At 35.9% G+C, this 72089-nt stretch overlaps 2 protein-coding genes and 1 pseudogene across 3 annotated transcripts; 2 read left to right on the forward strand and 1 right to left on the reverse strand.

The window, feature by feature from the left end:
- Nucleotides 1-18494: 18494 nt before the first annotated feature.
- LOC143560974 (uncharacterized) lies at nt 18495-20045 on the forward strand (annotated as a pseudogene). Its single transcript, XR_013140216.1, has 2 exons — nt 18495-18731; nt 19102-20045. The product of XR_013140216.1 is annotated as an uncharacterized LOC143560974 (transcript).
- Nucleotides 20046-32371: 12326 nt separating this feature from the next.
- On the reverse strand, nt 32372-35203 carry LOC143560971 (peptidyl-prolyl cis-trans isomerase CYP37, chloroplastic-like). Its single transcript, XM_077049145.1, has 12 exons — nt 35117-35203; nt 34949-35038; nt 34769-34864; nt 34581-34688; nt 34341-34390; nt 34170-34272; nt 34050-34103; nt 33185-33343; nt 32976-33098; nt 32839-32888; nt 32621-32728; nt 32372-32535 (listed from the first exon to the last, which is right to left on the reverse strand). The coding sequence occupies exons 1-12, from the start codon at nt 35129-35131 to the stop codon at nt 32529-32531; spliced, it is 963 nt and encodes a 320-aa protein (XP_076905260.1). The 5' UTR covers nt 35132-35203; the 3' UTR covers nt 32372-32528.
- Nucleotides 35204-42817: 7614 nt separating this feature from the next.
- LOC143560976 (trafficking protein particle complex II-specific subunit 130 homolog) lies at nt 42818-52017 on the forward strand. The gene is made up of 20 exons (XM_077049147.1): nt 42818-43017; nt 43899-44128; nt 44200-44381; nt 44475-44658; nt 44741-44831; nt 44947-45107; nt 45176-45265; nt 45354-45515; nt 45608-45669; nt 45749-45839; nt 45908-46050; nt 46157-46331; nt 46833-47378; nt 47451-47663; nt 48736-49084; nt 49151-49332; nt 49940-50129; nt 50197-50483; nt 50692-50782; nt 51466-52017. The coding sequence occupies exons 1-20, from the start codon at nt 42954-42956 to the stop codon at nt 51639-51641; spliced, it is 3669 nt and encodes a 1222-aa protein (XP_076905262.1). The 5' UTR covers nt 42818-42953; the 3' UTR covers nt 51642-52017.
- The last annotated feature ends 20072 nt before the right edge of the window (nt 52018-72089 follow it).

Here is a 72089-nt window from a genome sequence, read left to right on the forward strand (position 1 = left end):
AATATGTATATAATAGGAAATCCCACAACTTGTATACAAAACAATAAATAATAGCAACAATTTAGATTATGAAATCGTTAATAAGAATACATTAACGACACATTGCTATAAGATGATGCCAAATAGACTAGGATTTATATGAAATCATTAATAAGAATACATTAACGACACCTTTCTATAAGGGGATGCCAAATATACTCGGATTTATGAATCAACCAACCAAAAGCGGTAAAGACATTAGCATATAAGAATGTAAGCATATATAACACCAAATCAAGCATTTATTTAAGTAAAGTATACAATAAAGTTTGTGGTTTAAGACTATAAAACATTTAGTTTAAATAAGTATGCAATATCACCTCCAAAACGAAAGATGGAAAATGGGGAATGAAAGTACTCACGTTCAAGTAATAAACTTGGTTGGTAAAATGACGAGTAACCGGAAGGATGGGGTTTAACGAGCAAAGCCTAGATGAAAGGAAGTCTTGTATTAGAAAGGTTGTTTAAGAAATCTTTAGATAAAATAAATGATAAGAAACGTAAACAATTTAAAGTTTAAGGTTTAAAATATAAATATTTAAGAAATTATAATAATAGTCCTTTAAGATATAAGTTTTCTCGAAACCAGGTTAAAGTATCTTGCCCTTAATTTTACTCAACCTATGTTAAGTAATAAGGTGGGTAAACATGCAAGAATGCAAGTCCCTTTATAATATAGATACTAAAACGGGTTTTAACGAGTGTTCGGGTTGTTGGTTTGGGTCTTGATAATTGGTTAAGCCCAAAGTCAGCTTTCCAAAATAATAAATGTTATGAAATAACTCGATAAAATTTAAGAAGACTTAACCAAGTATGTTGTTCTATTGTTTTAGAACTAACAACGTCCGTTAAGCGAGTGTTTGGTTTCGTCGGTCCAAACTTTGTTATAAGATCAAGTTGGATTCAATATTCCAAGTACTTTAAGAAAATAATTAAAATCAGTTTATAAAATATTTTTAAAGAAATATACAAGACTTGATAACTAGAAATACACTTGTGTGTCTTAAGTGAGTGGCACCGGTTTAGTTCGGTTTGGTTCGGTTTTTATCTTGGAATAAAACCAAGGATGGTTACCACTTGCCTAAACATCAAAGTTCTTGTATAATAATTTATAAATGATTTTCCTAAAGTTTTACAACTAAAAAGTTAACAATAAAGTCTTTAAACGAAAGTTCGGTTTTCAATTCGGATCTTGTTATGGGTCAAGACCGAGGTTAGATTCTACAAACCATAACCATGGAACTTATATAAATGATTTTTGAAATTTAAATCTAACATAAAGCATGTGTATACAATTATTTAACAAAACTAGTAAAAAAAGTTCGGTTTACGGTTTAGAGCTATTTACGGTTAAACCGAGGCTAGTCTCTACAAACCCATAACCATGGATCTTCATAAATATGATAAACAAACTAAAATGAGCAGAAGTTAAGCATGGTTAGTAAGGATAAACAAGTTATATAATTATATATATATATATATATATATATATATATATATATATATCAAGGACTACGTGAGTCCTCCATGAAGCCTTGCTTTACGAGGCCCGACACTCCACTGACCGAGATCGGGGAAATGACCACCAAAGGTAACAAGGAGTGTATATTATATATATATATATATATATATATATATATATATATATATATATATATATATATTGTATAACAAGCTTCAAGTATTAACAAGTTGATTAAAATGAAATACTATGGTCAATTTGACTTTGAAAAGTCAAATTGTCAAGAACATGAAGAACAACCTTTAATCATAAGAATTTTGAGAGAGGAAATGAAGTATGAGCAGGGATTTATGGAGAAGAGGGTCTTGTATATATAGGATAATATTGAAAGGGTTATGCATGAGGTCTAATGTATAAAAATTGGATTGGATAATAGGATGTAAAGCACAAACAACAAACAAAACATGCAGCATGTTGTCTCCGCGCTACGCGACCAGCCCCCTGCCCAGACTACGCAGTGCGGCATGGTCTGGGGTGGGGTGGGTTGGTCCAGCTTGTCTTGCGTGGTTCGTTTTGCGTCCCAGAAGTTCGTTTTTGATGTAATTTGAGAGTCTTAAAGGCGTTTTCAAATCCGTAAAAGTGGGTTTTCAAATTGAACAAGTGGGAATGATTTAGTAACATAAAATCCAATATTTAATATATTTGAAATGTTCCGGATATAAATCAGGTAGGTTTACAACATAAAAACAAATACAAGATAACCCGAAATTGACGAATGTCACAGTACTTGTGAGGTGGAATATATTTACCGGAAGTACTTGGTTCATTTTCCCTTTTTAAAACACTTGGTTTAACAGGTTGAACCTCAATCTTACAATCGGATGATGAACTGTTAGTTATGTTTACATCAACCTTCTCACTACAATTTCCGGCAATAGATTCATCAATTATAGTTTCACAATCAGAAAAAACATCAAGATTTTCATTAACAATATTGTGAATGGTGCCGACATGAACACCTCACTTCAAGATTGTACTTCGTCTGAACTAATTGTTTCATTATTACAAGTGAAATGACAGAGTACTTTAAAGACTCATTTGACTCAAAAGGATTTTTCAAAATATCGGTTTTGGCATGGTATTTTTCATTTTCCAACGACTTCCCATCACTCACTACACCTACTACACAAAATGAAAAACTGCCAGAATCTAATAGGAATTGGATCAACGGTCTTGGGAACCGGAGGAACAAATATCTTTGGTGCAGAGTTAAAGCTGTAAAGGGGTAAGGACGTGTAGCTTGCCTGTGACACTCATCAATTTCAGGTTAACTCCGTAAATTCGAACTTCGTTAATTCAAACTTAAGATCACACGAACTGTAACGCATATCTCATTACATTTAAATTAGGGTTTAAATGACGCATGACAATCACTACACAAGTAGTCTTTCGGAATTTCACCGAAACACACACGAGTCGACTCAAACCGTTGGTGAACAAACGATAAGTATTTGATAATTATGTGTTAATCTATATGTTACTTGATATTTATATATATACAACATTAAATTCAAGAAGCAAAAGCCTAGTTTATGCTAGAAATTGATTAACTAGAAGTTCATGGGGTTAAGTGTAACATAATTAATATTATAATCAAATATTATCCAACCCTAATCCTCCCTACCTACGATCGTTATTCTCTCCCTCTGTTCCCCTTGGCAGCCGTAACCCACACACACACACACACACACACACACACACAAAATCTCTTTTTCAAACTTCTTGGAAGGAATCAAGGTGCTAGGTAGGTAATTAACATCCCCTTTAGTCATTCTATGAGTTTAATTATGCTATTGAAGGTGTTAATCAAAACCCTAAATCTTGAAAGTGATGATTGATGATGAGTTAGGGTTTAATTATGTCTTTGTTGATGATTTCTAGTGAATTGATAACTAGTTGTGTTATTAGTGATTGTTAATTGCATGTTTCTTGAAATTGAACTTTGAAGTAAAACCCTAATTGTGCATGTAAAGTGAAATTGAGATGCATGGTTGGTGGATTATGCATCTAGAGGATTGTATGTATGAGTTATAGTGCAAAGGTTAATTGTATGTTGAGTTTTGATGAAAACTGATGCTGGACAGATTCTTGAATTCGTGTTTAAATGGCTGTACTCGATGTTAATGTTGTGTTTGGAAGTAATTATTGACTCTATGATGTAGTAGGTCGAGTCTAATGTCTAAAAAGTCTGAATTTGTAATTTTTGAACGTGTAAAAGTTAGTTTTTATTATTTTACAAATCTGTTGTGCAAGTCTGATTCGGGAAGCCTGCTGGTAGGCTGTTTTGCGATTAAGATATCTCATAAACGACAAGACCAATGGAGTTAATTCCACTTCTGGAAGTTAATATTTTGAGTTAGGAATCTAACCCAATTTGTTCTTGAATTAATTGGATTTTCCATGTAACGGGAATAACAAATAACATTATGTTGCGCATGATAACGACTGCTGTGTGTTTACTGTGATGTTTTGATCATTGTGAGAAAACCATATGTGATAAAAATATAATAAATATATTTCTAGAAACCTAAGTAACGTGTGCTACTGTGATGATTTTTTTTTATTTTATTGACATGTTAGGATTTATGAAATAGAGTAATCTTGTCGGGTTAAAATCTGTCTTGATAAATTAGCTGCTGAATTGTGTAAGCTAACATGAAAAGTGATTTGTTGATCGATGTTTGCTATGTTATGACTTATTTGCCCTTGTGAGGGATAGTTGCTAGTAATATACAATGGTAATACTTAACACTTAATACTTGTTCACACATGTAACTAATCACCAACGTGTTTGTCGAGTCGCACTTATTTCACAAACGAAACACGAATGGTATCTCATGCATAAGTTTTATGTGCTGAGTCTAGGGACTCGCTCGTAGTATAAATTGTTAGAAAATCACATTTTTGTTTTAGAGCACTAGTGAGGATTTTCTGTGACGCACACCTCTCTCGGATTCTTTTTGTTATCTTCGTAAACAGTGAGTTTCACGGGCCCTTTTACTCTTTTTAAACGCTTTTATTTGGGGGAGATAACATACTCCATGCTTTAGATTTTGTTATTCTTTATATATCACTTGTAATGCTAAGTAGCAAACAAACCAACTAAAGTCCTTCATAACATCGAACAGGTTAATATTTGGATAATAGCGAGTCACTGTTGAGTAGTACTACTGGGTTTGACAAACCCCATCCACTCTAAACTCGAATGTACGTCGAGTGGGTGTAATCTTGGCTAACACATTACCATAGTCAAGGCAATTGATAAACAGTCAGCTTCGGTGTCGAACACTTAGTAATACATGCTTGATAGGTTAGCTACCTATTGATATATAATTGACTTAACACTATCTGGTAACGCTAAAACGCAAACGCTTTATTTGTATAAACTTGTGAACTCACCAACCCTGTGTTGACACTTTTAGTATGTTATTCTCAGGTAGCCAAGGCGGGCGCGCGGTATAGGACATGCATTCGCTAAACACCATTGCTTTAAAAGCTTATTTTAATTTTTATCTTTATAACTTTGGTTTTTAAGTCGTCCTGTGTGGCGCGACTTTTTGGTTTACAATTTACGCTTCCGCATATCATTTAAGACTTGATGTCTTGTGGTTTTGAAAATTTTAAATATGGTGTTTGATTATAACTAATGATTCCGATCCTGTAAGTTCACACTCTCTGACGGTAAAACTCCGTTAGTGGATTTTGAGGGTATGGCAGATTGGTATCAAATCCATTGGTTATAGCGAACTAGAATTGCATTCATACTAGACTATAACCGCAACGACCCATTAGTTAAAATTTTACGCACTGCATATATAAATATATATATATATATATATATATATATATATATATATTATATTTAGTTATTCGTTTTCTTTATCTCTTTACCTCATTCACTCATACGCGCGTAACCCATACACGACTTATCCGTACGGATGTCAACGCCATCGTCATCATCCGACCCGGTGTCCCACGCCCCAGGATAGGAACCGCAGCTTCCTAACCCATCCCCACCCCGAGTAGTCCCGGCACTAGCAACCCCCACACCGAAGAGGCACCGCCCATCTGGAGACGTGTACGAGGAAAACGATAACTGGAGTTGCTACCCGAGTTTGATTGAGCGATTGGTTTACCATGAGCAAGTTCCACCGCCACCTCTCCCGGGCTGTCCTACATCCTTCAACACGCTACCACCCATAACCCTACCAATGGAGCGCGCTTTCGCAACTCTCACTTCCTGTTTAGAGCGTGAAGTTGACATTATGCGCTCGACGAGAGCGAAGGTTACTAAATTGAAAGGGGATGGAGCTGATGCTTGGAAGAGAATTTCCTACCTGACTGAAGCCATGAAGGAAGTTCAGAATGCTCATGTTCAGTTAATGAAGCTAGTAACCAAGATGCAATCAGAGATGATAGACTTGCAGGACGAAGTTTGGAAAGCAATAAACCTTGCAGCAGTAGCTCTAGCTCGTTGCGAGACACTAGAGGCGCAAATTGATCTGAACGCAGCAGGACCGGAGGTCAAGCCAGGTCTGTACTTTCAAAAATTACCTGGACTGCAAACCCAGTTCGTTCGACGGCACCGAGGGAGCCATAGGTTTCCTGCGTTGGGCCGAGAAGGCAGAATCAGCTTTTGAGATGTGTAACTGTCCACTAGCCAGCAGGGTCAAGTTTGCTGTTGGAACACTGCAAGATTCCGCCCTCACCTGGTGAAATCCTAATGTGCGGATTCTTGGGTTGGAATTGGCAAATGCTATGAACTGGGAGGAATTCAAGAACATGATGTAAGAACAGTATTGTCCTAGAGAGGAAATCTTGAAGTTGGAATCGGAATTTTGGGCGTTAAAGATGGTGGGTTCTGAGATTGAAACCTACACCACTCGTTCCCACGAACTGGCGGTGATGTGTTCGGAGATGGTAGATCCGCCGAGTAAAATAATCGAGATGTATATCGATGGTTTGGTACTCCAGATTCAGGGTATGGTGACTTCTTCTAAACCAACCACTATTCAGCAAACGATCCGAATAGCCCACAAGCTGACGGACCAAGCAGTGGCACAATGTGCGTTACCACCTAGAGCTTCCACCTCTAAAACCCGCGACAACTCAAGCACTGACAACAACAACTCTGGGAATGGAAAGAGGAAATTTGACAACACCAGGTCCTCATCATCAAACCCTCCACAGCAACAACACCACCGTAGACCCAAACTCACTCGGAACTTCAATAACCAGGATTCCAACAACAACGGTGGCGGACAGGGTTCGACTGGTTATGCTGGAAAGTACCAAAAATGCATCAAGTGCAACTATCACCATGCTAGCCCATGCGACCGTATCAAGTGTTTGAGATGCGGTAAATTGGGTCATCAATCCAAGGACTGTAGGGGAGACCTAGCGGGTAAGGGTGCTCCTAAACAGCTGGCAATAACGAAAGGGTGCTTTGAGTGTGGTCAGGAGGGTCATTTCAGGAAGGATTGTCCAAAACTGAAGCAGAATGAAGGCAGCGGAGGTAATAACAGTAACGGAGAAGGTACTAAGGGTAGAGATTTTGTCATTAGATCGGGCCATGCCCACAAAGATCCGAACGTGGTTACCAGTAAGTTTCCCATAAACGATTGTTTTGCTTCTATTTTGTTTGACACTGGAGCTGATAGGAGTTTTGTGTCGAAAGCTATTAGTGTACACTTAGACTTAACTCCAACCCCGTTAGATGCTAAGTTTCCTATTGAATTAGCTGACGGTAAGTCTATAGAAACAACTCATGTACTAGCGGGATGTAAGTTGAAACTGTCGGGTCATACTTTCGATATCGACCTCATACCCTTTACGCTTGGTAGTTTCGACGTCGTTGTCGGAATGGACTGGCTATCCGAGAATATAGCTGAGATTATATGCCATGATAAGATAGTTCAAATCACTATTCCTTCCGGCGATATCATCTCGGTACAGGGTGAGAAGAGCGGCATGACGACCAGCATCATCACCCTCATTAAGGCGCAGAAATATTTACAAAAGGGTCATCTGGCGATTTTAGCGCATGTTATTGAGAAACCCGCGGAAGAGAAGCGGATCGATGACATACCGATTGTGCGAAATTTTCCCGAAGTTTTCCCGAAAGATTTGCCATGACTACCACCCATATGACAAGTCGAGTTCCAAATTGACTTAGACCCTGGTGCGGCACCCATAGCATGAGCCTCGTATCGGCTCGCACTGGCGGAGCTTCAAGAGTTGTCCACTCAACTACAAGACTTGTTGGATAAAGGTTTCATCCTACCCAGCTCATCACCATGGGGAGCCCCTGTTCTATTTGTTTGAAAGAAGGACGGGACTTTCCGCATGTGCATCGACTACCGAGAGCTGAACAAGGTGACGGTCAAGAACCGTTATCCCCTACCCCGAACTGATGATCTTTTTGACCAGCTTCAAGGATCGAGTTACTACTCGAAGATCGATTTGAGATCTGGTTACCATCAATTAAGAGTGCGCGAAGAAGACATTTCAAAGACGGCATTCAGGACTCGGTACGGTGACTATGAGTTTTCGGTTATGCCTTTTGGCTTAACCAACGCACCAGCCGTATTCATGGACCTCATTAACTGAGTATGCAAGGCGTACCTCGACAAGTTTGTTATCGTTTTCATAGATGATATCCTCGTCTACTCCAAGAACAAGACCGACCATGAAGAACACCTGAGGTTAATCTCGGAATTTCTAAAGAAGGAACAATTGTACGCAAAGCTTTCGAAATGCGAATTTTGGCTTCGCGAGGTTCACTTCTTAGGACATGTGATCAGTGAGAGTGGTATCCATGTTGATCCAGGCAAGGTAGAGGCCATCAAAAACTGGGAAGCACCTACTCCGACTAAGGTGCGACAATTCCTAGGATTGGCTGGCTACTACCAACGTTTCATTGAGGGATTTTCAAAAATTTCTCAACCCCTCACCGCACTGACACACAAGGGTACTAAGTACAATTGGGGTGACGCGCAGGAATCTGCCTTCCAAATGTTGAAAACCAAACTCTGTAGCGCATCTATCTTAGCCCTCCCCGAGGGAATGGAAAATTTTGAAGTGCATTGTGACACATCGATACAGGGTCTCGGTTGCGTGTTAACGCAACTCGAGAAGGTTATAGCCTATGCCTCTCGACAGCTACAGATCCACGAGAAAAACTATACGACCCATGACTTGGAACTCGGAGCTGTGGTGTTTGCTCTTAAGATATGGAGACATTACTTGTACGGTACCAGATTCACCATTTACACCGACCACAAGAGTCTCCAACATATCTACGATCAAAAGAAGTTGGACATGCGACAGCGTCGTTGGGTCGAGCTACTTAAAGATTATGAATGTGCCATCAAGTACCACCCTGGCAAGGCCAATGTAGTGGCTGATGCTCTCAGCAGAAAGGAAACCGATAAGCCTAGACGAGTGCGAGCATTACAACTCACGATTCATGCCAATTTACCTGATCAAATTCGTAATGCTCAACTTGAAGCTTTGAAAGACGATAACCTCCTATCAGAACTCCTGCGGGGCATGGATAAGCAGCTTGAAACCAAATCGGACGGGGTCCGATATTTCAAAAACCGGATTTGGGTCCCTCGATACGGAGACTTGAGAAATCTGGCGATAGACGAGGCACACAAATCCCAATACTCCATTCACCCTGCCTCAGATAAAATGTACCATGACCTAAAGGCACTTTACTGGTGGCCAAACATGAAAGCCGACATTGCCACCTACGTGAGCAAATGTTTGACTTGTGCAAGAGTCAGGGTGGAGTATCAGAAACCATCCGGACTGTTACAACAACCGGAACTCCCAACGTGGAAATGGGAACACATTTCCATGGATTTCATCACGGGATTACTCAAAACACCGACGGGATGCGATACCATCTGGGTGATCGTTGACTAGTTGACTAAGTCTGCGCATTTCTTAGCGATCAAGGAATCAGACAAAATGGAAAGATTGACTTGCATCTACATGAAAGAAGTAGTGTCCAGACACGGAGTGCCTGTCTCAATCATATCTGATCGAGATTCTCCTTTCACTTCGCACTTTTGGAAGTCACTATAGAGCGCACTAGGCACCCGCCTTGATATGAGTACAGCATACCATCCTCAAACGGATGGGCAAAGTGAACGCACCATTCAGACCTTGGAAGACATGTTGTGTGCATGCGTGTTGGATTTCGGAAAAAGTTGGGAACCCCACTTGCCCTTGGTGGAGTTTTCGTATAATAACAGCTACCACGCAAGCATTAAAGCAGCGCCGTTTGAAGTGTTGTATGGACGAAAGTTTCGATCGCCTCTTTGCTAGGCAGAAGTAGGTGACAGCCAAATCACTGGCCCCGAATTAGTACTCGAAACCTCAGAAAAGATTGTCCAAATCCGAAATCGCATGGCAGCAGCACGAGATCGCCAAAAGAGTTACGCCGACAAGCGCCGAAAACCTCTGGAATTCCAAGTGAATGACAAGGTTTTACTGAAAGTATCACCTTGGAAAGGTGTAGTTCTCTTTGAAAAGCGAAACAAACTCAACCCACGATACGTTGGCCCATACCGGATTACTGAACGTATTGGTCCGGTAGCGTACCGATTGGACTTACCAATGGAACTCAGTGGCGTACACAAAGTTTTCCATGTATCCAACTTGAAGAAATGCCTTTCTGACGAAACACAAGCAGTTCCTTTGGGCGAGTTGCAAGTTGATGAACAGTTACGCTTCATCGAAGAAACAGTCGAAGTTTTTGATCGGGAAACCAAAACACTCAAACACAGCAAGATTCCCATCGTTAAAGTTCGTTGGAACTCGAGACGTGGACCAGAGTTCACGTGGGAACGCGAGGATCAAATGATGACAAAGTATCCTCACCTTTCGAAGGGCTAACCAAGCACCGAAAACCGCGAAAGCCGACAAACCGTCAGAATACACCAGAGGTATGAATTAAATTTCGGGACGATATTTCTTTCTATAGGGGGATGATGTGACAAACTGAAAATTTTTGCCTTTTTCAGACACCCATCGCGACTTGACACATATTTTTGGGACGAAAATTCTTTCAACATGGGAATGATGTGACACTCGTCAATTTCAGGTTAACTCCATAAATCCAAACTCCGTTAATTCAAACTTAAGATCACACGAACTGTAACGCATATCTCATTACATTTAAATTAGGGTTTAAATGACGCATGACAATCACTACACAAGTAGTCTTTCGGAATTTCACCGAAACACACACGAGTCGACTCAAACCGTTGGTGAACAAACGATAAGTATTTGATAATTATGTGTTAATCTATATGTTACTTGATATTTATATATATACAACATTAAATTCAAGAAGCAAAAGCCTAGTTTATGCTAGAAATTGATTAACTAGAAGTTCATGGGGTTAAGTGTAACATAATTAATATTATAATCAAATATTATCCAACCCTAATCCTCCCTACCTACGATCGTTATTCTCTCCCTCTGTTCCCCTTGGCAGCAAAATCTCTTTTTCAAACTTCTTGGAAGGAATCAAGGTGCTAGGTAGGTAATTAACATCCCCTTTAGTCATTCTATGAGTTTAATTATGCTATTGAAGGTGTTAATCAAAACCCTAAATCTTGAAAGTGATGATTGATGATGAGTTAGGGTTTAATTATGTCTTTGTTGATGATTTCTAGTGAATTGATAACTAGTTGTGTTATTAGTGATTGTTAATTGCATGTTTCTTGAAATTGAACTTTGAAGTAAAACCCTAATTGTGCATGTAAAGTGAAATTGAGATGCATGGTTGGTGGATTATGCATCTAGAGGATTGTATGTATGAGTTATAGTGCAAAGGTTAATTGTATGTTGAGTTTTGATGAAAACTGATGCTGGACAGATTCTTGAATTCGTGTTTAAATGGCTGTACTCGATGTTAATGTTGTGTTTGGAAGTAATTATTGACTCTATGATGTAGTAGGTCGAGTCTAATGTCTAAAAAGTCTGAATTTGTAATTTTTGAACGTGTAAAAGTTAGTTTTTATTATTTTACAAATCTGTTGTGCAAGTCTGATTCGGGAAGCCTGCTGGTAGGCTGTTTTGCGATTAAGATATCTCATAAACGACAAGACCAATGGAGTTAATTTCACTTCTGGAAGTTAATATTTTGAGTTAGGAATCTAACCCAATTTATCTTGAATTAATTGGATTTTCCATGTAACGGGAATAACAAATAACATTATGTTGCGCATGATAACGACTGCTGTGTGTTTACTGTGATGTTTTGATCATTGTGAGAAAACCATATGTGATAAAAATATAATAAATATATTTCTAGAAACCTAAGTCACGTGTGCTACTGTGATGATTTTTGTTGATTTTATTGACATGTTAGGATTTATGAAATAGAGTAATCTTGTCGGGTTAAAATCTGTCTTGATAAATTAGCTGCTGAATTGTGTAAGCTAACATGAAAAGTGATTTGTTGATCGATGTTTGCTATGTTATGACTTATTTTCCCTTGTGAGGGATAGTTTCTAGTAATATACAATGGTAACACTTAACACTTAATACTTGTTCACACATGTAACTAATCACCAACGTGTTTGTCGAGTCGCACTTATTTCACAAACGAAACACGAAAGGTATCTCATGCATAAGTTTTATGTGCTGAGTCTAGGGACTCACTCGTAGTATAAATTCTTAGAAAATCTCATTTTTGTTTTAGAGCACTAGTGAGGATTTTCTGTGACGCACACCTCTCTCGGATTCTTTTTGTTATCTTCGCAAACAGTGAGTTTCACGGCCCCTTTTACTCTTTTTAAACGCTTTTATTTGGGGGAGATAACATACTCCACGCTTTAGATTTTGTTATTCTTTATATATCACTTGTAAGGCTAAGTGGCAAACAAACCAACTAAAGTCCTTCATAACATCGAACAGGTTAATATTTGGATAATAGCGAGTCACTGTTGAGTAGTACTACTAGGGTTGACAAACCCCACCCAACTCTAAACTCGACTGTAGGTCGAGTGGGTGTAATCTTAGCTAACACATTACCATGGTCGTGGTTGACATGGTGGCAAGGCAATTGATAAACAGTCAGCTTCGGTGTCGAACACTTAGTAATACATGCTTGATAGGTTAGCTACCTATTGATATATAATTGACTTAACACTATCTGGTAACGCTAAAATGCAAACGCTTTATTTGTATAAACTTGTGAACACACCAACCCTGTGTTGACACTTTTAGTATGTTATTCTCAGGTAGCCGAGGTGGGCGCGCGATATAGGACATGCATTCGCTAAACACCATTGCTTTAAAAGCTTCTTTTAATTTTTATCTTGATAACTTGGGTTTTTAAGTCGTCCTGTGTGGCGCAACTTTTTGGTTTACAATTTACGCTTCCGCATATCATTTAAGACTTGATGTCTTGTGGTTTTGAAAACTTTAAATATTGTGTTTGATTATAATTAATGATTCCGATCATGTAAGTTAACACCCTCTGACGGTAAAAATCCGTTAGTGGATTTTGAGGGTGTGACATTGTTCATTGGTGAAAGCCATCTCGGCCATGTTCAAAGGGTTGAATAGCTCCTAAAAATGGTCATTTTCCCAATCAGGAGCAGAATCTTCACTAGTTTGTGTGATTAGGGCTCTTGAACCTGAGCTGGAGTTCCCACTGTTCGATCTTCCATTTCCAATCTGTGGAACTATTTGACCTGGAGCACACCCTTTGACCCATGGGCCTCTTTTCCTACTTCCTTGCAGCTTCTTGATCAGTTACCTCAGTGATCTTAATGTCATTTTCCGGCTTGGATGGGTTTGTGCATTCTCTTGCGAAGTGGCCAAACTCGTTGTAGTTGTAGCAACAAAGCTTCTCTTTGTTAAACCCAATATCCATAAGATCAGAATCTTTGAAGCTGTTCTTCCCATATTTCTTCATGAAGTTAGAAGCTCGGTGAACAGCCTTGGCCATCTGATATTTGATGTCCATTTTCTTCAGATCCCTTTTATTGATCGCCCGGAGATAACCTTGCTCAAATGATGGAGGTAACAATTTCCCTTGTAAAAGCTCTTCATGGCTTGAAAGAAAAGCATGCACCAGAGCAATGTTGGAATAATTCGCCAAGGGATAAGACTGTGAAGATGTGTGTCTGGATGGGCTGTTTGAGTTGTTGCTATTGTTGTTTTTGTTGTTGCTGTTGTTGCTGCTTGCTTGCAGACCTATTAATACCGTGAGCCTTGAGTGCCTGCTCCATGGCTTTGTTCACTGCATCTTGAAACAAGTTTGAGTTTGCTGAAGCTGGCTGACTTGGTGAGGATTGAAAAGATGTGTTGTTGGTGGGCTTTGCAGTAGGAAATATCAAACCATTCTCAAGAGTTTGGCTCAAGAAAGTAGAGCTTATGGACATACCAGCCTGGTTGAGAGATCTGATACGATTGCTCAACCTCAACTTGTCATCCATCTCATAAGACTTGATGGTGGAAATCAGATCGGACAGAGAGGTTACAGCCAAATTTGTGGTACATCAAATGGTAATGACACTTGTGTTCCAGGAGTAAGGTAGAGAGTTCAACAGCTTCTAGTTGATCTCAGCATAACCATAATTGAGACCACTGCTTCTCATTTCGGTTATTAATTTCTCAAACCACTCACCTGTGTACCAAATGCTTCTCCGTAAATGTGGTTGAACATGTTGAACTCACCTTTCAACATTTCCCTTTTGTTATTTCTCATATCAAGATTTCCTTTGAATTTTTCAACAAGGGCATCTCAATGTCCCTTGGCAGTAGTATGCTCTCAAAGAGTTAGAGCAATGTCGGCAGACAAACACACACTCGAAACCCTATAGGCTTTATCATCCTCTTTGATCTTCTCTTTATCAGCATCTGAAAACCCATCTCCATGAATTTCAACATCACCACCTGCAGTAGTGACAACTGGTATGTGTGTACCTTGCTCTATTGATCTAATCATCCAGGATTAGTCATCCTCAAAAGGCTCTTAAACCTCCATTTAAAGTCATCAAAGTTGCTTTCAAATGTCATCAATTTAGGAGGCTTGGTTGTTGTACCTGCTTCATTTTTAACGTTATGCAGCTCTTTAACAATTCTGGATCGTGAGACATCTTATACAGTAGAACAATAGCTTGAAAGGACTTGTGGAAAATTTTGTTGAAATCCAAGTATATTCTAATTGAGTCGAACATGGAGTTCAGTTAAATGGACCAACGAATTGAATGAGACAAGGAATCGAACTGAATGGATTTTAGTCGAATCGAACAAATATTTCAATCGAATCGAATGATATAATCCAATCGAATATAAAACGAATCGAATCAAATGGGTGATTTGATTCGATTAGTTCATATTTTCGATTCAATTAAGATGGCAACTCGATTTGACTTAAAATACACACTCGATTTGATTAAAAAGATGTGATTCGATTCTAGTGGAACTTGTGTCTTCGATTCGATTTGATTCCAGAATAGTCCAAAAACACCTTTTTGCATGGATATCAAGATCCGTACCGTACCACCTTATCCACTTTTTGAAGCACTTGTACTTTGTTTGATTTGATTCGAATGTAGATCTACACACTTTTCACCACTTTAACAACACAAACAATAACAAAATCACAACCAACACGAACTTGAACACTTTCTAGCAAACACACTTGAAGAACCCAAAGTCTTCAAAACACACTTTAACACCCGAGAAGACTTCCAAAATGTTCAAGAACACATTGAAACCCGAAAACAAGCAAGAATACTTCTTAATACACCACAACAAGACCTAGATTCAAGGTTGTGATCCAAGAACTACAACTAGTAGAGCCGAAAGCTCTGATACCAATTGTAGGTCCCAAATACGAATCTAACAACACAAGTTCTTGAATCAATCTAAGCTTTTAGCTAGCGGAAATCACTAAAGCTAACCTAGATCTCGGATCTTATTGATATTGGTGTTAGGTCATGAATATAGAGAGAGTAAGAGTAGAGAGAAATAGCAGAAGATTATGTTCTCCCAAAAGAGTTATCTTTGTATTACATGCCATGCTTCTTTTTATATGGTTTTATATGGGAAGCATGGCCCAATAGTATTACTAGTAGACATGCCCAAAGGGCTTACATCAAGTGGCCTTAGGCCCATACATTAGAAACAAAAGACAATTACAAACACGTTTATGTTCGGGAATAATACATAAGACTATAATACCAAAATGGGCTCTACACTTTGTTTGAACTCGGCGGAGATTTTGGATCATATGTTAGGTGGGTATCTCATTGCGCATAGGATATGGAAAGCGATAGATTGTTGGTTGGAGATAGATTTTCCTATCAAGTTGGGCCGAAAAATATTATGAGCTGGTTGGATTCGACTAGATGGGTGCAGAAGAATAAGAATGCGGTCGACGTGATTATTTTCACTGCTTGGTGGTTTGTTTGGAATACTCGAAACGAGACGAATTTTGTTAAGAAAGACCTTCTTTTGATTCTATTATTTCGGTTTCTTATTTTTAGTTTTCTTCTTGTAATGGTAATTTAAAATTGAATTGGGTAATATGTTAAGAAACCCGTTACTTAGTATGTAACTTTAACCTTATTTTCTCATGCTTAGGATTTTCTAACTAGGGGATGTTTTTTTTTAATTCAAGTTGTTAGTTAGAAAAAGAAAGAAAAAAGAAATAAAAAACTATGGACACTTTTTAAATCCATCAATTAGAGCATTCTTAGCCCATCACTTGAAACGATGATCCAAACGACAAAATAGTGTTTCAATTGGGGTGTTTGAATTTTCAATTATCAAAAATCAATTCATTTGAATCACCGTTTCGAGATAAATTTTACATCGCTCGACTTATATCTTACTTCCGATCAAAAGCGCCAAAACATCGGTTTGTAATTCGAGAAAAAAAAACTTAACGACATTAAGTGTTTTTTAACGGAGGCCCATTGAGAGAAAAATAGTCGAAAGGTTAAACCATTGGCAGAGATTTTTAAAGTTGAGATTATTATTTAACAATACACAAAATGTGAGATTATTTATTTTTAATTTGTCACTATTTTATAAATAAGTAAGTAATTAATAATTATATAATAATTGTGTGTAATTTAATATTAAATTCAGAATAACCTTTTTATATAAGTATAATTTTTTTATATTTTATATAATGATTCGTAAATAGTAACATTTTTTTAAACAAAGTAATTTACAACTTATTTTAAGTGTGCTAGTTATAATTATATTAAAAAAAATAAAAAAGCTAATTTCTTTTCAGTTTTCTGCAGCTAATTATCATACAGATAAAAGTGAGCTTGTAAAATAAGATTGTGGAATTACGTTATTTTTAAAGAAAAGAAAAAGATAATCAGAAAATGTGTGCTATCAACGCAATACTATAAATAATCATAGTCAGATTCAATTACTAATTAAATGGTAGAGATTTAATGCTTGATCTGATGGACGAAGACGGGGACACATCACATTTTTCCTCTCTTGGTTAGTCGAAAACGAATATTTATAAGTTATAACCTTTTATTTTTACTTATTGAGAGGTTAGTCAATACTCAATAGTCATTATGTATTTTAACAAACTAAAATACTATTTTGTTTATATATTATTCGATCGCTATACTAAATTTTTGTGTACCTTGTTTATAATACTTTGTTTATATTATTTACGACTTTATTCGATTTTTTAAATATTAATTACTAAGAAACCAGTTTAATGATGGTCCAAACTATATCACGAAAGAAGTCGTTACTAATTTCTGAACTATTTTATTTGCAAATTTATATTCTACAAGTCTCCTATGTTTTCATTAATGTATAAATAACTTAGATCATATTGGTGAAACTAAAATTTTGAACATTTACACAAACTAATCACAAGTGATTTTAAAACCTTTATTTGGATGTTACATAATTACTCCTAGTAATACAAACCACAAAGTATAGTGAGAATGATAAAAATGTATGACATTACATGAATTTAGGGTAAAAAAATGATAAAACACACTAAAATGGGCATACGTGTATGAACTTAAATACCTATTTGTGGATGTGATATCAGTAATCATGTATGTAGATAACGAATTCACTATATATCACTACTAGTTTTTTTTTATAATATGATGGAGTACATTATGTCTCATGCATGATGCTTTATTTCATATATTAATGGTTTGATTATATTGCCAAGTCCAGATAAACGTGGGTTGTCTAGCAATAGAACTCGCAGGTCAGATCCAGGCCAGTCCACCTACATATCATGTTCAAGAACATAATAAAAAGCAGTATATATTAAAATTTTGTTATGTCGGTTTTGAAACCAGGTTCTCTAAGAATGCAAGGCACACCCCAAAAGGTTAATTAACATATAATTTCGTTTGAAAGTTACAACACATACTATATATACATATAATTTATTAAAGTTGGTGGTCGTACTATTCATATCAATCGATCACCATTTATATAATGACTTTTAGACCGATGCACTTTTTATAATTGTATGTATTTCTACATGTAATCATAACATAGGGTGCACAATTATGTATAGACGTTACGTTATTATTCATATACTTGTTGTATTATTTATGTACGTTTACATACTTATTTAGTTTTTATATACGCCACTCAATAATTAGCTACGTGGAGGTTAAAAACATATGGTAAAAATACCCTTTGAATACGATAACAAAGCATTGACAATTTAGTTTGTGGCTTTAGATTAAGATTTGATACCTCATTATCCTCTAACTTTTACCTCAAAGTATCCATCATCAAAACCTTTTTAAAACAACATCAGTTCCGTCAAGAAATATCTCGCCAACACATAAAAGATCTGGTGTTCGCTGCTCCGTATTACGCACACTTATATTATTAACCTTACACATCTTCTTCTTCTTCTTCTTCGTCTATTTCTCTCTCTTAAATTTAAACGTTATATCCTAGTTGCCGGAATATTCTTTTACCATGGACACTCACACTGATCATTCATCAAGTTCTTCGCCACCGCCGCAGCTCCCACCCGGGTTCCGGTTCCACCCGACCGATGAAGAACTCGTTATTCATTACCTTAAGAAGAAAGCCGCGTCCGAACCGCTTCCGGCCTCTGTTATCGCTGAAGTGGATCTTTATAAGTTTGATCCTTGGGAGCTTCCAGGTATTCATTAATTCGTTCTATGTATTTTGATCTGTTGTCTGTCTGAGAGCAGTCTCTCTATCTGTCCTTCTTGGGATAGAGGTAATATTTGCTTACACCTTCCTAGACCCTACTAGCAGCTTCGCTATTAGTAGGATTTACTGGGTACGGTTGTTGCTGTATGTTGCTTTATGAATTTTGATATTTTGATCGGATCATACTATATTTCATCTTCAATATCCATAAGCAAATATTTGAATTCATTTAGTGTGACTAGATTTTTAAATTGGAAAAAATATATTAATACATGTAAACATATTAATTTCTATGGATCTCTGTTTTGAAACAATTAGGGTTTTCTGATTATTTTTATTATAAACTATGTGTGTAGCCAAGGCGGCGTTTGGTGAGAAAGAGTGGTATTTCTTCAGTCCAAGGGACCGAAAGTATCCGAATGGAGCTAGGCCGAACAGGGCGGCGACGTCGGGGTACTGGAAAGCGACTGGTATTGATAAACCGGTGTTGACGGCCGGTGGAACACATAAGTAAAGATCTTTAAGGGTAATATTATTTTTATATAGTTATATATATATATAATTTATATTAATGTTTGTGATGATTTAATTGGGTTAATATTGGGTTCTTTGTCGAATTTACAAAAAGTGTAATGTTCACGCACCAGCGGGAGATGACGGTGGCGGTGGTGGTGGTGGGGGCAGTGATTTGACTATGAACGGGATTCTAGGTTCTTCCGTTCAGTCATACAATCACCCGTGGTTTATGAAACCAACGGGTGGTTGCACAGGGTATAATGCCATTGCGGAAAATGGCCAACATAACATCTTGTTTGAGAACATGCTAAACTCTAACCCCGTTGTTTCCACCTCGAATCTCCTTCCCGAGAAACGGTCAGCCTTACCGAGTTTCCTTTGGACCGATGATGGTAACGCTGGTAATACGGGTAACTCATCGGCGTCATCGGCGTACACCAAGATGTTTTTGACCGACAGTATTACCGACAGAAGTCCGATGGATACACAACCGCATTTGCAACTTCAGCTTCAACTTCAACAACAAAACATGTTGATGGCTCCAGGAGAAAGCATGTTCCAGCAACAGTATGAGTTACCGGACATGAAATGGTACTCTTAGATGAAATTTGGGAAGTGGGTATGAATGGAACTTGAAGTTACATAACAAAAGATGGAAATTTTGTTAATTTTGGTAAGGAAAATTGGTCTACAGTTGGTTTGAATGTGTAGTTGGTATGCTACCAGTTTTAGTTAAGAAGCCATGGGTTATATATTTGCTTAAGCAGTGATTAATTTTAGCTAGATTAGATATATATATAGAATACAACTCTTCTAGAGTGAGGCAAATATTATTATTGAATAAGTTATTTATATATATACTTTGATCAGTTTGTATATAATTTCAAGAAGTCTAGCTTGATTTGCAATATATAATTTCAAGAAATTAATCTTGAATATATGGTTCATGTTTTACATGCATGAAGTCATGAGGATTGCATTATTTAAATTGGGGAATATGATTATGCGACAAACCAAGGTTTTGTTATATTTTTTGAATAAATTATTCTGAATCTTTTAAAAGTTTTATATACGTACACTTTCAAAAATCTTGAAATTTTCTTTTGGAAAAGTAATTAAATATAGTTCAACTATACGTAATCTTTTTGAACGAAAGCGATTTTAATGTACGAAATGTCATTGTTCTGTGGATTTTTATAATGATGCCTTCGAATTCTCTTTGTGTTCTTCAATGGTGACCGCAAAACCCTAATAGGTAATAATGATATTAATCTTTTATGTGACTTGTTTGTTTGTTAGAGCTTGAATAATAAGAAAGAGTTTGGAAAGCAAATGTGTAATTGTTTTTCTTTTCTGAATGTGTAGGTGATCAAAAGTGACTTTATGATCCTAACGATCTCAATTACCATATACTCCATCTCTCTCTACACATGCATTATATATATATTAATTAAAGATCAAATAATTTTAATATTTTATTCGGAAATTTAGTATAATAAAACTATATAAAATGTTTTTTAAAGACGAATTTCTTTTTATTTTTCGTCGTCTGTAGAGCTTGAACTCAATACTTTCTATCTCTCCCAACCCAAATTAATATTACGTTTCTTTTATATATATATATATATATATATATTTTGTTGTATTCAGTCAACATGAATTTGGTAATAGCTCATTATTTCAACAAGCAAGGATTTATCTGTAATTTTTTGTTGAGTTGTTTGATTGAGTCTAATTAAGTTAAAAATTTTGTATTTTCCATGCTATTGCCTTGCATGAATGGTGTTTTTCCCCCTTCTATAACCATTAAAAGTAAAATATAATTTGTTATAGGTGTTTGGTTTTTTGGTCTAAGAAAACTAGTATGAATTATTATATTATTTTTGAAAACATGTAAAATCTTACTTAATTTTCAAGTGTTAAATCTAAATAAATTATTGGATTGATAAAAGAATCGAACTTAGAAACTTTGGCTTTACAAGATAAGAAGGTTCTGTTTTTATGACGGCACAATGATTATAAAGTGGCAGTCGGCGGTATGATTTCTTGAAATAACGTTCAAGCCAAATGTTGAAGCCAGCGTGAACCCGGTTAAGACAACATAGTCTGGCAAGATCGACTAGGACAATGAGGCTCTCCAAATTATAGAGTACGGCGACCTAAACAAAAAAGAAAAATTGTCATTCTAAAAAAAAAGAAACTCTGCCTTTACGTTGTAATGTGGGGGTGTTTGGGATTCCTTATTTTTACCTCATAACTTATAAGCTTCTTTATAAACTTGTGCATGAAAATCCAGTTAGCAGGAAATCAAATTTGTAAAGTTGAATACAACGTTGTATGAGTCGGGGCACATCGATATATACATGTAAATCAAAACTTGTTCAAACTTCAAATCATCATCATCATCATCATCATCATCATCATCATCGTACTCAGTATATCCCACCAATAGCAAAGCTATGGTAGGGTCTGAGGAGGGTAAGATGTAGGCAGCCTTACCTCTACCCCATAGGGATAGAGGGGCTGCTTCCGGTGAGACCCCCGGCTCGATAGTAGTTTTGCATCAAGCCTTGGACATAAGGCACATAGCACTCAATCATCGGGACACCGGCTGATCGGTGCATGTACCCTTATCTTTCAGCTATCAACGCCACTACATGATGCCTGATTAACCGTCCGTCACTTTTAACGTTATTTTCACGAGATTAGTAAAATAACGTCAAAATTAGTGCAATTTCACTTTTGCCCACCCGAGGGTTAACACATATATACATCATATGTGCGCACCGCAAGCAGGACTATTGTTCAAACTTCAAATAATAATAATAATATCTATGAAGTTGGCAATTCATCATATATAGTGTATCTAAAAAAATTACCATAGTGAATTAAACCAAAAGATTGGGCTCACCGTTGTAAATTTTAATTTTAATGTGTTTGGAGCACCGTTTATAAATTTATGTATAAAAATCCACTGCATTTTGAAATCAATCTGTAAAGTTTGATACGTACTCATTTAACGATTTGGTCCCATTGTTATATACAAGTAATCAAAACTTATTCAAACAATGATCAAATGTATCAAGTTGAACAATTTGCTATATATAATGAGTTAGACATATGTAGCTATCTATATACATGCTGCATCTAAACAATTAGAAACAATGAATTAAACCAAAAAAGTTAAGAAGCGCCGTCACGATGAGTTAAAAACACTGATATTATACATGTGCACCTAAACTAATTAATAGTGAATCAAAACCAAGAAGTTGGACATATCGTTATATTAGATTAAACTGTACGTCGTCATTTGTACATGCATCAGAACTCATTTAACACTTAATCATACTTGAAAGTTGGACCAATCCTTATTTGGAACTTATGTAATATTCTTTTTTATGTTAGGTGATGACTAAGAAAGGAGTTTTAAACAAAGCTTATTTGCTTTTTGCGCTGATTATATATGCAAGATAGTTATAAAATTTATTTATAAAACAAGATATATATCAACTTTACACCTAATAATTGTGTGTTCAGCTTAACAACTCCAGTTTTACTATGCTGGGTGGTTATATGCTAGTTATTGATTTTTATTAAGATTGCCTAGGTCCATGATTTGTGTGCAGGGCCGTATCGTGGGTAAGCTAAATGAGGTAATGGCTTTAGGCCTTCAGATTTATAGGGCCTTCATCTTAAATAAGAGTTACGTATTATGAAATTTTGAAAGTAGAGTTCTTTTAAAATTAATAACTCAATGACGAGCCACAAGCTAACGATGATTGCTTCATATTCATTATCATGGCATATCATTCATATTCTATAATTCATGTATACTCTCTAGCGCTATACGCATATAGAAAAGAAAAGAAAAAGGCCTCAACATTTTAGTTAGATTTAGGCCTTCGAGAATGTTAAGACGGCCCTGTTTGTGTGCATGCTAATCATAACATGCTACTTAAAAATTGGTGTACATTAATTAGCTTTCGATTCGGAAAAATACTTGTATTGTGAGTATATACGTACCCAGGCTAAGGGTAGTTGGTCTTGATCCATCCCTCAAGTGATTCAATATATTTACGACACGTAGACGCTGACGTGGCACATGATCAAACCCCAGGATCAAGCCCCAGAGTGTGTAGTAGTCCAGGTAATCCGGGGCTTGATTTAATTTTTTTTATATTTTTTTTTTGTTATGCACACAAATATAAATTAAAATATTTCATTAAAACATAAATAAAAAGGAAAATAAAAATACATAAAAATAGCGTTTTTATTTTTTTGTCGTCAATTCCTTCCGAATACGATCTTTTTCTTCCTCCATTATCGCTTGGTTGGATGGCGATTGGTGGCTAAAGTCTTTAATTGGCTAGAAAAGCCAAACTCTTGAAATGGTTTTTTTATGTCGAGTTTCACCAATCGAGAGGAGGTCACTTGACAATTCCTTAATTTCCTTTTTATAGTCGTCATCACCAACCGTTTTTTCCCACGATCCTTACCCGAAGGGCGGCTACAACCTTGTTCTTTCAAATGACCTTCGGACAAGTTTAGGTCGAAGTCAATTTGATCCTCCGACCCGCTCGAAGAGACGTATGTGCCGGACGCACTAGTTTTTGTATGTTTTGCTCCTCAACACTTCTTGTTTCCATTCATCACAAGTGAATTGGTAAACCGAGAGATCATCGGACCCACTCGGCCGCAATCGGTTAGCATTTCGGTTATGTAGGTTGGTAAACAACCCTACAAACTTATGAGTATCGGTCCATCGACCCGATATCATATTTCAGGTATAAGCCCTACTCCCCACTTGAGTATAAAAACATTCCCGAACCTTAGCCCAAAAAACTCGAGCTCTTTGAAAATTGGCTACAAAATAAATAACAAAAAATGTGATAATTGCACACAAAACTTAAAAGATATATTAAAAAATAAAATTCTTGAAATAATTTTCCCTCGTTCCGATCTTGGAATATTTCAACCGAGCATTTGCCAACGCGAGTTTCTCTTCTTTAGACCACGGAGTAGACTTCCGCTTAGCCGGTGCCGAAGGACCATCCGCTTCTCTGGTTTTCTTCCCCTTTTTGTGGGATCGTTTTGCCGGTGCCGGCTCCGGCTGTGTTTCCGTGACCGAATATTCGGATTATGACATATCGGAGTAGATGAATGCTTGAAACGATTCGTCGTCCAAGTAGTTCAATTCTTCGGTAAATTGAGGGTTGTTGATATTACTGTAACCCGAGCCCGACATGATTATAAAGTTGAGAAATTTATAGAAGATTTTTAAATTAGTAGAGAGAAAGGGAGTAAGATTGAAATGATGTTATTTATAGCGGAATGGTATGGTTTGTTATTAAAAAAAAATATTAAAATTCTTCTTCTCCAACGGTCATATTCCCCCATCCCCATGTCAAACAGCTATTTTTCACCCCGCGGACCAGCTCAGCCCGGCCGTCCGCGCCCCTGTCCACGGCTAAGGGACAGTGGCGTGCTTAGCGGCCATGTCGTCCGCACCCCACCGGCCGCGCCCTCATGTTAAAAGCATCACTTTATCGCCATTGCATTGTAAATCCCGAACTTTTTGGAAAAAAGGTCTTTGGAAATGTTGTATATGCATTAAAAATGTGCAGTAGTAGCAGGAACACCGTGGATTTATGAAGTATAGTATAGGTTTAAGGTCCAGACTATGTGTTTTCCCCACTTTACCATTGCAGTCGAAATCAAAAACTTAATTAGGTATTGTAACTTTACAACGATGGTATCGTAGATCTAGGACAATCCTATAGGGAAAATATATCTACTGTGTTCTCCAAACATTACCGTTTACTTCATGTATGCATGTAGTTAACATTATTAATGTGTTTGATGTGTTTTAGGTGATGCAAGAGTCATTATTTAAGTATGAAGGCATATTTTCGGTTTCTTGTTTATTAAACATTTTGCTTTGAAAATATGTGTGTTACAAATCAAGGAAACAATTGATATTGATGTGTGGTCTAATTAAAGCATGAGAAGAAGTCTGAACAAAAGCTCTTTCATGATGTGGTGCTATTCTTAAAAGTGAGAGAGCATGTGATAAATGAAAGGAGACACATATCGAACGGTCCTTCCTATGCTTTATTCTTTATATATAATATATGAAAATGACTTGCACGTACTTATAGTGAATAATTGCGTAACTTTTTTTAAGATGTGGGTGTGATACAAAATTAGATTTAAGTAGAACATTACAGAATCGTATAAACAGGTGTACATATGTAGTGAATGGAACATGTAGTGTATTATGAGAAGGATTGTCAAAAAATGTCTTATGCATTGCATTTTAAGCAACATGTATATCATGTGTTTATACGGGTCCTTACTATACATATCAACTACAAAAAGGGTTCTCCGAGGTGGAGAAACACACAAAACTAAAGTCACCTAACCAGAACCTAACAACACCCTATTGACCCTAAACAAAAATACAGCCAAACATAAACTATACATGGCTAGAATCAACCCTAGACATCCAGAAATAACATCGTTACATTCTCGAACTATGTTGGGTTGCGTCCAATTTGACGAGAAAAAAATTGAGCTCAGGAAGTACCTTCGTTGGAAAGTCTTCGTCTAGTTTTCAGACACCTTATGAAAAATGCATCCGCTATTTCAAAATAACCCATGCATAAATCCGTATAGCAAATGCCTCCTAAGAAAGACAACATACGCGTAAAGTTGTCTAAATATTAGAATCCATGGAGTTTTAAGGGAGCGTGGTTCGCCGGTAGCAAAATTTTTTCAACTAGATCAGCTTGACATAAATTTTCAAAACATGATTAATAGTTGTGGAGAGTTTGAGCAACATTGGCGACACCGGCCAATCTTTTCCAGATTTTGTCTAGAACGTTTACCATGATATTTTCAAACGAATCCATTTTCTTTTATTTTTTTTATTTTTTTGTGATTGAACCCATTGGCATTAAAAAAAATGTTTTGAACTCATTTCTTATGAAAATTTTATTAAATAGTTTTTTTTAAAATGTCTAAATAAAGAAATTAAAAAAATGAAACCGAAAATAAGCAATGGCCCAATTATTAATCCAAACGTATTATTTATAACTAGTCAAGAGTTACTTCTAACCCAAGGGACAATGCTCCAATTTGAATTTTTAGCCTAAGTAAATAAAATAAACCTTTGACCAAAACCTAATTAATTCAGCTAATTGTAGGTTTGACAATTAAATAACTGATTGACGATTGATAGTCTTGCGTTCGTTTCTCTACTCACTTACCAATTGCTCGACGCTAGCCTCTCAACAAATCAATTCCAATTAATTTTGAAATCCGATCAAACTCAACAAACCAATTCCATAATTAGAAATCTAGAACCCCCTTTGATATCCGACAATTACCGAATCCAATGAGTATATAATGTTGAAATTTTATATGGTTATGTCAAATTATGCTAACAGTACAGGGCATAAAGAGTAAATTTATTGAAAATTAAGAGAGTCATACTATATAACTTCTAACGACCATATTTTAACTTCAAAAACTCATCTAAGAATTGTTCTTAACTTATATACACATATCGATTATCAACTCTCGTGAGTGTTAAAGGACATTTCAGTAACCGTATTTAGTTGCCACTAAAAAAATAAATAAACAAATAAATAATAATAGCAACAATAATACTAATATTAATAATTAATAAACGTATTTAGGTTGTAATTGTATTTATTTATGATATAATTTGACTGGTAGATTGAATGATGCACGTCTCCTTCAACCTTATATTTATTTAATTTTGTTAAATTCAATCGTAATTTCCTGTTATAGCATTATGTAAAGTAATTTCACTTTCTAGTAGTCGTATTAATTTTGTTAGTTGTACTCACATCAGATGCATATATCAATGCTTAAAAGAGCAAAAAGATCGAGGGATAGCAACCGTATTACTGACCATATTCAAACAAAATTCGGTCGCTAATTATAGGTTTGGACACAAATTGAAACGTTAATGGTTCATACGTAAAATCGGCCACTAATGAGTGTTGGTCGAAAAATCTATTATAGGGTGGTAATCATATGTAGTTTTATCCATAAAATAAATTTAAAATAACACAATTTTCAATATTTAGTCATATAATCATTAAATTCTAATTAGTGTGTTTTCATTGCTAATCGTTGGGTCGTGTGACTTCTGGGACCATTTGAGTTTTCATCTAAATGGATCGTTATCTTAAAACCACACAAATTAAAACACATTCGATGCATTTAGTTCTATTATAAGTATGGGTACAAATGGACTTTAATACACTATTAAAATGATTAATTACTTTATTCAGAATAATGACTATCCGGACGATTATGATGTACTATCAGCTCTTTATTAGAGATATCTTTTATGCACTATCTCTAAATGCTGATGTATATATTTGTATAATGCGTGTTAAAATAATTAAAGTGTCGCATACGTATTTGTATACGTGTAGAAGTATGTATACATGTATAAATACGTACAAGTTAGGTATATATGCTTTCAAATTAAGTAGGCACGACTTCTCACTTCATTCCTTTTAAGGTATATGATTTAGATGCTCAAATTAAAAGTTGATAAAGCTTAATACGAAAGAGAGAATGATATCTCGTATGCTCATCCCTATATTGACTTGAAGATATAAAGTTGTAATCTAATTGTAACATCAATATTGAAGTTTGCCCTATATATTTCAATGAAGATTGCAAATAGATATATTTTTATTATGAAAACTATAACTATATGTGTTACCCATATAGTAATTGGTTCGAAACCGTGAACCGTCCAAACAAACTATCGGTTTGGTTTTACGGTTGGTTTTTTTCATAACTATTGGTTAATCGGTTTCAAAAAGTTCAAACCGTAGCAAACGGTTTACACCGAAAACCAGCCGTATAAAATTAGACCGGACCATGTGATTTAATTATTACACGTGTTCAAAAATTTATACTAAATAGTAAATACTAACAATTAAGAAAAAGATGGACAAAGTCCAAATGCACACAAATATTTTACTGGACAGTTTGTGGCTAAATTTGTATTTTTCTTATTTTTTGACGACTTTCATTTATACCTATTATTCTGTTAAAGTTTACAAATTCTTCAGTTTACTATAAATATAACATAAGTTGATTTGGACACCTAATATAAAAATCCAACAAGCCCAATCGAAGAAATCAAGCTGGACCAAACCCTTTAGTAATGGTTTTGTTCGGTTTAAGAGTTCTACAATTTGGTTTTGGTTTACAAAAATCAAAAACCGCTACCAACTATCTGGTTCACCGCTTGACCCACAATCCGTGAAAACCAGACCGTAAACACCCTCATCAACTAATTATAATTATACTCCATCGTTCAACTTAATATTAGTTGTAATATTATTCATCATATATAGATCTTTTTAGTAACATTAGTTTACGTTAGAGGGGAAAAAAACTAATATTGCTAAAATAATAATAAAAACAAAAAGCCTATGTATGATGAATAATATGAAAACTAATATTAAGTTAAATGGTTCTGCAGTATGACTGTTCTTTTATTTGAAGACATGCTGCATTTTAATTTCGTTATGTTTGGGTATATGAATTTATATAATACAATGTAAACGTACTTTTCTTTAGGACTGCGGTATATCTTAAAATACACTATTTTGTTAATAATAATAATTAGGTTTAAGTTTAATATATTAATTAAATTTTTATTTTTAATTTAGTTTTCTTAAAGTTTATTTTTCATTATTTATGACTTTGGTTTTCCTATATATTGTAATCTTTGTTTGAGAAAAAAAATAATAAATAATCAGAAAATTGTTTCAATTTCGGTTTTTTCTTCTCTTCGATCTCGTTCTTGAAACCTAACACATTCTACATGTCTATTGAGAGATTGACTATCTCGAATAGGTCTCTATCAGAATGGTTGAATGAAGATGTGATCAAGTTGGTCCTACGTAAAATAATTGCAAACCTCTCAAAAACAAGTGGGAAGTCAACCTCTATATATATTCTAGCTAGGATAGGATAATGAAACGTTGGGTTCACATTTCGGTAATTAGCACCAATAATGCCGCGCCATTTTTGTGAGGCACTCAAGAAGAAAATTTTGTTCAAATAGAGTAACACCAAGTGATTCAAGCAGCGACTTTGTATTCTTACATATAAAACATATGAATATATCTTTTTAAATTGTTATGTGAAGTTCTTTTCTAGTTCTCATAACTCACAAGTCAAATGATTTCTTAACATTCCCTCCTTTTTATATATTCTACTATATAAAACTCTCAAACATTCCCTCCTTTCTATCTACCCTACTACATAAAAATTACGATCTTTTTAAATATTAAGAAAATAAATTCATAAGCTCTAGTTTCGGTTCATTGGTGATCGATGAATTAATAAAATTTTATTTAAACGGGAGACCAAAGACACGGGTGATTGATGAAGCAATCGGGTGATTAAATTTTGTCTAGGTTTATTTAGTTTAGACCGAACCATCATGAAAACCAAAGTGTGAGAAGCTAGGAAGACTGGCATAAGCATTTACCTGGGACGGTTTCGGTTCAACCCGTCTATAATAAGATTCCTCACAATTTTTTTAACGCGATATATTCTGAAAGAAAAAGCATGAAAGGTAGAAGGAATTGGGTAGTGATATCATTTATGTGACAGCAAATGATAAAGCATAATTATATTATGTGATGAAACATTAGAGCTTGACAATTTGATGTTCGACTATTTGTGAATTGTGATAGTGATATTTATCTGACAACTAGCGGTAAACCCGCACGATATTGCGGCAATAACAAAGTTTTGAAAAAAGTAACTAAAATTAAATGGTAAAAATTATAACTAATTTAAATAAAATGAAAAGACACGTGATATTTTTACAATATTCTTTTATTCCTCTTTAAGCTTGTACTATGTGCTCTATAAACAGTAAAACTATTAAAATCAACACTTTTACTTTTGTCTATCACTCCTGCATTATATATACTAAATGGGTTCTCGCGCGATGTCGTGGTGCATGCATGCAAACACGTCATCAAACGCGTAACCGGTGTTAGTACGCGCCTGACCTCGCATCGGCATGCCTGTAACCCAACGATTGTGTGTGTGTAACCTAACGACTGTGTGCATGTAACATGTCATCGAGCGTGCATCCAGTGTCGCGCGTCACGCAACGGTTGGACGTGCGCAATCCGGTGTCGGTACGCACATCGTGTAACCGGTCTCAACCAAACCTGAATCAAATTAATTTTTTTGTATCACATGTTTTGTTCGTAAACATTTCTGACCCATGACCTAAACCCATCCGACCGGGCCTGTTTGTCATTCCTAACTGGTAATCACGTAACACGTTAAGTTTTTAAAATTAAAAAAAATATAGCAATACCTTACTCAAATTAAAAAGAATGAAATGCTCGCTTTTATGGTGTATTTTTTTCTAAAAAAATATTAACGTGGAAAAAGTTATTGTCGTTTAAAAGTCGTAGGGGTATTTAGTTTAAAATAAGGAGTAAATATGTAACTATTATATATATTGACAAAATGTGATTGAAGTTAAAGGACTATAATTGTAAATATTTTTTAATCAAATATTCTTTGTTAACCGTAAAAAGATGGAAAAGTCCATATTATCCCAAAAATCTCATAAATTTATGCATTATAAGTTGTATATTGTGTATGGTTTTATGTACTCTTAAAATTTAAAAGGTAATTTGGGCAGGAAACAATAATATTTTCAAATCTAGGTTTTGATATTAATATGTAGAAGACAAGTTTGTGATGAGCATCATTTTATTTCTATATTTTATGTAAAAAGATCATAAAATTATAAAAGTGGGGTATCAATATAAAAATATGAGAGAGCAACAATTTTTATTCCCAAGCCTTGCCCAATGGATAATTTTAACTGTTATGTATCATGATTCATGTATGGAACTATGGATCTATGGAAGCAATTTGTACATTTAATTATTTATGGGCTGATAAATAGACTAACTTAGGCCCAATAAAATGATTTTCTGGTTCAAACCCGATGTGAACATGTAAACAGTAAAAACCGTAAAAAAAATATTGGATTAAATAACTGAAAGCTAGTTAATTTATTTATAAAAATAAAAAACGTAACATTTAGGAAATTTTGTAAAGTTAGTTATCATTTTACATTCTATTTATTTAGAGTTGAGTAATTGTATTGGATTTTATTTTTACAAGAATTTAATCTACTCCTAATAATATTGTGGGATCCAAACCCTCAAGTCCTCAACGTCTAAAGGAAGGAAACACCTTATAACACATCAAAATGTCATTTGACCCAATGTTTTTAGGTATAGGTTAATTAGATGTCCCAAGTTCAAATATATCCATAGAAGTTTGACAGTTTTTTTTTTAGATATTAGTGACATAATGCACCGAAAAAACTTGATAAAGTTGATTCTAAAAGCTAAAACATCATTGATCGAGTTAATAAATGACTCAAACTTGATGTACGAGTGGATCCAAGTATTAGAGATCACATGACATCATTAAAAAATATGCATGGGTGTCATGTTGCATCCAACACTCGTTCTTCATGTATTATTTATGTATTTGACAGTCATGCGACATTGTTCACCGAGTATTTTCTAAAGTGACATGCAAAAAAAATCTAAGTATGTTGTTGACGTGTCGATGGGCATAAGAATGTTGTTAAACCATACAACCATCAAAAGAATAAGAATACCTGTTTTTTGTCGTTTACATGGTTTGTTTGTTATATAGGTCTTGAAATTAAAGATGAATTCGCCACCATACCAGTATCAACCAGAACCAATCCTGAATTTCTTAAATACTTGGTACCCGTATCAGTATCGAAAATGCTAGTTCGGTACTGGTATGGTACAGTACCGGTTCCATAGGCCAAAATTCGGTAAATACCGGTACCCGGGCAGTCCCGATCTTCTTAAACACCTGGTACCGGTACCATTTTACTTGAAAAGAGTCCGCACTCAAGTTATTAATTGCGTGATATTTATGATATATATTAACTTTGTTATATATAATTTATAAAAAGAACTGAGGTCAAAACAAAAATGTCATCAATAATTTGCAATAACCGAAGTTGGTCATTGTGACCAAGAAGGGATCAAACACGAAATATCGTATATTAACTCTATAATCGAGTTAAACCTCTTTTCTGATTGTTCGAATTCAAATTTACACGTTTCGATTGTGTTTCTATAAGTTTGGCATGCAAGGCTCTTGAAACTTCAACTTAGACACTGCACAAACCAAGCCAAAATGACTAAAACATAAGTGTAAAGTAGAGTATAATAATAAACTAAACTTAAAAAAATAGTAACTTACTTTTCAGCTGGCAATACAAGGTTATCTTGACCTTCAATTAGCTTTGCAGAACGAACCACATCTCCGGTCTTGAGCTGAGGAAGAACATCTCTTCCAGTAGTCGTGTATCTATGCGTTTTAATTAAGTTATCAGTTTAACATGTAGATTTATGGTTATAAAACTTTTTATCTCTAAGTTTCATGAAATATAAAGAGAAAAAAAGGTTTAAAAGACATACCCGAATACAGAAAACTGACCCTCATCAAATGATAAACCTCCTAAGCCAGACTGTTGACACATAACCAAGGGTTAATTATACACACACTCATAATTTAGGAAAATATAAAAACTGTTACGCTTATTTTATATACTCACGTAGCTTTTATCATAAAGATAAAAGAAAAATTGATTTGGAGACGAGTATTCCTCAGACACGTCATCATGGGCCATAGCAACTGCGCCATAGACAGATAACGGAAGCACAGGCAGCTCTCCATCCTTCCATTTTGTAAGCATGAAACGTTACTAAAAACAAGTATAGAAAGAAGTATTGACATTTGACCAAATATGAACCAGTCACCAACCTGTATGCTTAAAGTTGTTTTATACAGTGGCTCAAACTGTCCAGATGGCATTATCTCTAGAGGAACACTGTAACCTATGCTCTTGTCAATCGCACTGTCTGATAGAATCGCTTGGTCGGTGCATTTTAGCTTCATCCCGTCATAGGCTCCATCAATTACCTGAACAATCACTTATCTTATCCTTTTTGTTCTAAACTCATAATTATTTTCCAGTAGGCCTATAAGCGAACCGAACATTCAGTGAACTGTTTGTCAATTGTTCGGTGGGAACTGGGAAGTTTGTTTATGTTTATTTATTTAATAAACGAATGAACATGAACAAAATTTTTTGTTTATTTAATTAAACTAACAAACATGAACGCATGTTTCATTCATTCATTTACATTCGCTTATGTTTGTTCATATATGTTCTTTTACTTACATTAGTTCATGTTTGTTCATATACGTTCATTTATTAACTTTTGAGACTATTGTATACTTTATGTATTAGACTTCAATGGGTATTTGTTTATGATTGTTTGTTTATGTTGGTTTATGTTTATTTTTTCAATTATGTTCGTTTGTGTGTCTTCATTTACGGTATTTATGTTTGTTTATGTTCATGAATTGTTCGTTTAGAATGTTAATGAACCAACATAAATAAACACGAACATTTTCAATCTCGTAACGAACAAACATGAACAAAAAAAATCCATTCGTTTAATTGTTCGTGTTTGGTTAAAGTTAAATGATCGTATACAGGCCTGCATTCCAGTTCTTATTAAAAATGTTCATTTACTCATTTATTACATTTACATGAAGTTTAACTGATTAATGAAGTTAGAAAGACGAGTTAAACAGATGATATGATGTCACACTACCTTACCAGTTTTGCAAAATTTCCTGTTGTCAGCGGTGCTGAATATCCATCTAAGACAACCTGTGAATACAGTTAATGATCATTTGAGGTCACTAAACAACATAGGATATTTAAGGTTCAGCTCACTTGGATTTTAGCAGCTTTTATTGGTACACCACCAGATTGTGGAGTGAACATTGAACCATCTCCTTTTTCAACCACAAATTCGACAACCGCTCTCCCCGTGAGCCTAAAAGATATAAATAATTAAAAAAGTATAAAGATTAAGAAATTGGAAAAATCTAAGTGAACTTTTACCTAGGAAAGTTTGAATATTGTGCAGGCAGCAAAAAAGATAGCCCAGGAGCCTGTCAAAAACAAAATACTGCAATCATATATCTAAAAATGGATGTAACTTGCATATTCAGAGTTTATGAAACTGGAAATTAACTAGTACAAAAAAGTCAACATTATTTTCAACAAAGCACAAAAAGTCCAACATTGTTTACAAAAAAGCACAATCTGATAGAATAACCATTTGTATTACTTGCAATGTACCTGTAGGAGCTCTAATTGGGCAATAGAATCAAGTGAAGATGCAAGAGCTACTGATACTCTATCTGGATCCTTATCCTTTATATATCTAAGCAGAGTCTGCAATTCACCCTGCAAGCCCAAAAACATTGCTTTAGAACCTGTGGTAAGACCTTATGTGTATATTTTTGGCATATTGTCTTGCAAAGTACCTTCTCATCAGTAAGATATGCATAAACTGCCAACCCTTTTTCCTTTTGGTCAGCTGGTAAGCTTGCCAAAATAGATTCCTTTTCATCAACTGCAATCTGATCAGCAAATATGAAACAACGAGGAAAATGAATTAGGTCACTTAGCATTATTAACATGTCAAAGGGTGATTAACTAACTACCTTTAAAGCTTTCTTTACATTGCCCTCCATTGTTCCATACGGTTTTCTCTGAGGAATCCTTAGCAAGTATGACAGTTCCTCCAGAGAGTTCTAAAGAAAACATGAAAAATTTCAACATAAGATGTATCAAAACAGAGAAAGTATACTAATATATACTGTTTGATGGACCTGTATAGTTTTCATGTTTGTGTTTGCAGGGATAGCTTTTCTCAAAGCCAATTCTCCAGTTCTGGGGACCTTTGTGTCCGGTGAATAGAGCACAGCTTCAGCAGGTGGAAGAAATGGCGCATCCCATCCGGATAATGGCACTGGAGATATGAGTTGAATGATAACAGCAATTGCAACTGCAGCTCCCAGTCTCATAATTCCACGCTGTAAAACTGGCATACATAATTTGGTTTCGGTTTTTTGGTGATCTGAACATTCCTACATGACAAAGTCCAGCCAGTAAAACTGAGAATTTGAAACATTGAGAATTGCAGAAAATGCTTCCTAAAGTAAAATCTAACCTGATTTTGATCCGATTATGAATCCAAGCTACAGAAATGAAATTGAATTCATAAACTAAACGCATTTTATACCTATTTACGAAATGTATATTATTCTATTAAATTGCAATGAGGAACAACATCATAAAAAGGTTAATCTACATTGTATAAGCAATTAATGATGATTCATCTTCAAAACTACACACTGATAACAACGCTAGTGTAAGTAGAACTCATACCTAACCACGGGATGCTCTTTTTGACTAAAATGTATCTGTAAAGTAAACTCTAAACTAATTTTGACCAGATTAAATTTTGAAACCACTGAAACAGAACCGAATTCATACACTAAATACATCTTCTGAATAATTACAAAATGTGTCTTATTCTATCAGATGGTAATAAAAACCATCATAAACGGCTAATCTACATCTCGTAAACAATCAACGAACGATTCGTCTTCAAAACTACGCACCGATAACAACACTAGTATAGGTAGTAATCATACTAATCGTAGGATGCTCTAACTTAGAAAAAAATGCATACCTAACAGTAAAGTCAAAACTAATTCTGACCTGATTACGAATCTAAACAACTGAAATGGAATCGAATTCATACACTAAATGTATCTTCTACCTAATTACAAAATGCGTGTTACTTTATCAGATTGTCACGAGAAACAACATCACAAGCGGTTAATCTACATTGCGTCAACAATCAACGATGATTCGTCTTCAAAACTTTGCGTAGTGTAAGTAGAAGTCACACGTACCTTTGGACCCTCTGATTTTGACAACAATGCATAGCTAAAGTAAAATCTAAACTAGTTTTGAGCTGATTACGAATCTAAACCACCACTAAAACGAAATCGAATTCATAAACCAAATGTATATTCTGCCTAATTACGAAATGCATGTTATTCCATCAGATTGTAATGCGAAAATGAATCATAAACAATTAATCAACATTGCGTGAATAATCAACGATACACACTAGTGTAGGTAGTCATCATAGTAACCGTTGGATGCTCTTAACTTAGACAAAAATGCATCTATAAAGTAAAACCTAACCTAATTACGAAATGCGAGTTATTCTATCATATCAGATTGTAAGAAGAAACCGCATCATTAATCCACATTAAATAAACAATCAACGGACAATTAACGATAACAAGTAACAACACTAGTAGCGTAATTAGAACTCACACTAACCGTTGGATGCTTGAATATGCAGCTAACAACAGCCTTCGGTTGAAATGATATCAGCGTACTTCCGTTGAGCAGGAACAAGGACCGAGTCGTCAAGGCACGGTGTCGATTGAGGTTAATTGAAGCATTAACGGTGAGTTTGGGAGAGATGGTTGGAGAAGATAACGGGACGGCCATGGGCAGCAGCAGATTGTTGCAGCTTTTGGCGGGTACCACCATCATCATCCAAATCCTATCTGTTCTGTTTTCTTTGCTTGTTTTTTATTAGGACACGTCAGCAAGGCATGAAGAACAGCGTGGAACTAAATGTAGGCGATCTCATCCGAATTGTGTGGGGATTATAACTTTTTTGTTAAATAGTTAAAATATTTAACAAACCATATTTTTAAATACTAAACTTGGACAAGTGTCGGCTTTACATATTTTATTTGTTAGTTAAACGATTTTCTTAAACTTCGCTTTAATATTTTTTATAGTTCCCCTTTACTATGATCGAAACTTTTTTCATGATTTAAAAATATCTCATCGTTGCGTGGTTTTATTTCCGCATGTCAACGTTTGACACTTAGCTCGCCTTTAAAATATATTTTTTTTGGATTACTAATTTATGTTTACGAATTTGTGCTGGTACCTGATACGAACATAATTTATGTTGGTTCGCAACTGTAACATACCGGTCTTTTTGGTTCCACATATGATAATTTGTTGTATTTTGGCATTGACGGATTTATTTCTTTTGTATAGTTTCGATGACGTAAATTGATACAGACTGACTTTACGTCGACTTGCAGCGAGTTTATGGTTTAACGTGTTTACTTATATTTTTTGTTTGATTTAACGATCCCGTCACGAAGCACGAGGTCCTAAATCCTAGTTGTAATTAAATATAAAAAATATGAAGACTGGGAAAAGGAAAAGAAGATATAGCTTTTATAAACATTTCAAAAGCCATGAAAAGACTTTACTTTCAAAATATATATTTTAATAACGATATTAACTTAACACATCGAAATATCAACATTTCATGTATTATCTGTTAGACTTTGTATTTCACATTTGTTATTAGAGCTATACACATCATTTGTTGTATTTGACAATTTGTTCATCTCACGAAAGACGAGACTCATATAAAAACTATCTCAAGTAACTATGAGGAGTTCATATGTTAGAAGTAGAAGTAATGAAGATAAGATAACAATAAATTCTCGTAAAGTTGTTATTAGTTGTGTATCGTTTAGAATATGTCCATTAAGTGTGCTAAGAAAAAAAATAATGAAGTAAGATTGATATTTAGAAAGAAACTAGTAGCATTCGTTACTCAAACTTCCTTCTTGATCTCTAATTGTTTTCGCTCATTGGCACACAAGTTTGTTAATGACAATAGACAACTAAAAATTGTTATACAATATAAAGTGATTATACAATAAACAACTAAAAATTGTTCTTTTAGTTGTATCAAAGTACCTAGCTACAAGTTTGTTAATGACACCACAAAACATTAAGCAGGTTGTACAAACCAGGATGCAATGAGCAGCCCCTACAATTGACGCTACACCACCATCGCATAGGGTTCCCAAAACGAAACCCCATAACAACCCAAATCGGAGCCACATACGACACACAACATCATGTACAACTCCTTTTGTTCATCTCCCGACACAACACCACCTTCACACTTCCCCCATCGGCAGCCTAGCAATACCGTCACCTAGGGTTGTAACCCGACAACTGTAGTAAGCCAAAAACGTATAACAACAAGCACAACTCCCCGACACTACACCACCACACCATTGTCACCTAGGGTTCCAAAATGGAACCCCGTTGCAGCCGAAATCGAACGAAACGAACCTCATCATTTCATATCTCAAACATAAACCATCAATCTCCAAATATTACACGAGAATCGATGATGAACTTGGGTGAAAACTTACCGAGAGAAAAATGATTAAGTGCGATATCAGGACAAAGATCAAGTCTGATAACACCTATAGATGTGCCACATCATCATTGCTACACAATATATGTTTATTACAATAAGATACAATATATAGCATATATAATAGAGAAGAGAACCTGAGGATGAAACCTAATTTATTAGGCTATATGTAGTGGGCGGCGGATTGGGGAGAGAAAGGGGCGACAGGGGCTACAACACCGCCCCCGTGGGCGATTTGGGGAGATTTGGGCGGGGCCGGATTGTTCTTATCGGCTGGAGAAAGGGGCGATGTATATGTGCTGTGTGGGTGTTGTACGTATGTATATATATATATTTATATTATTATATCTGTTTGTGTGTTGTATATATATATGTATGTATATATATTAGCCTACAATACCATTACACCCCAAAAACAAATTCTCACCCCTTGCTGACTGGGCGCCACACAGCGCAATTCGCCCCCAATTGTAGTCCCTCCACTAAGCATAGCCTTATTGTTCGATCTACCATTTATGATCATGCTTACTTTAACTAATTCTATGTTTATTGTCACTTTATATTATGTTTGGTCTATTTTTTAATTAAACAATTATTATATTTTTTAAAAACTTTTCTAGTCAATTATCATGTTGATAATCGTTTTTTCATAAAGGCCTTTAGATTTTAAAATTAAAATTGATTACATTCAGGTATCATTTTCATCTTTATAACCTTTACGAACTAATTAAATCGTTTTATTGTTTCAAACAGTTTCATGTTTCAATAAAACTTAGCTAACTAAGTGTGTGCAAATAAATGACGGGCTCCATAATAAATTGGACGGTGTTCCACACTGTTTTAATAAATTCAATAAAATGTGTCTCAATTAATAAAGTGAATCTCAACTTGAAGGCTAATTCATGCTTTGCCAATTACTGATGTTAATTTATTATGAGTATTTACTCTATCAGTTTCTTGATACGGATACATATCTTACTAATCTATTAAATCAATACAATTTTGCCACATGTCCTTCTACTATGGTGTCCACCTAGGCCTCCATGTCATCTCATTTCCATTCTAAGACTCTCTAATATGATGTCATGTGTCATCTCACATACTATTTAAAACTTATAATTTTCCACCATCATTTTAATCATTTTAATTTCTCTCTCTCTCCCTCCCTCCCTCTCTCTCTCTCTCCGGTAATTTCCACCATCGAGATTAATCGTTTTCCGGTAATGGCCAACAATGTTATTTGATTTTCTGGCAAGGTAATATCTTTTCTCGTAAGGTTTTCCGATATGGTTTTATATTTATTTTAATTGTTATATGATTTTGTAATAATCTCTTTAGGTTGTATATCAAAATCCAAGATTGAATTGATATTTTGAAGTTATTACGGTTTTCCGGTAAGGTTTTCCGGTAAAATTTTTGTTTTCCGTTTTTGTTTGTATTTAATCTCTCTCTCTCTCTCTAACTCCACCATCCACCATCTTCTATATTCCGGTAATGTAGATCGAGATTAATCGTTTTCCGGTAAGGTTATATATTATACTTTAATGCCCAAACAATGTTATATGATTTTCCGGCTAGGTTATATCTTTTTCCGGTAACATCATATTTAATTGCTAGAATCTGAATAACATACACATATGTAAGAATATTTTCCATATATATGTAAGTTTAAATTTTACACAAGGAATTGAATAAGATTTTGTCTTTCTAAAAGATGAAGTTCAAGTCGATGGTCATAAAAAAATATATAATTTAAAAGTAGAGCAGAGTACGTATTAGTAGATTTTACTTAACTATCGATATATTTGATAGCATCTGATTCATCAACGCATAAATATATTAGAGAGAATGAGTAAATCTTTGGGATTGTATTTTTAAATAGCAAAGGTTTGAAAATGTGTACTTTGTGTATTATGCTCTCCACACTCTAATTATAAATCAGATTCCTTTAATATATTTACAATATTATCAATGAGTAATTTAAACCACCCATTAATTATAATCATTAACATGGTTCAATAGATTAAAAAAATCATTTACTTGGATAGATTAATGTTAGTTTTCCATGGTGTAATTACGCTGCCATGTTTAAGTTAAATTCCAAATTTCGAATTTTAAATTTCAAATTTAAGTTAAATTTGAAATTTGTAAATGGTAAGTCAATATTTTAAAACGTCTAAACTTACCATCATTACAATTTATTATTTTCTAAAACGATTTGATTTAAAAAGTTTAAATTTCCAACTTTAAATTAAAGTTGATTTTTTAATTTAACTGCTGGTCAAACGTTTAAGTTGGTAAGTTAAACTATTTGATTTAAAAATTTTAAATTTCCAAACGATTTGATTTAAAAAGTTTAAATTTCCAAATTTAAATTAAAGTTGATTTTTTTATTTAATTGCTGGTCAAACGTTTAAGTTGGTAAGTTAAACGATTTGCTTTAAAAAGTTTAAATTTCCAAACGATTTGATTTAAAAAGTTTAAATTTCCAATTTTAAATTAAAGTTGATTTTTTTATTTAATTGCTGGTCAAACGTTTAAGTTGGTAAGTTAAACGATTTGATTAAAAAGTTTAAATTTCCAAATTTAATTTAAAGTTGATTTTTTTATTTAATTGTTGGTCAAACGATTAAGTTGGTAAGTTAAACGATTTGATTTAAAAATTTTAAATTTCCAAACGATTTGATTAAAAAGTTTAAATTTCCAAATTTAAATTAAAGTTGATTTTTTTTTATTTAATTGCTGGTCAAACGTTTAAGTTGGTAAGTTAAACGATTTGTTTTAAAAAGTTTAGATTTCCAAACGATTTGATTTAAAAAGTTTAAATTTCCAAATTTAAATTAAAGTTGATTTTTTTATTTAATTGCTGGTCAAACGTTTAAGTTAGTAAGTTAAACGATTTGATTAAATAGTTTAAATTTCCAAACTTAAAATAAAGTTGATTTTTTTATTTAATTGCTGGTCAAAACGTTTAAGTTGGTCAAACATTTTTAAATTGTCTGGTCAAACATTAAAGTTCAATTTAACTTTAAGTTGAACTATTTAAATAGCTAATTAAACACACATTCATAATGTCTTTAATAATATTCTCATTTAAATATAACAATTAATTTCCACGTTTTTAATATTTTTTTATTAAAATACCTGTATATATGGTATATGTATTTTTATATCATGATTTTTCACCTTTAAATATTTTCAAAGTCAACATAAATTTTTTTAATCTTTCCAAAGTTATTTGAAAATTCATTTATTGTAAATCATTTTTATGTTTGCAAGTTTAACAAAATATTAATGTCTTGTAAATCGTTTTTATGTTTTGCAAGTTTAACAAAATATTAATGTCATTGATTTAAAAGTTTGTTGCAAGATTGGTCAAAACTAAAAAAAAATCATAATTTTTTGAAGTTGACTAATTCCAATTTTTTTATGTTTTGTAACTGTTTTGAAAATATTTCAAAACAGGTTGTTTTAAATGAGTATCAAATTTGTTATGTATAAAATTACGACCAAAAAAGATTTTTATTGATATATCTTTTTACTTTAATGGTTTAAGTTAGAAAGATGTTTTATGTTGTCGTTTTACTTTGTTTGTTGTTGTATGTTATTTTGTTTTAATAAAAACAACTTTATTAATGTTCAAATGTTACTCATTATTAAATATATTTAATATTGATGCTAATGTTTTATTATATTTTCAGGTGGTGAAGCAAAATGAGTTTGTTTTGGTATAATGTTTAAAGAAGTTGATGGTGGTTTAATATGAAAGTACATATTTATGTCTTTTGTTGATGTTTTTTGGTTGTTCGATGTACATTAACTTATTGTAACTTTTAACTTTTAAGATCTAGACAATGTAAATGGTTAACGTTTTGGTCCGAAAGTTTGAAGAAGTATTGTGTTGCTTTAATTTGTTGTTTAAATTTATTATGTTTGTTATGTTCAAATTAACTTCCTGTAATTTGAAAGTTTTAACATTAAGACAATGTAAATCTATAACTTTTTGGTTGGTATGGTTATTTGTTTAGTGACAATGTAAATCTATTAAGTATTAATAGTTAAATAAACATTATGTTTTGTTTAAATTGATGTTTAAGTTAATTATATTTAGTGACAATTTATTCCACCCGCGTGTCACGCGGACATATATCCTGGTTCATAATAATAAATCAAACATTAAAAGTAAATTCACTTACGTTGGACAGGATCACACCTTCTGGTAACATTTTAGATCACAGCGAGTGAGTACAACAGAAGAGATGCAACGATCCACCCAATCAACATAATCATGAGATCCCGACACTGACGGAACAACAGCCGATCAAATCGCAAAGCCTTCTAATTTCACTCCAGTTGTAACCTCACAAACACACATGGCCAATTTCCTAGCTCAGTTTCTCTCTATCAAAAACTCCTGCGAACGCGTCGTCATTGCTGGTACATTCGATTATTTAATTCACCGTGTATTTGTTTTTTCTAGCCCTAACTTATGCTCATATTATATTACATTTAACTGATCAGATCAATTCACTCTTGTATTGCTTGTTGTAAACCCTAGTATAATTACATTGAGCATTTCAATTCATTATTCAGCCCTAGTACTTTTCAACTCAAACTTCATATTAATATGTTTAGGTTTTGGCTACAACCTTTGCTTATATTTCTCAGTATTGATTATTGATTTCCAGTTAATCCGGTAAACAATCAGGACTGATATTTGATATCATGGAGAACTGATATATATATATATATATATATATATTAGCAATTTAACACTCACAATTCAGTATACTCTCCCACCATTAACTGATTAACCTTTTGCAACTGCCAAAACACTAACAACCGTAGCATGTAGGAACTTATTAAGACTTAAGACACTAATAGCAGCAATAAGAAGAAACACAAAAGGAAGATCTTAAGAAGAAAGGTACTGATATCAGGAAATCGGTGATATATCAGTCAATATCGCCGATATTTTAAATGGGGACTGATAACCAATATAGCACCGATATCATTGAAATCTAAAAAACTTGAAATTTAATTCATTCCAGTTGAAGATGCAAGTGATTTGTGTAAATGTAAACCCTAGTATAATTACATTGAACATTTGGAGTCTTTATATAGGCCTAGTACTTTTAAACTCAAAATTCATATGCATATATTTAGTTTTGGCTACTAAATTTCCAGATTGTAATGATTTCTTTATAGTTTAATGTTGTGTGTCAAAATATCAAGTTGATTTTTTTATTATGTTGCTATATGCTCATATGCTGTCTTGATACTGAAATGTTAAAAACTTGTAATTTAATTGATTCCAGTTGAAGATGTAAGTGATTTGTGGCCACTTGTCAAGAAAGGATTTGAAGAAAGACTTCCTTTTAAAAGAGCTACATTGAATAACAAAACGCGTAATCCGGTCTTTGTGGAAAATCTGCCAGCTGAGTTTATATTGACAACTGACGCACGGCTTCGCAGTAGGTTCCCACAAGAACAGTTATTATTTTCGTTCCGAGAACCATATGCAACTGTGGTTCTTGTAACCTGTGAGGTAACTCGTGTTTATATTTTTTGGATTTAACTTTATAAAGGTTTGGTTTCTTACAGTTTGTATTTCAACAGGATCTAGACGAGTTTAAGACAATCCTAAAACCACGTCTAAAGTTAATCGTGCAAAATGATGAACGGGAGTGGTTTATTGTCTTTGTGTCCCGGGCCCCACCCCATAATGACCAAGCAACGAAAATGGCAAAAAAAGTTTATGCTAAACTTGAAGTTGATTTTAGTTCAAAGAAGCGGGAAAGGTAAAGTTGTGAAGCTAATAAATGTACATAAATCATGTATTTAGATTGTATTCTATATAAAGGTGTAACATTAGATTAACATCCTTGTTGTAGGTGTTGTAAACTGGATATAAATGGACCTGAAGCAGCTTTTTGGGAAGATTTGGAATCCAAAATCACTGAGTGTATTAGAAACACTCTTGATAGGCGTATCCAGTTTTATGAGGAGGAAATTCGTAAGCTTAGTGAACAACGTTTTAAGCCCGTTTGGAGCTTCTGTAACTTTTTCATTCTGAAGGTAAACTGTAAACAATCATTAAGTTTGTTAAGGTTTTACATTTGTCAATCAATCAATCAATAAATTGATAATTTGAATATAGGAAAGCTTGGCATTTATGTTTGAGATGGCTCATCTTCATGAGGATTCGTTACGGGAATATGATGAACTAGAGCTCTGCTATTTGGAAACAGGTCTTTAACGATTTAGATGAAGTTACATTTGTATTAATTGAAGTTGGTTATTCTAATATGTTAAACTTATTTGACGTTGTGGACTTATGAAATCTATTACTTTATGTGCAATCAGTTAACATAGCAGGCAAACACAGGGATTTTGGAGGATTGGAACATGGAGATGATCAGGCTGCACTGTTAAACCCTACCAAAAAACCACTAACACAGATTGTTCTAGATGATTCTTTTAGGGAGTTTGAATTTCGACAATATCTATTTGCTTGTCAAGCAAAGGTAGGTAGGGTTTAAACTGATCGTTTTTAGTAATCAGGTTATTAATACAATAATGGAACCTTTTGCAGCTATTGTTCAAGCTAAACCGCCCGTTTGAAGTTGCAGCAAGGGGATATTCATTTATAATTAGCTTCTCAAAAGCATTGGCTCTTCATGAGGTCTGTCGTTCACTTTAACTGACCATTTAATGTTTTTATATTATTTCTGATTAATTTTCTTGCTTATTGTTTATGGCTTCTGCAACAGAGTATATTACCCTTTTGTTTACGTGAAGTTTGGATTATTACTTCTTGCTTGAGTTTAGCAAATGCAACAGCTGCTCATTATAGTAATGGACTTGTAGCACCTGATATTGAAAAAGAATATTATCGTGTGCGTGGGGAGTTATATTCTCTGTGTCGAGCTAAGGTAAGACTAACGAGGTTACAAAACATCAGTTATAAATAAAAATGCACATTTTCAGATACATATTACAATGACAGCATTGATGAAATTGGCAGTTCATGAGGCTTGCGTATTTAGTTGGTTATGGTTCTGCTATTGAAAGAAGTCCTGTCAACAGGTAGGCACTTTGTTTTATATAAATTTTATATTTTATTTCTTCCATTTTACAGTAAAATATTTTGTTATTTCGTGTACAGTGCTTCACTTAGCATGCTTCCTTGGCCTAAACCAGCAATCTGGCCTTCTGTTCCCCCAGATGCATCATCTGAAGTTCTTGCTAAAGAAAAGGTATCTGTTGTGTTATAATTTAATTTTAAACCCCTTTTGATAAAAAAAATATATATATGCTATTATAGATGAATCTTCAAGTTACACCAAGAGTCAAGCATTTTGGTATTCAGAGGAAACCGTTACCACTCGAGCCTAACTTTCTTCTGAGAGAGGCTAACCGCCGGAGAGCTTCTCTTTCTGTTGGAAACGTTTCTGAAATATTTGATGGGTATGGAATAGTCAACTGTTGTTGTTATTATTATTATTATTATTATTATTATTATTATTATTATGTGTTGAAACACTACTCTGATCCACTTGTCATATGCTGCCAGCTCAGGATCATTTCCTGCCATGTCACGAACCAATTCTACACCTGGAAACTTTGAAAGCTCAATTGACCGACCTATGAAACTTGCAGAAATCTTTGTCGCCGCTGAACATGCTCTTCAAAAAACAATTTCTAATCCTGATTTATGGGCATCATTTTCATCCTTAGATGAATTTGAGGTATATGATTCAAAGACTCTTTATCATCAAACGGTGTGCATGGGTTGGTTTTGGGCTCAAACTGAAAATTCAGTTTTTGAGTTTCTGAAATTTGTTTGGTTTTTCAGTTTTGGTTCGTTTCATTTTTGGTTTTAACATTTGAACTTCAAATTTTTGGGCTCAAAAAATGAATTTGGGCCTAACACTTTAGGCTAAATCTTTTTGATAATTAAAGATTAATTGATTATTATACATTTGGGCTAAAATATTTGGGTTACACTATTTATAAACTTTTAATACCTACGTAATATTTAAAATGAAAATCCATAAATCAGTTTGGTTTTTTCGATTTTTACAATAACATAAAACCAAAGTATCGGTTTTATCTGGGTTTGGTACTTTGGTTATTTCGGATTGTTTTTTTTTGGGTTTATCGGTTACAGATCGGTTTTTTCGGTTCATGCACACTCCTATTCAAACTTGGCACATATTATCTCATATAATCATTTATGTGTTCATCAGAAAAAATATCTGGAACTGTCAAAATCTGCAGCAGAAAACTACAATAATTCATGGTGGAAACGACATGGAGTCGTTCTTGATGGGGAAATTGCAGCGGTTTGTTTTAAACATGAAAACTATGATTTAGCTGCAAAATCATATGAGAGAGTTTGTGCTCTTTACTCCAGTGAAGGCTGGGAGGATTTGTTAGCTGATGTGCTTCCTAATTTAGCTGAGTGTCAGAAAATACTTAATGATCAAGCTGGCTACTTATCATCTTGTGTTAGGTTACTTTCTCTTGATAAGAGTTTATTCTTATCAAAAGAACGGCAAGTGTTTCAATCTGAAGTTGTTCGTCTTGCACATGGTGATATGGAGCATCCTGTGCCGTTAGATGTGTCGTCATTAATTACATTTTCTGGTAATTCTGGACCGCCTTTGGAGTTATGTGATGGTGATCCGGGAATCTTGTCTGTTATTTTATGGAGTGGGTTTCCTGATAACATCACTCTTGAATCACTCAGTCTGACTTTGACGTCTACCAGTAATGCTGATGAGGGCGTTAAGGTAAATTTGTTTGTTCATATAGTTGTTGTGAGGTTAAAACTCGTGAATGTTGATAGTTTGGCTAATGTTCAGGCAATAAGGAGCTCTGGTGCTACAATATTAAACCCTGGTAGAAATACAATCACACTTTCTTTGCCACCTCAGAAAACTGGCTCGTATGTGTTGGGTGTTCTTACAGGGCAAATTGGTCACTTACGGTTCAGATCTCATCGTTTTGCTAGAGGTGGTCCTGCAGAAAGTGATGATCTTTTGAGTTATGAGAAACCATCTAGACCGATCCTCAAGGTAGTTGCACCTAAATGAATCAAGATTTGTGAAAAAATAGCAGTTTAGTGTTTGTATTTGATATCCTTACCCAACGAAAAAGACTTGGTTTTTAAGATTCAAGAATAATTAGCATATATATATATATATATAGGGTTTGGATCAAATACAAATGACTTTTATCGTGAGAAGTGTACAAATAACTAGAGTAATTATGTTAACACTAGAGTAGTTATTATTACACTATAACTTTTGAACTAGAGTAATCATTATTACACTATATTATTTTTTATAACATAATTACTCTAGTTCAAAACTGTAATTACTGTAGTTATTTGTATGTTTAGTATGTTAACTTTATTTGTACCGGATCCCACCCCTATATATATATATATATATATTGGGGGTGGGGGGGTGGGTCCCATTTGATACCATTTTTAAGAATGACCCAGTTTTCTAACCATAATTTCCCAAATTAGGAAAATAGAAGTTAAAAATTTATAATTATAAGCAACTAGGTGGGTTCAATTTGATATCCAATTCAAGAAACTCAGTTTTGAACCCAAAAGTCCCAGACTTACCTAAATGTAGGCTTATACCTTACAGATTCATGAAAGTAAGTATTGAGAGATCCTATTTGATACTCAATTCAAGAAACTCAGGTTTTTACCCCATGTTTCTAATAAATTATCTTCAGGGGGGGGGGTCTTTCGACAATAAATTCCAAAATTAACTAAAAAGGAAGCTAATTAAACCTTAAAGATTTAAGATTCATGAAAATAATAAACTGTGTAGGCCTAATATGATACCCAGTTCGAGAAACTTACTTTTTAACCCTAAAGTCCCTAAATTACCTAAAAAGGAGGCCCATTACACTTTACAGATTCAGACTCATGAGTCATGAATATAAGTAACCGAGGGTCTTATTTGATACCAAATTCAGTTTTTAACCTCAAACCCTCAAAATTAGCTAAATAGAAGCTAATTACACTTGAAAGATTCAACATTTTGAAAAAAAAAATATTTAACATCCAAAAATGAAAATAAATGTTGTGGCTAAGATCTGTTTGTTTGTGGTCTGTTCTAACTTTAGGTACACAAACCAAGGGCTCTTGTTGATCTTGCTGCAGCAGTTTCATCTGCATTGTTAATGAATGAACTCCAATGGGTTGGAATAATTGTAAAACCAATTAATTATTCTCTCAAAGGATCTGTTCTACACATTGATACTGGTCCCGGGTTGAAGATTGAAGAATCACAGCCCATTCAAATGGAGATATATGATAAGGATAATGATAAAAGTAATACTACTGCCACAGAAACACAACTAACTTTAAAAGATGGTAGCTTAGAGTTACCAGATTGGGCAAGCAACATAACGAGCGTGCTATGGGTTCCCGTTCGTGCTATTAATGATGGATTAGCAAGAGGAACATCTGCAGGTGGTTATTTATTTATTTTTACATTTAATGTTATCCGTTTTCTGTTAACATCTGCATTTGTTTCAGGGGCAGTTTCTCCTGAAAGACCGAGTGTAGTAGATGGATTAAGAACAGTGGCTTTAAAACTTGAATTTGGAGTATCACATAATCAGACATTTGAAAAAACTATAGCTGTTCATTTCACCGACCCGTTCCACGTCAGCACACGTGTGGCAGATAAGTGTAGCGATGGCGCTTTGCTTTTGCAGGTTATTATTATTGTTATTATTCTGACTTCATGATCATTAATTAAGCTTGTACATGAACCAAAAGAATATGAATGGAGCAAAAAAACGATTGAACGCAAACAACTAATCACGGACAATTAATTGAACAAGGTTTATTTGTTCGTGTTCGTTTGTTAAGAAAAAAACATGTTCGTTCGTTATCAATATAAAGGAACTGTTCACGAATGTAAACGGATGAACATAACTGAACATAGATGATTGAACATAATTGAGCTAACACTAGTACAAAGTAATGTGAAGAAGAACGTGTTGGGTCTAAAAAGTTATTGAAACTATGCTCATTGTAATGGACCAAAAATATTTATATGAATATATTAACGAACAGACTTAAAACTGGCGTAAGCTAACAAGCATAAACAAATTTAAGTGAACGAATGTTCACAAGCACAAATGAAAGAACGAGACGTGTGTTCATGTTTGTTCGTCTATTAATAAATGAACATAAACGAACTTCCCACCAAACGGTTTACGAATTGTTTATTGAAAGTTCGGTGCATATACAGGCCTGCCAATAATATTTTCTTTTATTTATAAGAATTTTATATTTTTATGGAATTGTTCTTTTCAGGTCATACTACACTCACAAGTGAAGGCCCGTTTGACCATTCATGATGCTTGGTTAGATTTACAAGACGATTTTGCTCATTCTGGTCAAACTGATGGTAGACCGACATCTGCTTTCTTTCCCCTTGTAGTTCCATCAGCTTCTAAAGCTGGAATCTTGTTCAGTATATCCTTGAAAACCTCAATTACTGAAGGTAAATTATTTACTATGTTAAAAACCAGTCATCCGCAAAGAAATTGATTTGTTTTTTGATAATACAGATGAAACTAAAGAGATGAATCCCGATACTATATTAAACATTAGCTACAAAATCGATGGGAATAGAAATCTTGGATCTCATACTCCTGTGTCTGTGGGGACCAATGGATCTGATGATGATGCCACACAGTTGTTGACTTTTAGGAGTGCGATTGTTTTGCAACGACCTGTTCTGGAACCTTGTTTAGCAGTTGGTTTTCTTCCTCTTCCTTCAGGTGGTCTTAGAGTCGGCGAGCTTTTTACAATGAAGTGGCGAGTTGAAAGATTAAAATATCTTGAGGAAAACAATGTAAAGCTTCCCATTCATTTTAACTCTTGAAAATTTTTAATGTTATAGTTTCTAAAATGCACAAAAAACCATGATTTCTTGACATGTGTGGTATATAATCCTAATTTAGTTAATGAAAATAAAAAGGGTATTTGATCACATGCTTGTAGGCATTTTTTTTTAAATATCATCTTGATTTTTATTTAATTGTCTATTTGATTTGCAACAGGATGAAGTACAGTATGAAGTGAGTGCAAGTTCTGAGCATTGGATGATTGCTGGGAGGAAGCATGGTCATGTGCCTCTTTCCATAAAACAAGGTGTGTGAAACTAAACTCACTCGTGTTAAATCAAATCAATTTGGGTTTTGGTTTTGTTGAAAAGGGATCAAATGGATACGATAGATCTAATTAGCTATATAGTTGAAAGTGACTTAAACGTATATTTAAAAGCTTACGACCTCTTTAACAGACAGGCTATACGAACACCACTGATACACTATGTCACTCTTCACACACCACTGGCATGTCACACGGCATGTATAACCTTTTCCACATTATATGGTCTGTAAGATATGTGAAAAATGCTTATACGGCATGTATGATATGTGGAACATGTTTATTTGGCATGTATGATATGTGGTAGATGTTTATGCAGCCTGTATGATATGTGGTAGATGTTTATGCGGCCTGTATAATGTAGAAAATGTATGATATGTGAAAAATGTTCATGCGGCCTGTATGATATGTGGAAAATGTATATACGACTGTATGATATGTGGAAAATGGTTATACGGCTTATATGATATTGAAAATGTTTATATGGCCCGCATGGTTTGACTCAAGCTCACAGATGTGAAAGTGATGTGTGCCACAGAAGTCATACAGCCCATATAATGTGGTGGTGGTGTACGTATTGTAGCACCCCTCTTAAACTGTTTAATTTAAAAAGTATTTGATTTACTACTTAACAATATAGTTTTATGTTAACTGTCTCTATATAGGTTCAAGAATCGAGATATCAGTACTATGTGTACCACTGGCGGCTGGATATGTCCGGCCGCCACAACTGGAGCTACCAAACATCGGTGACGCGAATATAAGTTGTAACCCAGCCGGGCCCCATTTGGTCTGTGTCTTTCCTCCGCCTCTGAGCTCGTCTTACTGCATTCCGGCCTGATAAATCAAATCACACGGTCTTCATTTCCCGGTGATCGGAGATCGGTATAGAGTTAAAAACGGCAAGTTTTATAGCATTTTCAAGACTGTTTTGTTCTAATTTTGGGGTGACAGTGGTAGGTTAGGTCATGCATTGGTGCATATACAAATGGGATAGTGGCATTATAGTGAAAACTAGGCACAATGACTTTTAAGATCCAGTGTTGCAATCCCTTGGTGTGTTATATGTTTAATGATCCCAACTTTGTATCCTTGTTATGAACTGTGTCTTATGTATTACTAAAAATTGTTTGTGTTTTTTTAATCAACATAGATTAAAGAATGTGTTGATTATTTGATTTAAATGAGGTTATGGTTTTTAAATAATATAGAACGAGTATTTGCAGATAATTTGGGGTTGTACAACTGTTCGGAACTGGAACAGAAAATGATTGAAAATTAAAACCGGAACTGAACACTTTTTTGGTTCCAAAATCGTTAAAATTGGTTTTCGCTATTCGAATCTGGGCCAGAACTGGTTATGTCAGTATTGTTATCAAATGAGTTGTTCAAACTTTGCAAATTGCAAAAATCAAAAACCAAAATTAAATCAAATCAACAAAAAGTAATAGCATTCAAACTTCCAAGTTCAAACCATCCAAATTAAATGCAACACCAAGCCAACAATTAAAGGTTTCAAATGGGTATGGTTTTGGGTCAACGGGTCGGGTTTAAATACTTGGAAGAGGTAGGTCCCAGCAGAGGCGGTTAGGACCCGCAAGACTTCCTTAAAAGGAGACGTCTGCGCAGTTGAACACGCAAGACTCCTTAAACGGACGTCTGCGCAGTTGAACCCGCAGACTTCACCATAGGGACGTCTGCGCCGCGACCTACCAAACCTGCAGGACCCACCACGCTCTGAGTTGTGACGACCTCAAATGCGGTACGCAAGCTGGTCCCGCAGGAAATGCCTCCCTATGGTTTCCAAGTATCCCCTGTTCCCGCAGGTGCGGATACCCGCCATTAGGGACTGGCCACCCGCGCAGCATGGCTACACGCATAAAGACTCATAATAATTCAGTAGTCACCTGAAGAAGGAATGAGCAAAGCCGGGAACATTCCCGCATAAAGGCGGGAGGGGGAAAACTCCCGCCTAAATGAGCCAGTCCGTATAATAATGGAAGATCTTTTGTGTGATACCTGACGAGGTATGGACAAAAGATCTGACCAACGATACGACAGCTCACTGACAGCAGCATGGCAACACGCCACAGCACTGTGACCATTAGCCGCCGCCTGCTCACCAACTCCTGCCATACCACGTGCCTAGCCTGTAGTTGGTGGAAAAGGAAAAGTGAACAGCACGCCTGGTCATTGTCAGCCGCTACCTATCCACCAACTACCAGCAGAGCACGTGCGTAGGCCACAGTTGGTAGAGTAATAGGCCGGCTAAACCTCCTTGGAAACCCACCTTCGGCTATAAAAGACATCAAATGGTAATATCATTTCATCATCTAATATCTTGTATAATTTACCTGATAACTGCTCTAGTATTATTAATATACTTTATTATTCAAAGAGGAATATAGACTGATTCTCACGCCGGAGGGTGGTCACAAGGAGGAACCTCCCCCTTTCTTAGTGACGAGCTCACGGTGTCTGTTTTGCAGATTATCGGAAGAACCATCTTGCCGGAATTAACCCCTCGTGGGAAACGTCTATCTAACCCTCAGGTTACTCGTAATCTGTCGGGGTTCGACTGGTGTTTCTTCATTGGCGCCATCCGTGCATAAAGCTAGAACTTTATTTTTCTCCAGTTTTTTCAAAATTTTTGGAAAGATGGTTAAGGATACTCCGGTCCCGAAACCGAGTAACCAAGAGACTCCGGTTATCACAACCCCAGCTACTGGGGGAGATACCGAGTACACAAACTTTACGAACACTACCCCAGCTACCCAAGCCGGGGCAAGTGGAGTAAATAATCGTTCGCTGGGATTCACTGATACCCAGATAGAGAAACAACGAACAAGGCTCCCCTACCAAACTCTTGATGAAGTTAAGGCGTGGGCGGAGGCACGTCAGAAAAAGTTCCAAGCCGAGCTGGACGAACGCCTACGTTCCATCCAACAGGCTTACGAATTCGGAGGCACACACCAGCTCAACATGAGCAGTGAATGCGAATCCTCGGATGAAGATTGGGAGGAATCTGATTCCGACGCAAACCCTCGCCTTAGGGTGAAAGGGAAGCGTAAGAGAACAGACTTCCAAACAAGAAATTTCGGAGAGCCTTTCGAACAAAGGAACGCGGAGGGAAAGTCTCGTGACTTTTCCAAAACCTTTAGACCTACGGTTGCAAACGTAGGAACTTCCAAGTTTGCAAGGGACATTGCGGAAGCAATCGCCCCAAAAGGCGCCAAACAGATGCCTAACATTGGCACTTATGACGGCATATCCGACCCGGATGATCATCTGAACAGATTCATAGCGGGGGCAACCGTCAGTAACTGGACGGAGCCCACGTGGTGTTACATGTTCCAGATGACACTGGTTGGAGCAGCAAGAGCGTGGTTTGACCGTCTACCGGTCCACCACATCTTTGATTGGGCGGACTTTCAACACAAGTTCAGCCAACACTTCAGTCAACAGAGAAAATATACTGAAGAATAATGGACAATACTCAACTGCGTGAGAGATAAAAACGAGCCTTTGCTAGATTTTATTACTCGCTTTAACTCAAAGAAGCTGAGTCTGGGTGTTATAAGCGAAGACCTTGTTCGCGCAGCTTTCATTCAAGGCGCAGATTACCCAGAGCTTATCCGCACGTTGACGGGTAAAGATGGCATGCCATCCACATGGGATGCCATCATGACGGCAGCCAAGCGCTTTGCCGAAACAGAGAAGCAACTGGGTAGAGATCTGCCAAGGACTACAGACTTCTATACGCAAAGAACCAGAGAAAATGTCCAAGCCGCCCAGCGGAACAAAAGGAGGAAGCTACACATGTGGCAGTCAAGGGTAAACTTTGACACCTCATCTAGCTCTCGCTCCTTCGCAGGCGAAAGAGGTAATACACAGCTGTTGGATCAGCACCCCAGGTGGACGCCGCTCACTAAAAGTGTCACGGAGGTATTCACCACGGAGAAGCTCCCATGGCCGAGAGCTCCGAAGATCCGACAACATCCGGATGCAGATCAAAGCAAGTATTGTGACTTCCACGGCATAAAAGGCCACAATACTGAAACGTGTTCCTCCTTGAAAGATGTTATCGAAACATTTGTCAAGAATGGCAGACTCCGACACCTGGTGGCATCAATCAAGAACGGAGGGAAGAATGACAACCGATACAGAAACAACGGGCGAAAGCCAGTTGACATCAGTATCCACATGGTCCAGGGTAACATCATGGGTAGGAAGAGACGAGCGACAGAACCGTGTGCATGGAAAGAGGCCGAGGTACGTTTCCCACGAGTGCCAGGAGGACCCAGCAAAGAGGGCCCTATCATCATCAAAACCCAGCTGGGGCATTACATCACTTCCCGCACTCTCGTTGACAACGGCGCTTCATCAACGGTTATGTACAGACAGTTCTTTGACAAGTTAGATGAGGAAGACAAGGGGCGGTTAGAAACGGTCTACGCCTCGATGGAAGGATTCGATGGCAGCACGAACACCCCCCTGGGTATCTTATCTTTCCCCGTCACTCTTACGAATGGGAACCGCTCACACACAGAAGATGTGGATTTCGTTGTCATGAGAAAGCCACATCACACATACGACATCCTCTTCGGAAGAGATGGGATGGCAAGGTTCAATGCCGTTGTATCTTCGGTCCATGGCATGATGGGATGGCCAACAGCGGCAGGTGTAGCAATGATCACCGGCGTTCCCCAGGTATGTATCGCATCTGTTTCTTCCAACCCCAAACCAAAAATGGCCAAACGCACATTCACCGAACCAGAAGAATGGGCTTTCAATGGCAAATACCCCGATCAGGCGGTCACCATTGGCCCAACAATCACTGACCCCGCACACACCTTACTCAAGCGCTTACTACAGAAGAACGCTAATATTTTCGCATGGAAACCAGCAGATATGACTGGTGTACCTCGAGATAAAGCGGAGCATAAGCTCAAATGTGACCCGGCTTTTACGCCGGTCATACAAAAGCGTAGAGTAATGGGGGCAGAGCAAGCTAACGCGTGTAGAACCTAAGTCAAGGAACTCCTTGACGCAGGCATCGTTTGGCAGATACCAAACTTGGGTTGCAAATCCCGTTATGGTACCGAAGGCTAACAAACAATGGCGCATGTGTATAGACTTCAAAGATCTGAATAAAGCATGCCCCAAAGATTGTTACCCGTTACCCGAAATTGATCTCAAGGTAGATTCGTTAGCACCGTTTCGCCTTAAATGCTTCCTTGATGCGTATAAAGGATACCATCAAATCCACATGGCCGTTGACGATCAAGATAAGACCTCATTTCGGACGCCCGATGGCACATTCTATTATCAAATGATGCCATTCGGACTTAAGAATGCCGGGTCCACATATCAACGCCTAATGGACAAAGAGTTTCACGCCCAAATCGGAAGGAACCTGGAAGTATACATGGATGATCTGGTCATCAAAAGTCTTGACCCGGAAGCGATGTTGAAAGACATCGAAGAAACATTCAACACTCTTAGGAGGATAAACATGAAGCTTAACCCGAGCAAATGTTCTTTCGGGATGGAAGAAGGGAAGTTCTTAGGAGTCATCGTTACAAAAGATGGCTTCAGAGCGAACCCTGAAAAGGTCGAGGCCATTGTCAAAATGGAATCACCTACTACCATCAAGCAAGCTCAGACACTGAACGGACGCCTAGTTGCGCTTAACCGCTTTTTGGCAAATCATGCGGAAAGGGCGTTCCCGTTCGTGTCGACCCTGAGAAACTGTTTAAAGAAAACGCACTTTCGCTGGACACCAGAAGCGGAAGCAGCTTTTCAGGAAATTCGGTCACGCTTGATCGAACTTCCAACGCTCACAGCACCGGAAGCGGGAGAGGAGTTAATCCTATACCTTTCCGCAACAGACAGAGCGACCGAGGCCGTCCTGTTAGTCGAGCGAAAAGGCATTCAGATGCCAATCTACTATGTTAGCCGCCTCCTAACGGACGCTGAAACTCGGTATTCTACCCTGGAGAAATTAGTCTTAGCGCTGGTACAAGCTTCACGCAGGCTAAGACGATATTTCCAAGGTCACCCAATTACTATTCTCACCAACTATAAACTTGCAAACGTTTTGGGCAAACCCGAACTGTCGGGACGCCTAGCCAAGTGGGCAATAGAATTGGGGGAATATGCAATAAAATACAAGCCACGACCAGCCATAAAAGGCCAGGTCTTGGCAGACTTTATTGCCGAGGTCCCCGCATCGCAAGAGAAGGAGTGCCAGGACGAGGCTCAGCCCTCTCCAGCACAAGACATCGACGAGATCTGGCGACTTTACACTGATGGAGCGTCCAGCAGCGAGGGCTCAGGCGCAGGGTTAAAGCTGACAAACTCAACAGGCCAAGAGTACACTTATGCTATTCGGCTAGACTTCCCAAGCACGAATAACGAAGCTGAATATGAAGCATTTTTGGCCGGGTTAAGGATTGCGCGTAAGATGGGAGTGAAAAACTTGGAAGCCCATGTAGATTCCATGCTAGTCGCCAATCAAATTAACGGGACATACACGGCAGTGAACGACACAATGGCCCTGTACCTCGCTCAAGCAAAAACCCTCATGCGCGATTTTAACAGTTGTAAAGTCATACACGTCAAGCGTAGCGAAAACAAGTCTGCGGACGCGTTAAGTAAGCTCGCGTCACTGGCTTTCACCCATCTGGGAAAAGATATCCGCATCGAACTCCTGGGCGCACCATCAGTCCCGCACAAAGAGGTATGTGTCATCCAAACCGGCACAGAAACATGGATGACACCAATAATAAATTACCTTGCGGCGGGTATACTGCCAGAGTCAAAAGCACAGGCGAGAAAACTACGCTGTAAAGCACTGAATTATCAACCAATCAATGACATACTTTACAGACGTAACTTTCTCGGCCCCCTCCTAAGATGCGTTGACGACCAAGATGCTAACTACCTCCTAAGGGAGGTACACGAAGGCATCTGCGGGATACATGCAGGTCCACGCGCAGTTGTAGCCAAACTGAACAATGCGGGATACTTTTGGCCGGGGATGCATACGGATGCGCTGGCATACATCAGAAGGTGCAGATCTTGTCAGCTCTACGCACCTAACACGCATCGCCCGAAGAATGATCTTGTTCCAGTCACCTCTTCATGGCCATTTCAGAAGTGGGCCATCGATGTGACAGGCCCATTCCCTACAGCAGCAGGAAACGTTCAATTCCTAGTGGTGGCCATCGATTACTTCACCAAGTGGATAGAGGCAAAACCCTTAGCCCAAACGACGGCGAAACATATCAAAAAATTTATTTGGGAGTTTATCATCTGTCGTTTCGGGCTTCCACAAAACTTGGTGAGCGATAACGGCACCAACTTTGCTGACAAGAACCTACAACGGTGGCTTAAAGAACTTCAAATCACCCATACCTTTACCTCAGTGGCACACCCGCAGGGTAACGGTGAGGTGGAAAGAGCAAATAGGAGCATCGTTGATGGCATAAAGAGAAGGTTGCTGGAACACAGATCTGGCTGGGTGGACGAAGTTCCACATGTACTGTGGGCTCATAGAACAATGAAAAAGACAAGTACAGGAGAAACACCGTTCAGCCTCACTTATGGCACCGAAGCCATGGTCCCGGTCGAAATTGGTCTGCCTTCACCAAGGGTCATGATGAAACCAGAGGACAATGACGCGGAGAGACGGTTAGACCTTATGCTGACCGAGGAGCGCAGAAAATTAGCTGCAGCGCGTGAAGAGAACTACAAACGACAAATGCAAAAGTACTACAACACGCGGGTGAAGCTATGCAACTTCAATGTAGGAGACTACATATTGCGTAACAACGAGGCTTCAAACCAAGAACGCCCAGGAAAACTGGCACCGGTCTGGGAAGGGCCATACATTATCAAAGAGGTTCTGGGAAAGGGCGCATACCGGCTTGAAAGGCTCGATGGCACTCCCGTCCCACGAACATGGAACGGAGCTCAATTACGCAAATGTTACATGTAGATCAATTCCAAGTTTGTACCGGCCAAGAGCCGCTTTTAATGGAAATGATTCTCCTTAAAACATCGACGTTAATGGTTTTGCATTCATATATAAACTGTTCACACGGATATGTCGGTCTTCACCGCGTACATAAGTGCAAAAGTCGTTGCATGGGGAAAGCGGTCAAACCCGCATAAACCCAACAATTGGTAAACCTTCACGCAGACTCGCTGCATGGGGAAAGCGGCAAAACCCGCATTAACCCAAAGAATAGAAAACCTTCACGCAGGTCAGTCATAGTTATATCGATCACCCTACCGAATGAAAATGCAGGTTTTAACCGCATAAATCATGAAAGGTACCTAGATCTATTGACAACCACGCGATGAACGGTTAACCTATCTAGAATATGAGGAAAAGCGCTAAAATAAATTTAAATATGCATGCGCAAATCCCAAAGATTCGAAAAGTAAGCGGGAAAAACCCCTTACCCTGGCTATCCAGTTGACCGTAAGACGGGTGCGGGTACAGTGTTAAGGCAAAACCCTTCACATACCTAGCACCCGCAGGGAACGGAAACCGGAAAAACCCAATTATGAAGCCGGGTGCGGGTACAGTGTTAAGGCAAAACCCTTCACATACCTAGCACCCGCAGGGCACGGAAACCGGAAAAACCCAATTATGAAGCCGGGTGCGGGTACAGTGTTAAGGCAAAACTCTTCACATACCTAGCACCCGCAGGGAAGTGAAGCCGAGAAAACCTTGGCATTCCACCCAACTACAAAACGGGTACAGTGTTAAGGCAAAACCCTCCACATACCTAACACCCGTAAAAAGTCATACCTCGGCACCCAATTGTAAGTCGGGCGCGGGTACAGTGTTAAGGCAAAACCCTTCACATACCTAGCGCCCGCAGGGGATTAAACGCCAGGAACACCTCGGCAACCATAAGTCAGGTGCGGGTACAGTGTTATGGCAAAACCCTTCACGCACCTAGCCCTGCAGGGATTTAACGCCAGGGATACCTTGGGAGTAAAGTAACTAATAAGACGAAGTGCGGGTACAGCGTCAAGGCAAAACCCTTCGCATACCGAGCACTCCATGGGAATTGAAACCAAGAAGGATCTTCTGGGCCATGCTCGCAGAAACGGGATTAACATCCCCGCATAGCGGGAACGTCAAGAACTAGATTGTTTGAAACTTCAGGATGTAATTGGTGGTTATAACATGATTGATCACTATGTTCAAAACCACCAAGACCTCATGGAGAATCTACACAAAAGGTTCTAAACGCTCCTGACTTGCGGGGAGGTTACAGACCTATCCGCATCATCCCAGAGATCAAGCAGAACATTGGGAAATTCTGCGTGACATTGGGAAACCCGTGGGTAAGACTTCCCGCGGAAAACCCATAAAACTAAACCCTTTTCAAAAACCCCTTGCTTAAGTCCAAAAGTTCACCTCACTTTATTAAACATTCATGAGCAGAACAATTGGACTGGGGGGACTTGAAGAGGTAGGTCCCAGCAGAGGCGGTTAGGACCCGCAAGACTTCCTTAAAAGGAGACGTCTGCGCAGTTGAACACGCAAGACTCCTTAAACGGACGTCTGCGCAGTTGAACCCGCAGACTTCACCATAGGGACGTCTGCGCCGCGACCTACCAAACCTGCAGGACCCACCACGCTCTGAGTTGTGACGACCTCAAATGCGGTACGCAAGCTGGTCCCGCAGGAAATGCCTCCCTATGGTTTCCAAGTATCCCCTGTTCCCGCAGGTGCGGATACCCGCCATTAGGGACTGGCCACCCGCGCAGCATGGCTACACGCATAAGGCTCAGACTCATAATAATTCAGTAGTCACCTGAAGAAGGAATGAGCAAAGCCGGGAACATTCCCGCATAAAGGCGGGAGGGGGAAAACTCCCGCCTAAATGAGCCAGTCCGTATAATAATGGAAGATCTTTTGTGTGATACCTGACGAGGTATGGACAAAAGATCTGACCAACGATACGACAGCTCACTGACAGCAGCATGGCAACACGCCACAGCACTGTGACCATTAGCCGCCGCCTGCTCACCAACTCCTGCCATACCACGTGCCTAGCCTGTAGTTGGTGGAAAAGGAAAAGTGAACAGCACGCCTGGTCATTGTCAGCCGCTACCTATCCACCAACTACCAGCAGAGCACGTAGGCCACAGTTGGCAGAGTAATAGGCCGGCTAAACCTCCTTGGAAACCCACCTTCGGCTATAAAAGACATCAAATGGTAATATCATTTCATCATCTATTATCTTGTATAATTTACCTGATAACTGCTCTAGTATTATTAATATACTTTATTATTCAAAGAGGAATATAGACTGATTCTCACGCCGGAGGGTGGTCACAAGGAGGAACCCCCCCCTTTCTTAGTGACGAGCTCACGGTGTCTGTTTTGCAGATTATCGGAAGAACCATCTTGCCGGAATTAACCCCTCGTGGGAAACGTCTATCTAACCCTCAGGTTACTCGTAATCTGTCGGGGTTCGACTGGTGTTTCTTCAAACACCAAGCCAACAATTAAAGGTTTCAAATGGGTATGGTTTTGGGTCAACGGGTCGGGTTTGAAGAACTATTTATTAACATCATATCAAGCATGATTTTGATCAACTTTTGTATGTAACAAACCATATAGTTTTTCTTTTATAGGTAATGAAGATTTTATAAACAATATTAAGGTAAATGCAAAACTGTATTAGCTAAATTTTGAAAACAATTAAAGCCTCATACGTATAGGCTAGAAACTAACAAACCCGTATAACGAAATGACTATAGTCTATACTACCCTTAACGAATTGTTAGCATGTACATGTTTTTTCTTATCTTACTTTTGTTTTTTTTTCAAGGACTCATCACGATCATCATAAACGATATTCTTGATTTAACGCTATGTGAATATTTATACCAGTTTTATCTAGACAACTATTTAAAAATGTTCAAGCAAAACTGAGAGAATGGTATAAAATTATTTTGCAACAACAAAACACCATTACCTAATTTTAAATATTTAATCATTAATCAGAGAAAAATACGTGATCATGTCCATATTTCATGTTTCTTAAAAAGAAATCATGGTTTGTTGATAGGAACATATATATTGACATATGACAAGAGCATGTTGTTTATTCCATGCATGTAAAAGTCTTCCTCAATCATCCCGTCTTTCACTCCATCACAAACGGTGCTTTTTATTAAGTCGTCACAACAACCGTTGATTTGGTAATAGTCACATATCTTGACAAGTTAATCAATATGTTTTCTTGTATTTATGAGTTTTAAATTATTATTATTATGCCCGTATCCTAAATCGTTATTCTAATAAATAAGTAATTAGGGCGTCTCATGAGCTCTTTCTTAAATTTTCATCTAATTTTTCTTTTTCACTTGTCTACATTGTATTCTTTCTCAATCTTTTCTTTTGACATATTTTTAACTAGCTTTAGAACTCGTGTGATACACGTGATACTAAAAAGAAATACTATTAAGTTATATAAATTAAATGATTAAATAAAACAAAAAAAACCTTATATTTTATCAAATTAAATGGTTTTATAAGATCAAATTATATTTTCTAATATTCATACAAATATATGGTGTATTTTCAGGCAATTTCTTCACAATCACAAAAAAAGATTGCACCTAGTAAGATTTAATTATATTTTTTTAATGAAACAACGAATTATAACAAAAATGATAATATGTTTAATAATGAATGACGTAAAAAAACATCAAATATAAAATTAGCATGACTAAAACATGTTTTTGTATTACTATTTCGAAAGAGATGGATGAAAACTCCATAGATCCATAGAGGTCAAATAAATATGTGAGAATAAATTTTTTATTCACTCATAATTTTTTTCTTGTTTTTATCATCTTAGAATTATAAATTCATGCATTAAATTTTACCACATTCATCTCTTACACTTAAAAGTGTGTATAAATTGATTTAACAAAAAATAAAATAGATTTGATTTCATTAAAGGATATTTTGATTATGTTGGCATAAATACCCACATATTTTTAATTCATATTATTTATGTAATTAGTTATTTGATTAAAGGATGAATTGATATTTTTTTATTACACTGACATAAATATGTTTTTATTAAAAATAGAATTGCGCGAGAAATTTAGGCTATGAATAAATCTTCAAGTGACTTTTGTCCCTAGTTATTTTCTTTTATTAGAATATATAGATTTACATCTAATAAATATAATTATGTCAAACTTCCAAAAATAAACGAAAATTTCGAAATTCATTTTTCTAAAATATTAATGAAAAATCAATCGTATTAATGTGTTCATTTTTTATAAAGAATTTCACGGTTCAAAATTTCAAATCTTATAATCTCATAAGGTCATGCGTACTGGGCGAGAAATGAGGGTGAATTGGGGCGATTTTTGTGGAGCACACCGCCCCCTGGGCGAATTTGGGGCGAAAAGGGTGGATTTGTCGCCAGAAGGAAGAAAAAAAATATTATTATTATAATACTATGTATTATATATATATATATATATATATATATATATATATATATATACATACGATATTACAGCGAGAAGTGCAAGAAGTGAATGTATAACTCCATTAATCCCTAATTTCACTCCCTTTCATATGATGTTACATACATATATGTAGGTTGGTTGTATTAATGTCTTAATTACACATTCAAACCAACCTACAAACATATAAATGTACCGAGCCACATTCAAACCTATGTACCTACACACATACATACATATATACAAACATACGTACCTACACACATACATATGCACCTACACAACACACATACACATAAGAAAGGGAGTGAAATTAGGGATTAATGGAGTTACACCTTCACTTCTCGCACTTCTCGCTGTAAAAAAACTCCTGAAATGATCCAATACCTATACATATATATATATATATATATATACATATAAGGAAAATTGGTTTTAAATAATCTCAACTATGCCTTATTGGTAAATATCAGTCCCAACTTTAACCTTGCCTGGTGGCGATCCCAACTAAAGGGGTATTTGTTTTTAATAGGTCGCGACTAACGGATGTTAACTCCGTTAGTCTGATGCTTACGTGGCATGTCTAGTTAACAAGAAACTGATTACGTGGTAGCTTACGTGGCAACCAGTCATAATAATAATAATAATAATAATAATAATAATAATAATAATAATAATAATAATAATAAAACCTTAACTCCCCACCCATTTCTTTCCCACCATAACCCAACCACCGTCATCATCCATCAGACATTTCAACCTACAATAATCATCAAATCAACTCCCAAATCATACATCCAACACTAATTTAGGGCCTAGATCGTGTCTCCTTCAAGATCAACATTCATTTCCCCTCTTTCAACCCTAATTCAAGGTCTAGATCGTGTCTCAGATCGGGTCTAGATCTGAGATTCAGTTGAAGGGGCAATAGATGGAGGTGTTTCGGCGACATTGCAAACGAGGCGGCGGCGGCGGAGTGCCTGAGATTCAGTTGAAGGGGTAATAGATGGAGGTGTTTCCGGCGACGTTGCAGACGAGGCGGCGGCGGCGGAGTGCCTGAGATTCAGTTGAAGGGGTAATAGATGGAGGTGTTTCTGGCGACGTTGCAGACGAGGCGGCGGCGGCGGAGTGCCTGAGATTCAGTTGAAGGGGTAATAGATGGAGGTGTTTCCCACGACGTTGCAGACGAGGCGGCGGCGGCGGCGGAGTGCCTGAGATTCAGTTGAAGGGGTAATAGATGGAGGTGTTTCCGGCGACGTAGCAGACGAGGCGGTGGCGGCGGAGTGCCAACGTGGTGACGGTACAACGATCAAGCGGAAGTTGCAGGTACAGAAGTCGAGCAATTGTTGCAGGGGCCGGAGAACATGGTGGTTTCCAACAGTTTCTGTTTAAATCTGCACCGCCGGTGGCCGACGAGTAAGATAATGATGGTGGTCATGGGGTCTGGTGATGGTTGTAGGGATGGACATGGTAGTGGTCATGAGTTCCGGTGTTGGTTGCAGGGGATAGACATGGTGGTGGTCGTGTGTTCCGGCTAGGGGTGAGCAACTTAACCGCCATAACCATTTAACCGAACCATAACCGACATAACCGAACCGATTTTAACCAATAACCGACATAACCGGTGGGTAGGTATAGTGAATTTTCCAAAACCGCCAAATATGGGTCGGTTTTGGTTAAAGATAATTCCAAACCCGTTATAACCGAACCGACCCATTTATTTAACCAACAATATGTTTGAGGCTAAGTTCCACCAAACATATGGTCGGAATATACCATTTTGATGGTTTTGATTCAACGTTTGTTATTGAATAAACTTGGAATTTTATTGTTGGATAATATGTTGCTGTTTTTTCATTAATATTTGGTTTTAGTATTATGAATTATAAATTTTATTGGACTATGTAATGTTATTTTTTTGTAATATTTGGTACCAAACTTTTAGGTGTAGATACATTGTCTTTGGTTACGGTTAACCGACCCAAACCGACTCCTTATAACCGTCAAAACCGATTAACCAAAACCGCCATCATGGATCGGTTATGGTTATGGATATCCATTAACCGATATATTGGTTATGGTTATGGGTTTGGCTGAAAACCGTCTCAAACTGACCCATGCACACCCCTAGTTCCGGCAATGGTTGCAGGGGTGGTGTGGTGGTGGTGGGTTGCAAAGAGTGAATATGATGAAGATGATAATAAGTATGTATTTAGTGGTGGGTCCAACAAGATAGCCTAGTCAACATCAAATGCCAAGTAATCTGCCAACCAGACCTTTTTTTGACACGTATGCAAGCCAACTCAGCAATGGACTAACGGAGTTAGTAAACCGTTAGTCGCGGCCTGTTAAAAACAAATGCCCCTTTAGTTGGGACCGCCACTAGGCAAGGTTAAAGTTGGGACTGATATTTACCAATAGAGCATAGTTGGGATTATTTAAAACCAATTTTCCTATATATAATATTACTATTTGTAGCCCGTACACCATTACACCCCAAAAACAAATTCCCACCCCTTACTGACTGGGCGTCACGTGTCGCAATTCGTCTCAATTTGTAGTCTCTCCACTTCGCATAGCCTAAACAGACTTGCTTTCCATTCTAATCAATGAATTGCAATTCAATCATCACGTAGACACGTACATAATTAATAAAATTTACACTTTTTAACAATGTTGTAAAAGTAGGTCTACAAGGCCGAGTACTCGCTACAAGGTATGGTGCCGAGGGGAGTTTCTTTACCTCCGCCTAGTTACTAAAAATTGTTCAATGGTGGTCAACATTAGCCAGAATCACCTCTAATCGGTTAACTTGAGTCTATTTTGACTTAAAAAATACAACATAATTCGTATATTTATAATATTAAAGAAAAAATATCGTTTTCTTAACTAATGATTAACATTTTTTAGAATAGTTTAGTGTTTAAAAAATGTATTTCTCTTATTTATATTGATATTCACTTATTTTGTTATAAGTATTAGTAAATTTATAATATTTGAAATATATATATATTACCCAAAAATTAATTTTCTTTATATTTATCATGTCCGAGTACTCTCCGAGTACTCCGAGTACTTCTTCCAAGGGGGTCGAGGGACCGCCTAGCGACTTTTGCAACATTGCTTTTTAATAAGAATTTTATAAGTAAACTTTAAAATTAAAGCTTCTGTTTATTAGTGGAGTCTCAAGTTCGATCTCCACTTATGTCACTTTGATGGATATGACAATGAAAATTTTGAGCTAGGTATTGAGCGACTGTCACTTCGAATCCCGAGCCCATATGCGTTTTCGTTCCATCGTGTGTTACGCTAGAGAGATGCTCTTGTGGCGGCAAAACGATTGTCAAGTGACGGTCGACGATATGGTTTCCCGGGTGAACGCCCAAACCGAATTTTGAAGCCAGCATGAGCCCGGTTAAGACAACATAGTATGGCTAGAGTGTGTCAACGATGCTCTCTAATTTAGGGAGTGTGATGACCTAGAAAACATAAGAATTTCGTCGTTCTAAAATAATAATAATAATAATATAATGCTTTTTTATATAAGTGATTGAAAAGAAATGTTTTAAAAATTAATTAAACCGAATTTATAATTGTCACATTAATGCTTATTTTTAAATAATATATTGACTAATGTATTGTTAGCAGATTACAACGTATTTTATTTAACATGTGTAATGCACGAGTTTACTCAACACGTGTAACTCAATGAATACTAATCTTGAAATATATAGCGTAGTTTTAAATAAGATTGTAAAATGTTAAGCGTAAATAATGTAATTATAAATTTGTTTTATAGATTTGGTATTTTCGTAATGCAAACCTTTGAGATGTAATAGGGATCAAATACATACTTTTTTAATGCCTTAAATATTTCATATCCATAATATGTGACCGATATACAACTTTCGCAACTAGTGAGAAGATTTAAACAAATTACTTATAAGAATGTGAGATGTAAGGAAATATTTTGGGTAATTAGTGATTGTAGGTCTTGGTTAAGTTAGTTGTCGGGTAAAAATTAGAGGTTGACGTATCAAAATGCATGAAGGTCACAAGTTTTGGAGAGTTCTAGCATATTGTGTGTGCCGTAACTTCTATACATGCGAGAACTTACCTTGTGTGACAATTTGGAAGCGACAACTTGAAAGCGATTATTTATATAGTTTTAGCACAGGGGTATAAATAGTCAGACTGTATTAGGGTTTTAATAACAACCGTGCGTAGTAAACCAAGCCTAAACAAAGGCTACACACCCAACAATTTGATCCATGAATTCTTATAAAACTAGTTCTTCACACTCACCAACTCCTTATACAATATATAAACAGAATTATAATGCTACTAAGGACCACGATAGCATATGCATATTTTTGTAATAAATAAATAAATAATACACACTTTAAAATATATATTATCAGAAGCATGAAACTAGAAAAAGATAAAGAAAACCCCTAAAAGGGGTGACCCGTATAAGACGGTCACAATATGCCATGTGAAAAACAAAAAGCCGCGTTGAGGTGGCATCCGGTCCCTTAATAATATAGAAAAGGTTTATTTTTATTTTATTTAACGATTAAATTCACCACATCGGGATTCACTCGTTTTCCGATCTTAAAGGCACGACAATGCGATGAGATAAAACCTATTCAGTTCAAAGATTCAATAATGAAAGTCATTTACTCACTAGTTTCAAATTATCACCCTGGTGCATTTAAATTAAATATTGAGAGCAGGAATCAAACCTGGATCACACGAAACGTCAATTCGCTCATTTACCACTTCAACACTAGCTCATTAGAATAGCAAAGGTCTTAAATACAAGTTTTTATCTGACCTTATATTTGTCCTAAACTATTTTGATTTATATTTAGTGTATGTTATAAAATGGTTTTTAGTTGTTTTATTTGTTAAAGTAGTTCAAGTTATTTTACAAAGTGGACCAAAAATGAGAAAATACGGAAGATTTATAGCCACACAAAAAAACTCCTCAAAAAAATTATAAAAAAAATAAATAAAAAAAACATAACTCAAAATTTAATAAAAAAACGAAAAAAGTAAAAACACAAAATGTTTCCACCGTCATTCTCGTTATCATATTGAAAAAATTGTTGTGTCTTTTTGTTTATTATTTAGTCATTGATTGTGTCTTTTTTACTTGACATTGTGTCTTTTTTTATTTATATTGTGTTATATTAATCAACATTGTACTGTATTTTGTTCGTAATTGTGTTAAATTTTGCGATCTATTGTGTCTTTTTTAGTTATAATTGTGTCGTTTATTCATTTTCATCATTGTGTCTTTAATCTTTGCATTGTGTCTTTTCGTCAATTTTTTTTTATTTTTTTTGGATTTTTTGAACGGGAATGATAACGAAAACATTTTAGTTTTTAAATTTTTTCCGCCTTTTTATTTATATTTTAAGTTATGATTTTTTTTTAATTTTTTTTGTCATAAATCCTTCTCACACTTGTCATTTTTGTCTCCCTTTATATTTTGACTTTACCCGTTATTATCACAAGGTTGTATTGTTTAACTCGTTAATTTGAAAACAACATATTTAGATTGTATTAAAATGACACAGATTGATACCACCCATCGTTAATAATTTAAATAAAAGTTAAATCAATTTCATAATTTCAATCTCTCAACCAGCATTGTAACACATTTGCAGCCCATCAATCGGGCTACCTGTTTGAGTGTGTTAGCGTTAATATTTGACATAATTAATACACGAGTCTGTTGATCAGTTCTTCATGCAAGTAATATAAAACATGATAAATATTAAACCTATGAACCTGTTACAGCATGAAGAGTAGTAACCGCAGCAGGGTATGATGTAGTCGACATGCTTGTCATCTTGATCGAGTTCCCCTTTAGGATGTATAGTTAAGGATGGTTATGGTTCTTGAGAGGAACCCGATTTAGAAGAGAGAGAAGACACATGATTTCTTATGTGTGTGAGATTAGGTTATGATGTTAATTTATTCTCTCTATATATACACCCAAGGGGAAACCCTTTATTAGCTATTAAGAGTAATATGGCCCATCAACAATTACCAATCTAATATATAATAAGGTATAATTAATTATTTTGATCTATTATTATATAAATGATAATGATGGCCATATAAATAAATATATAAAATATATTTATTCTTACATTCTCCCACTTGGCCGAGTAATCATTTATTATGAGTATTAGATAAGCCTGATCAGGAGTTAACACTCATTTTAGTTTTAAACTCAAACTGGAGCAGAGAAATACAGTCGTTGAATTGAACATCAGCTCAAGACCCCCATTAATCATACTGCAGTCCTTATTTAAAACCTAAGTAGTTATGATCAAAAATTTCAAGTAAGCCATTCAGAACGTTTGATTTGTATATTTAATTCGTCTATATGTCATTATGCATGCAGAACATATTAAGAAACGTACAAAATCAAAACTGATGAGGAAATTTAATAGTTAATCATTCATAGTACGATATGCAGTTGTACGTGGTCATTAATAAACCCCTCATGATTATAAGCGCTTTCATAATACTTATGGGTAATAGACCTTTAGTTATAAGATCCTTAAGCATATCATGAATGTATTCGATATGAAAATTTAGATTCCTCAATTCATTCATAAACGAATAATTAATTTCATATCAAAATTTAATGCAGCACCTATCAAACTGTTATTGTTTGAGAAAACATGGTAGCTGACGTTATCACAATTAGTTTTCATTATATAAGTTTTAGGAGTTTAATAAAACTTATGAGTCCACTAATAAATATTCAACAACATTTATTGACAACAACGTTGTAATTAATCAACATATTATGTTGTTATGACTTAGGTTGTTGTTATCAGTTCATTATGACTCCTCCATGAGATAGATATATCTACTAACATAAGAATATATCCCGAAAATTACATTTTCTTATCTCTGAATATGACAAAGTTTAGAGTAATATACCAGTTTGAATTCTCACTTCTTCTTTTAAATTATAGTCTTTCGTTTCTTTTAAAGATATTTTAATACTCTTTTTGATGTTTCACATTAATCTAGGCATATCTAGTATGCTACAATTTTGAGTAATATCTGAACGAGTATAGACTTGAACCTACATAAGGCTTCTACTTAATGAAACATAAGGTAATAATCTCAATGATCATATTATCCTCTAAATAGAGCAATATTGTTTGTTACATGTGTAAGGACCCATTTAAGATAAAACTTATAGAACAAAACTAATGTCCCTTTGAGTTTATCTCAGAATGTTATGATATCTATTATGTAAGGGACATCTTTGAGATATTTCATATCAAAGTATGTACGAACAATGTTTTGACTTATGTAACATATACTTGTCAGAAGAATGTCATCTATATAAGGACAAGTTTGTTTTTATTTGCTCCCACTCATCTTGAGGTAGGTACATTAATCCACTTGGTTTTTGATAAAAATAATTGTATAAAGATTTCATCACATTATGATGTCTGCATTAATTCATACATGGATTTTATTGACTTACATATTAAGTGTTCTTTGACCTTCAGTTTAGAACTTTCAGGTTATTTTATGAACATGTAAATATGTAAGTCAGTTTTTATGGAAAGTTGTTTTAATGTTCTTCTAACGTAGCTCTTTAACTATTATAAGCTACTTGAACAATGATGATCCTCAAATAAATGTTTTATAATATAGGTTATAAAATTCTTTGATGATTTATTCCCTTTTAAATCTAACCTTTAATAATCAATTATGCTTCTTAGTGTCTTAACGTTTGTGTTAGGATTTAGTTTAGTTATGAACACCTTTAGGTGATTCAACCAAATCTCAAAACGTTAGCCTGACTTATGGAGTCAATTATGATTGATGATAATGGTTTAATTATAAGGGGTATGATCATTAAACTTTCCAACATCCAATTCAACTTTAGTTAGGGAGGTTACATAAGCATCAAATTTAGTAGGTTTTAAAACCTAGATGACCTCCTGAGTTGATTATTGGGTTTATTTGAAGTTTCAGTTTCATAATTAGCTCTTGGTTAGGTTGCTATCATTTTTAGGATTCTAAGTGTGTAAGAGTTGGTACAGTATTGTGTACAAGAGGTGTAATCGGAGTTAAATTCGGAGTAAAATTTAATCACTCTCTTTCCCCTGTCTCTTGTACTTTTGTCAAGTCATTATAAAGACTTTTACTGCTCCCACTGGCCTTAGAAACCTTTAGGAAATTAGCATACTTAGGGTTAGTATTTAAAGACCAATAGATTCTAACATAGAAACAAGTTAATAATATAAGTTGTTGCAGTTTCTCTTGGTGAGGATTAATTTAGTAAGAAATCTGAATTTGTCCACGTTTAAGCAACAATGAAACTTTTGTAAGAGTAGTAGTAAATTCTAAAGAGATAAGCTTTGATGAAATAGTGTTATGATGGAGCAGTGTCTTGTACAAGAGGTGTATTTGAGATAATATCAAGTTTTCACTCCCCCACCTCTTGGTAATCTTGTAAGTTATGAGAGACACTTAAGGCTCCCACTGATATTTAATATCTCTAGAAAAACTACATAAGGAGTTTCAATGATGTACGTGATGTGGGAATTTCTCATATATATGTTAGACTTGATTTGATTTCATTAACGTTCAGATGTCATAATAAACTTAGGGACATATTTAGAAGAAATCGTATTAAGTATATATGAACGGATCTCTTTAAGACCGCATACCATAGAATACTGATTAGATACAAGTAAATAGCATTTTAAAT

The sequence above is a fragment of the Bidens hawaiensis genome, unplaced genomic scaffold (assembly GCF_021521415.1).
Source record: "Bidens hawaiensis isolate Kalapana, Puna unplaced genomic scaffold, B.hawaiensis_p1.1 tig00020518_1, whole genome shotgun sequence".
NCBI lineage: Eukaryota > Viridiplantae > Streptophyta > Magnoliopsida > Asterales > Asteraceae > Bidens > Bidens hawaiensis.

Excerpts from the sequence above, each read along its gene's own strand:
- LOC143560971 (XM_077049145.1), bottom strand. Across the intron at positions 34,865-34,948 it reads ATGTAAAGAAAGCTTTAAAG|ATTGCAGTTGATGAAAAGGA; the intron begins GTAGTTAGTTAA and ends TTTGCTGATCAG. Across the intron at positions 32,889-32,975 it reads ATCTTTATGATAAAAGCTAC|TCTGGCTTAGGAGGTTTATC; the intron begins GTGAGTATATAA and ends ATGTGTCAACAG.
- LOC143560976 (XM_077049147.1), top strand. The coding sequence starts at position 42,954 with ATGGCCAATTTCCTAGCTCAGTTTCTCTCTATCAAAAACTCCTGCGAA. Across the intron at positions 44,659-44,740 it reads GTAACTTTTTCATTCTGAAG|GAAAGCTTGGCATTTATGTT; the intron begins GTAAACTGTAAA and ends ATTTGAATATAG. Across the intron at positions 45,516-45,607 it reads ATTCTCTGTGTCGAGCTAAG|TTCATGAGGCTTGCGTATTT; the intron begins GTAAGACTAACG and ends TGAAATTGGCAG.